Here is a 51,217-nt window from a genome sequence, read left to right on the forward strand (position 1 = left end):
TCGTGACAAATTCACCAAGAATTTATCACGATGGTTTCCAGGGGGAACCACGTGGAGGTCAACCTGACATGGTACATTGCTAGCAATAAGATCATCAGTCCACATTACTAACAATCTCCTTTCCCCCCAACCGCTAGGGGTAATAATGTGTTGTTCAAGTTAGGTCAATAGATGTTTTGATATGTGATTAGAAAAACATGTCTCAGTATATGCTATGTGGGGCTTAAGAACAGGTTCATGGGAAACTACAGGCTGATGGTTTGCGGTCATGGGATCACATAACGTATCGCTTTACTGGCCTCAGGTTCAATTCCGCTGGCGAGCAGCAGGATGTCGGGTGGCAGTTATATTGGTATTGCTTTTAAATTCAAATTCAAAATCAAAAATCGTTTATTCATGTAGGTATGAATTAATATGAACGTAAAATTTTTTACATCATAATTTTATTTTTTACCCACCGTCCAGTTCAGTATATAGATCCGATTGAGAAGAACTGGCAAGAAACTCATTTGATTTTTTTTTAAAAGCTAGTTTATATACAATGTATATTTATATAGGTGTCTATGTCTAACATCAAATGAAAATTCAGTGCATGAACAACTATTGCCATGCACGCTCGTCATTCAAGTAATCGTTTAGTGAGTAATAGGATTTGCTCAGTAAATATGATTTAACAGTTGTTTTGAATTTATTTAAGGGTAATTCCAATATATCCTTTGGTATCTTATTGTAAATTTTTATACCTATTCCCATAAAAGAGCTATTGACTTTTTCTAAACGATACTTGGGGACAGCAAGTTTGTCTATAAATCTAGTATTAATATTATGAATGTTGCAGGTTTTTGGAAATAAGTCAAGATTTTTATGAACATATAAGATATTTGAATATATAAATTGAGAAGCAACGGTGAGAATATTTGCCTCTTTGAATTTCTCTCTTAATGAGTCACGACTCTTCATATAGTAGATCGCTCGAATGGCACGTTTTTGTAATATGAATATATTTTTAATATCTGCCGCTTTTTCGCGACATTGCCGAAAAAATGCAGGAAAATAGGCTGCGATGGACACGTGAAGAGAAAGCCGCCTGATTACGTCGGAAACCTGGCGCTGCAACTTTCTGTTCCTGGTCGAAAGGGCAGAGGCAGACCAAGGAAGGGATGGGAAGATGTTGCTAGGGACATGATAGAGTGTGAGGTCTCTGAGGACGATGTCCGGGGCAGTATTAAGTAGCAGACAAAAGTAAGGAAAGCTGACCCCACCACCATGTGGGATATATAGCCAGGAAGAGAGAGATCTGCCGCTTTTCCCCATAATAATATTCCATAAGAGAGTAAACTATAAAAATAACTAAAATAGACCAATCTAGCAGTATCAGTATCAGTGTACTGTCTAACCTTATGCACGGCAAAAGCTGCTGAACTCAGTTTCACTGCAAGGCTTTAGGGACTCGTCTTCTCCGACTGCTATGTATGATTTATTTTGTGACGCGAGTAACTTTTTAATTAACTATTGCGAGTTTTGGCAGTTTGTATTCACAGACAATCTAAACAGAAATGTGCCTGTATCATTAAAAAAAACAAAAATAAGTATATACCTTATCTCCAAACGACTCGCAGGAGATTCCTTGATAATTTCTGTTTGAGTATTTAATTGAATTAGTGCTAATTGGTAGTTTGTATTCACACACTTCAACTTAAAATGTAATGTTACAATAAAATTATTTAAAAGAGCAACACGCAAGTTTCTTGCTCGTTCTTCTTGTGATGACTATTCAAAAGTGCTTTAATGTAAGTTTATTCGAATAAATTATTTTCTATTCTATTCTATTCTATTAGATATGATTTTAAAATGAAACATTTAATATTACTTACGTTAAGTTACGTTAAACAGTTAGGACTGATCCTTTTGGATGTCAGATTAGTTGCACTAGAGACGTCTGCAACACTATGAAGTGACAGCGACCGCATGTACGTACGAGCATGTGGCTCTGCTTGTAGATATTATAATCTCATCTCATTCTCATTTCGTTTACAGCCTTCCAACATTTGAAATACAATTCAAATTTAAAAATCATTTATTCATGTAGGACATTTGGCCGCTTATGACCGTAATTTTTTTTACATTGTAATTTTTTTCCTACCGTCCAGCTCTTTATATATAGATTCAACTGAGAAGAACTGGCAAGAAACTCAATTGAATTACTTTTTTATTATTATTATTATTATTTTCTCTATCGTCCAGTTCAGTAGATCCAATTGAGAAGAACTGGCAAGAAACTCAATTGAATTTCTTTTTTTTTTATTATTATTATTTTTATTTTTTTCTCTATCGTCCAGTTCAGTATATATATATATAGGTAATATATTCAAAACATCTGTACTAGAACATATTCCGTCATATTGTAAATTTTTATATCCATTCCCATAAAAGACCCATTGACTTTTTCTAAACAATACTTAGGAACAACAAGTTAGTGTTTAAATCTATGTTTAATATTATGAACTAGCTGTATCCGTGACTTCGTCCGCGTGGAATTTAACTTTATTTTTCTAAAATAAAAGTAGCCTAAGTTATTCCTTACTACATGAACTACCTGGCAATAAAAGTCCCGTCAAAATAGGTGCAGCCATTTCAGAGATTAGCCGGAACAAACAGACAAAATTTATAATAAAATGTTTTCCCATGTGTTGTCTAATGTAGGTATAAGCTGTAAAGTTTTATAAAAATCCGTTCAGTAGTTCCGTTCGTGAAAGCGTAACAAACATCCCACAATGGGGGGAAGAGGATTGTTAGCAATGGGTACTAGTAACTCCCATTGCTAGCAATGTACCATGTTAGGTCGACCTCCACGCGGTTCCCCCTGGAAATCATCGTGATGAATTCTAGGTGAATTTGTCATGATGGGCTAATTGACCTGACCTCATGCTCATCTTACCATCCTCCACTGGTGCCCCGCCAGCGTAAACCGTTAGCGCAGGCGGGGGCACCAATCCATTATCATTCACAAAAAAAAAACATCCCACAATACCCACAAACTTTAGAAAGAAGAAAGAAAGAAAAATATTTTATTCAGTGCAATGTAAAAAATACAATATAAACAACAAACGAATAAAAAAGAGCAAATAAAATGTACATATAATTAAACTTTACCATAATTAAAAATAAACATAAAATAATCATTTTTTACATCCAAAAATGCACTGAAATGGCTCCACTCAGCTTAGCATTTATAATGTTAGTAAATTTAACATATTAATTAAGAAACACGTATATAACACAGATTAGTCATATATTTATATAAAAATACATTTAACACGAATCTTCATGCACATGAAATTATTAAATCACTAAAAAAATACTTACAGTTACTAAGTAGGTAGGTGTGTATAACGAGTACAATCCATATTTTTCAGTCTCCTTATAAATATGTTATCACTAACAGATACTGGGACACAATAACAACGTGATCACATATATACAGCGTGTATACATTTAAACGTAACGAGTATACAGCGTGCGCACAACACACGCGACCTGCCGTCCGCCGTCGCTCGCGGTACACTGAGATGAGCGAGATCGCGGAGGCTGCCAGTGGCGGCATACGGCCGGCCGGCAGACTCGACTCCTCTATACGGCGCGCGGCGTTGCGCTCACTATAGTCTGTTTTTTAATCCCGGAGACAAATTTGACGTTACTGGTGTTGCCAAGTTTTTGCAGTTTTTAAATAGGGTTGTAGCACTATCGGAAATTAATTACCATTATTAAGAATTACCCATTTTTATAGGTTATTTACAAATAATGTATGAGTGTGTGAATGTATAAATCACGTGAACATAAATTTAATAAAGTATAGGTTAGGTTAGGTATTAATAAATATATGGTTGTTGTATCAAAATACATTTTTCTATTTTTCACTAAAATAAAGTCCAACTGCCTTTTTTATAAAACAAATGACCTTTTTATAGTGTCATCATTACATACACAACAATATATATACACCCGGACGAAGCCGGGGTAAGTAGCTAGTATAAAATAAAATAAATTTATATATAAATCTTTTTAATTTACATATTTAATTATAATTTTCTTTAATATATCAACACTTATACTTAGGAATATCCACAGGCTGCGAGGTTAAATTGATCCATTTGTAAGGCATAACAAAATTTATTTATTGTCTTCAAAAACTTCGCTGAAATCGCTGATTTTGCTATTATAGGATATTGTTATCGTTTCTATAAATTAAACAATTTAAATTTAATAAATAACATCAATATACTTTATTGAGAATTAACAGTCTATCAGGCACAATTAACTAGTTCAAAATATGCTAGCCATCCACGTGGCCGGACTGTTCCAACAGTGCGGACACGTGGTCGGCGATGAGCTGGGCGGCATCGCCGGCGAGGATGGAGCGGTGGTCGCCGGGCAGCTGTCGCGCGGCGAGCGGGCCGGCGCACAGCTCGCGCAGCCCGTAGTGCTCGTCCAGCGCGACGTAGTTGTCGCGCGCGCGGAACAGCGTGACGGGCGCGCGCACGCGGCCGGCCGCGCGGTACGCGTCGCCGACGGCCAGCTTGCCGTAGAAGGCCGCCGCCGCCGGCGCCAGCGCGGCCTCCGCCTCCGCCAGCAGCGCCGCCACGCGCCGCACGCGCGCCTCCCACCCGCCCAGCCGCGCCAGCTCCGCCGACACCTGAGGGTTGACGACACGCGCTCCGTCACTCTCGCCTCACACGTCTCACGACTCCCGCGGCCTCCGCCCTGCCGACCAGTACTCACCTGCGCGCCGTCCACCTCCTTGAACTGCTGCACGAACACGGTGAGCGCGTCCGCCTCGTCTCTCGCCTTAGTCCGTGGAACGTTCTTGGTTTTGCCGAGCGTTGTGTGCATAGCTAGGTATGCAGGAGACCCGTCCACCATCACCAACTGCGCGTCACAGCCACACTGCAATTACAGCATACGTCTCATTATTCACTAAGTAGAACAACGTCATAGATATGAGGAAGTAAGCAGGATTGTTTTATAACTTTAATTTAATTAGGCGGTACCTGTATACCTTTTCTAATTGCAACACCATTTCGAAAGCGACGACAGCACCAAACGAATATCCGAGAAGAATATACGGTGGTTCTGACTGCACAGATCGTATTTGCTCAATGTAGAAGCGCGCCAGCGACTGCATGTCACCCAGCGGCACCTCCGTCGTACACTGTAGCGCGTATACGACGCCACGTACTGCTGCCGCTAACGGCCGCAGCAAGTCCGCTACTCCCTCCAGTGGGTGCAACTACAACAGAAGAGGTCGTTTAAGTAAAATGTATTTAATTCAAATCAATTTAAAAAAATTTTGAGTCAACGATTCGTATTTTTCAAAACCTCAAAAAATCACATACTCACCATAAACACTGGTTTAGAATGCTGCTTTGTCGGCAGAGCGCTCGGCAACTTGACTAGGACCTCTCGGGGCATGAGCTCGCTCATTGTCGCTAGGTCCACCAAATCTCCAGCCTTGTGCTCTATACCAGATTCCTTATTACCACTGGGAGTTGCGACGGTGCTGCATTCATCACTCTTACTGTTGGTGAGTTCACGCAATTTGGTAAAAGTGAGCGTACGAATTTCCTGCACACCCAGCACGAGATCGTAACTACGCTCCAGAATCTGCTTGATCTCTGCACCCATTAGCGAATCCATACCAAGTTCCGCAAGACTAGCCGTTTTCGATACGTTACTTAAATTTCTTAGTCCTATAAAAGAAATTAACAATCAGATTTTTTGATTCAGAAGAGAGATTTGCTTTCTGAATAAATTTATCAATTAATTTACAATGCCACTAATTTATCTGACCTAGAAAACTGGAATTAATGTAAAATCATGAAAATCCTGTTTTTGCAGCAACACTACATTCATCAACAGCGCTGTCACTAGGTCTGATAAGTTTATGACTCTGTACAATTGACATGCAAAAGCACGTACCCAATACATTGGCAATGCTGTCGACTACGTCTTGTTTTGGCGCTATTTGCCCTCGTGTTTTATCGGCTAGCACCATAGAGGCTACAACCGGATACGGTAGAGCTAGCAGACTGTTCAGGGCGTCCATGCAGGACGCGATCCGCTGAGGTACCGTGCCACCCACTACCGTCTCGTTGCCACTCATAGTCTCCATAATTAAGCCAACGTCACCTGCCAATCAACAAAACTTGCATCATTACAGTTTTTCTAAATTTAAATTCATTTATTATATCGTGTGATATTATACAGAAGTTCAGTAGATATTTTCAACATGAACCCTGTAAGGATTAATTAAAAAAGAATACCAATGGCGCCCCACTGCACAGCGAGACCAGGCAGTCCGTCGGCCTGCCGCTGCTCGCAGATTCGCTCCATAACGGAATTGGCGAAGCCGTAGTTGCTCTGACCAGCATTGCCGCGTCCAGATGACACCGACGAGAACACCACGAAGTAATCCAACCCCGGCGTCAGTTCGCGCGTCGCAGTATCCAGGGCTCGAGTGCCTGCACAAGTCGACAACATTCGGTTAGTACAAGCGTAGCTGCCGTCTGCGTGACTCAGTAACAACAAACTCACCTTCGACTTTAGCTTTCGCGACGGTTTTGAAGTCTTCTGGTGTGAGATTTTCGAGGAAGGCATCGCGCAGCACTGCGGCCAGGTTAAAGACGCCCCCGACTGGCCCCAGTGACGCCGCCTCACGCAGAAGCGCGCGCGCACCGCCGCTGCTAGTTGCGTCTGTCTGCGACACCGCCACCACCACACCGGCCTCGCGCCACCTGCACAAAACCGACCCACAAACCGACTTAGTATTGCCATTCAAACATGTGGCATACTCGCCTCAACCCGTGTACTGATTACCTGCGGATGCACATGGACTGGTAGCCGGAGCGCACACCGCTGCGTGAGTTCAACATGATTCGCGTGGCACCACGGAAAATCAGCCACTGCGCCAACTCAAGTCCAAACCCTCCGAGGCCACCTATACAGAAAACGGTTATATAAATTGCCTCAACTCCTGGTACTTTGGGACTAACAAAAACACTTATGAAACTCACCAACTAAAATGTAGCTTTTGGTTGAATGAAAATAGGTGCGCGGGATAGCAGATATTAATTTCCCGCTGGGTGACGTCGTCGCACCGTCATCCTCGCGCACGCATAACAGCACTTTACCGATGTGTTTGCCGGTCGCCATGTATCTTAAAATAATCCAACAAGAAGCTGTACGTATTATAAGGTGAAGCATTTTCTCCGAAATCTACAATATAAGTATACTCTGTTAAAAAAATATCATTATGAGTTGGCTGCCTTTACACTTCTGCGGCGCATAAAGTCACCTACATTTGTTTTATTAAGTCGTGTTTTTTTCTGTATCTCATGTATGTTATGTGTCTGTAATTGTGAATAAAGAATTATATTATTGAGAAATGCTTGGAGTTTACTAGTATTGCTTTATGAGGATAGTCTAAGACTAGTAAAATCTGTATATACCGGAATGCCTGCTCGAGCTGGTGGTCGTGGTAGACGGTGGCGGGCAGCGGGCGGACGGCGCCGCTGGCGATGCCCTCCGTCATGCAGCGCACCACCGCCGCCTTCTCCGCGTCCTCGGCCGACGCCTCGAACAGCGCGTCCAGCAGGATACCGTGGAATGTTGTGTTCTTTAAGAATACTTTTAGGCCCTGAAGAGTTAATAAAGGTATAAAATATATATGTGGACAATAATCAACAGTATAATGAATAAAGATATGAAAGTAATGATAATAATACTCGTTATTATCCACAGGTTTTTTTTTATTTGACAAAGAGAATGAGAGAAAAGAAGAGAAACAATAAGTTGAAAAATACACCAGAAATGGCATTTTAATAGGCATAAAATTAAGAGGCCTTCCTCCAGACAAAGATGCTGGTTAGATCAATATAAAAGTATAACGAGAGTAACTAACGAGAGACGTATTGTTGGCAAGGTCTAGCTTGCCGATCTCTAAGAATCGGCCGCCCTCGGCCAGGCAGCGCACGGAGGCCTGTAGCTTGTCGGCGGCGAGCGAGTTGAGCACGAGGTCGACCCCCCGGCCGCGCGTCTGACGCAGCACCAGCTGCTCGAAGGAGGTGTCGCGCGAGCTGCCGACGTGGTCGTCCCGCAGCTGCGGGAAGCGCTCGCGCAGGAAGGCGCGCTTGTCGGGCGTGCCCACCGTCGCGAACACGGTGCAGCCGGCGTGCAGCGCGATCGCGATGGCGGCCTGCCCCACGCCGCCGGTGCCCGCGTGCACCAGCACCGCCTCCCCGCGCCGCATGCGCCCGCGCACCGCCAGCGCGTAGTACGCCGTCGCGTACGCCACCGGCACCGTCGCCGCCTGCTCGAGCGACCACGCCGCGGGCACCTCCCACAGGAACCCCGAGTCGGCCACCACGCTGGTCGCCAGCCCGCGCGCCGCCACCATGCCCATCACGCGCGCGCCCCGCGACGACCGCCCGCTGAACTCCAGCCCCAGGATACACTCCTGTGCCGAAACGTGACGTCATTAAAGTAAAGGAGTACTATGTGGTATTTTTTGTAAAATGTAAGGTGCATCTATTGTGTACCTGCCCAGCGAGGTTTCCTGGTAACGCGTCAGGTGGTAGCTTTCCAGTAGCCAACATTATGTCGCGGAAGTTAAGTGGTGCGTAGTATACTTGACACAGGTCTGTGCCTGCGGGCCACTGTTTCTGGCTCGCTAAACGCAACGGACTCTCGATCCACCGCAACGACGACAGGTCACCGCGACTTAGAGTGTTCACGTACGCGTGTTCCACCTATTGCCAGATAACATCGTGTTAAGAAACAAAATTGATAGACGAACATTATTTTTTTTTTTTTGATAATCAGTCGAAAGTGACCATAAAATTTTTGTTATATTTTTGTCTGTAAACTATAATATACAGAAATGATATAATTTTATATAGATATAAATCAGGTAAATACTCCAAAAGACCTGTTGATCACTTTATTGGATTTAAGAGGTTTTAAAACCATGTTTATTATTGGGACTTGCTTTAGTTGATTATCAAATAATGAGCCTTCTAGTAAATGTAAAGAGGTGCACCTGGAGCTGCGCCTTTACAGTGTCGTCGAGCAGAAGGTGCCTGTAGGAGCCCCAGACGCCGGCGCGCAGCACGTTGACGGCCAGGTCCTTGCGCAGCTGGTCCGCGAAGTGGGGCGCGGCGGGCTGGAAGGGCTCGCGGCAGTCGGGCAGATAGAAGACGCGCAGCGCGCGGCCGCCCGGCTCGGCGCGCAGGCACGTGCCCAGCCCCAGCACGCCGCCGCCGGCCGCGCGCGACACCGCGTACACGCGCAGCTCCGCGGCCGCGCTCTCGGCGCGCTTCAGCGCCGCGCGCAGCGGCTCCACCCAGCCGTACGAGCGCTCGTCCTCCACCTCCACCACCACGTGCTCGGCCGGCGGCGGGACGCGCCGCCGCAGCACCAGGTACTCGCAGTCGGCGGTCGCCTGCCGCGACACCACCTCGAGGCCGGCCCGCTCCGCCGCCGCCGCCCCCAGCGCGCCGTGCGCCTCCTCCACCAGCACCATGCCGCCGTCGGCCAGCGCCTCCGCCAGCCGGCCCAGCACCTCCGCACTGTCAGACGACGACGCCACGCCGCCCGCCACCACCAGATGGCACTCGCTGTCTGGGGCGGTCTTGTTCACATCCTTTGATGTTATCTGCATTGGTACGTAAAAAATATATATTGATAGTTTCGAAAAATAAGTGAAGTTGGCATCATAGTGGCATGGTTTAGAATCTTTCTCTAATGCTACATAAACTATTACACACCTTTATGTCATGATGTTGAAGAGCCGCTGAGTAGAATGTTACGTTTGTAGCAGCGGCCAGACTACACTCTACACGCACTTGTGGTTCACTGTCCAATATTTTCAAAATATGCGGTGTTAATAGTGCTTCTATAGGTTTATCTAGAGCCGCTTCCGTAATTTTTAAACGCAAGGTACCTACATTTTCCAGCACTATTTGAGTGCTGGTAGTAAGAGCGTCCCGTCTCGAGTACAGGCAGTCATTAATATTTGTATTATCATATGGCACAAATACATATTTTTCTAGTTTTGGTGGTGTTTGTATATTTATACGACGGGGTGCGAGACTCATTTTTATTCCTCGGAATTCTAAACCACCACATATAACAATATCAATATCTTCGTCTCTGCGGACTGGTAACTTATCTACTCCGTTGCCAACTGCCAAATGTGCTACCGGATCAATAAGTACGCGTTCAATCAATGTTGGAACGTGTAATTCGCGTGTTTTTTTTCCAATGAGCCCAAATTGCAACATTGTGTCCATTAAAGTGACCCAATTGCCATTCCAATCAAGATCTCCTTTCGTTCCCCTCGGGTCCGAGCAGCGTATTCCGTTAAATAGTCCACTATAGTTGTATCCTCGGATTCTAAATTCTTTATAAATATCTTCACTAGTAAGGGGTAATAGATCGGGTCCATCAGAAATTACTAGTGGTGGCATTTTAAGACGTTCCGCAGCCGGATCCTCAGCAAGTCTCACTTTACCTGTGACAGCAACACTAGCACCCTCGCAGATGTCAAACTCTCCAGTGCCACTTAATATTGTTACTAAAAATCGAACGGCTGTGTCACGAGACATGATGGTCGCCTGCCTAAACTGTAAATCCTCCAAGAGAATCGCTGTATTTTCAAAGTTCTTGTTGTGAAGTTTGGCCATAGTTCGCCATACAAGATCCTGAAAAATTTTGGGAAATAGTATAGAATCAAACCAATAATCAACTTTAATTCAAACAAACTTTACATGAACAATCTTGAAAAATATATTTTTAATTCTATCTCCACAGTAGGAGTGCCGATTCTGACTAGACGAGTGGACAAGAAATTCATCTGGTACTGGTTTTAAACGAAAGTGTAGGCAATATATAGAACAAATCGATAGTACTCACAATGTATCCGGTGGCAGGGAAGAGGACTCGTCCGTCGATTTGGTGTCCGGCGACGTAGGCGTGTCGGGCGCGCGAGAGGTCCACCTCGACGACGTTCTCCCCGGCGCGGGCGGCGGCGCCGAAGTCCGCGACGCTCCACTCGACGGAGTGGTCCCAGCGGACACGCGAGGCCAGCCCCGGCGTGCCGCGCGACACGGGCCACGCCACCGCGGGGTACAGCCGCCCCGCCGCCGGCTGCGCGCCCGCCGCGTACACCCTGCGGCACGAGCGGGCGCGTGTAGCACGCGCAGCACGCGTAGCACGCCACGTGCCGCACGCACGTCACGCGCTACACTCACCTGCCGAGGGCGGCCAGCAGGTGCGCGCAGGGCTCGGGGTGGTCGCGGCGCACGAGCGGCACGTGCGCGGCGGCCGCGGGCAGCGCGCGCTTCAGCACCGCCTGCAGCAGCGCGTGCGGCGCCACCTCCACCACCAGCGCGCGCGCCGGCACCGCCGCCAGCGCCTCCGCGAACAGCACCGGCGACACCAAGTTGTTGGTGTGATATACCGCGCCGCTCAGTTTCCCTACCATCAAAAATTAACAATTTTAATTAAGGGAACTTGAAATCATTTGTACGAATACGTCCTTAGAAAGTTACCAATTTGCACTTGGTAATTAAATTTGTAAGTTTATTAAAATGATGGATTCAGTAGATAATTTATGTATTCAGCATGAATGAATGCTATTTATAATAAAAAATATATTTACTACGGAACTTTTAGTACTATTTACCAATTTAGTATAGAATTTATAAGGTCGCCTAAGATAGAAAGATTCAATTATTTATTTACCAATATCAGAACTCCACTTGTCTTTAGACAGAGAACTTGAGATCCATCGCGCAGATCGTGGCTGTGGATTGGGTATAGTAGCTTCGAGACGCTGGAACAGTACCGGCGCAGCTGCTGCGATGTATTTGCTATGAAATGCGACGCCGCTGCTATTTACACGCCGCGCGAATATACCCTCTGATGTTAGTTGAGCTACAAACTTGTCTATTGACGGCACCGGACCTGACACCTAATACATTATAATAATTTGTAGTACATTTATAAAAACAATGAATAATGTAGCTGATGATTTGGACATAATTTTTTTACTGCCAGATGTAGGCCAGGTTTATATTATGTTGTGACCAGCTTGCATAAATGCATCATATCTGGTAATTTTACCTTTTGTTCCTGCTCATTTGTTTCGTTTTCTTCCTGCTGCATTCTACAATTCCTCCTGCAATTGTATTGGTAGAATGTAGGAAGATAAATAGAATGAGCAGGAAGAAAACGCAGTTTAATATTTGGTCTGCTGCTTCTACGCCAGTACATCAACATGGACCGGGGCGGGTACGTACGGTGACACTGTCCGCGGCGTTGTGGCAGGCCGGCACGACGTCGGGCGGACAGCGCTCGACGCACTGCTGCCACGTGAGGCCGACGGCGGCCATCGCGCCCGGCGGCAGCGCGGCGTCCGCGATGCTGCGCCCGCGCCAGTACGCCGCCAGCACCGCCTGCTCCGCCGTCAGCGTCTCGTCCGCGTACGCACACCCTACAAATATACACTATATCTAGAATATAAATATTAATTGCAATTACTTCTTTATGTATCTAAATTTAACGAAATCAGGAATCTTCTAAAAGGAAATTATAATTTTGGTTAACTAACCTAGTTCACCAACAGAGTGTCCAATCATGAAATCTGGTTTGATGCCGACTGTGCGCAATACATCTACCAGTGCTACTTGTACAGATGTTATTGACACGAAGGAGTTGATGATGTTATCAAAAGCAGTTTCAGGTGCCTCCGTCAGGATGTACAGCAAATCGACGTTGTAGGCCTGCAGTACAGCCGCCATCCGAGCTACGGAGTCAGCAAATGTCGGTAGTTGTATCAGAGTGCGGGCCGAACCTGCCCACTGCGAGCCCATGCCAGAGAACACGAAGCAAATTGGATACGGCTCAGTGCTGTCCAACTCCTGTGCATAACATACACAAACAATATATAAGTAATACAAGGTTCATGGAGTCTTCCGAGTACCGAGGCAGAACGTTTACTAAGAAGAATCTAAATATAACTCAAAGGTGACTGCCATAGTGATCTATCAACGCACAGCCCAAACCACTGGACGGATCGAGCTGAAATTTGGCATGCAGGTAGATGTTATGACGTAGGCATCCGCTATGAAAGGATTTTGATTAATTCTATCCCCAAAGGGATAAAATAGGGGATGAAAGTTTGAATGAAACTTTGTCAATTTTAAACCGATCCGGCTGAGACTTTACATGCAAAAAGCTACTATGACGTAGGCATCCCCTAAGAAAGGATTTTGATAAATTCCACCTCTAAGGGGATAAATTAACGCGAGCGAAGCCGCGGGCAAAAGCTAGTACTATATAAAATCAGAAAGTATGAAAAAGGTGACTGAAAGCATGTGCTTGGGGATCGAAACAGTATAGTACAAAAGGGTCAAGTGCTATAAGACATATAGATAGAATACAGTAAGAAGAGATATCTCCGCAAAGATTAAACTGAGAATAAGTTAATGATTCACTATCCAATAAAATAATTGATATAATAATACGACTCATTTTCCATACTGCAAATGTTTTTGGCATAAGTGTTTTACGGCCGGCCGCCTGCCTGACACCAACCCTCCTTGGGAACGCTATTGTTGGTTGTTTAACGCCCACCGTAAAGGCGCCCGTTTGTGCTAGTTGTTATTGCCCCGGGATTTCTTTAAACTCCTTTGTTGTCCTTTTACAACAAGGTATTGATATAATAATACGACTAGAGTCTTAAATAATCTTACACAAATATCTTGGATCAGGGGCTCGGTGAGCACAGCATACCCCCGGTACGGGTGTCCGGGTATGTTCCGCTCATGCACTGCGTCGAGAAGCGCATGTAACTCAGCATCAGTAGCGTGTTCAGCTGCGTGCTCGATCAGTGTGCGCACGGCATCTTCAGTGCGGCCCGACACGAGCACCAGGCGCGGCAACGAGTATGGCGCGCATTCACTCCAACTCTCGTCTCTCCCACGTTCTGACTCCAAGATCACATGCGCGTTCGCTCCGCCGAAACCGAACGAATTGACCGCCACCAGCCCGCCCTCCCAGGGAGTATTGCAGTCCACCACCTGTCACAACATGGGGGTAATTTTCACTTCAATTCCCACTGTATTTATTTAAGAAAAAAATATACAACTAGTAGTAATTAAGCATAACTATCGTCTTAAATATTTATTAAGTCCTGGAAAAGAAATTTTACCTTTATTCGGCCATCGTTAAGTGCTGGTATCTCGGGATTGGGAGATTTGAAGTGTAGATTGCCAGGAATGACGCCCTTTTCCATTGCGATCAGTACTTTCGTGATCGAGCACAAGCCCGACGCGGGCTCCGAGTGTCCCATGTTAGACTTCACCGACCCCAGCAACAATGGAGTCTTCCTGTCTTTGCAAAACAATTCAGCGATCGCGTTCACTTCCTGCGGATCGCCCACCTGGAATTGAGGAATGATATTTAATATATAATATTAAGCCTCAAGGTATCAAGCCTTGAAAAATTATAAATATTGGGAGTGGAAGTCCTACTTGTAAGTACAGACCTTAGTGCCTGTCCCATGTGCCTCGACGTAAACAACATCCTGTGGTCTCAGTCCCGCCTCTCGGAACGTCTCGGCGGCGAGCTGCCGCTGCATCTCTCCGGCGGGGTAGGTGATGCCCTGCTCCTTGTGGCCGTCGGTGTTCGTGCGCGCGCCGCGCACCGTGGCGTACACGCGCCGCGCGTGGCCGCGCTTCTGCAGCAGCACCACCACGGTGGCCTCCGAGCGCACGTACCCGCGGCCCTCCGCGTCGAACGCGGCGCACCGGCCCTCCGGCGACAGCATGCTCAGTCGGTGGAAGTTGAGCGAGTTGCCGGGCTTCAGGCAGAGGTTGGCGCCGGCGACGACGGCCGCGTCGCAGTGTCCCGCTTTGATGGCGGCCACGGCCTGCGCCAGGGCGAACATAGAGCTGGAGCAGGCGGTGTCGATCGCGTACGACGGACCCTTCAGGTCGAACGTGTACGATATGCGGTTGGGGAACATAGCGCGACAGCAGCCGGTGAGGGCGTAGCCGTTGATCTTGTCGGGGTCGCTGGTCCACATTTCGTCGGTTTCCGAATTAGAGACGCCGACGTAGACGCCGGTGCGGGAGCCGCGAAGCTCGGCAGGGTTGATGCCCGCGTCCACGATCGCTTCGTGCGTCACCTCGAGCAGCAGCCGCAGCTGAGGGTCCATCAGATGTGCTTGTTTCGCATGCACGCCGAAGAATGTGGCGTCGAAATGTGATAAATCTTTAAGCTTCCCATTACGTTCGGGCAGTCCATGAAGACCTGTAGATGACACTTATTATTCAGTAATTACCTCGTTTACTCGTTTACCTCGGTGGTCTAGCGGTCTAGCACACCGCTTTACGTCCGATGGTCGCGGGTTCGATTCCTCGCACGGCACAAACATTTGTATTCATGAGTATGATTATTTGTATCGGTTTGGGTGTTTTTTATGTATAATATGTATGTATTTACGAAAAAAATATTTATGTATTTGTATCAGTTATCTAGTACCCAGAACACAAGCTTTAGCTAGCTTAACTTGGTTCTAGATGGCGCTGTGTGAATTGTCCTGAGATTATTATAATATAGTTACCATAGATAAGTAATATTACATATCTATACTAATATTACATATTTATTATGAATAAATAAATAAAAAATAAAATAAAACCTAGATATTTTTTGTATCTAGTAAAAAAGAAGATACTTAGTTGTTTAATAAACAAATTTATTTAGCAAACACTTTTGACATTGGCTAGTAGTACTTTAAAAGTTCAGTTTAGGGACATGTATACACATATACATTTAAATACACATAAACCGCAACAATAGCACCGTACCTGGTGTCCAGCGTCGGTCGTCGGCGGTCACGAGGTCCACCCCGTCGAACAGTCGCTGCGCGAACTCCTCGATGGTGTCTGACTCCGGCAGCCGCCCTGACAGCCCCGTCATCACCACATCCTCCGCATCCGTAGCGCCTGCCACAGCGGTCGACATGTCTAATCTGTTAGAAAAAACAAACATATCGTCAAAGTTGTACTAACTGTTGAATATAGGCCCTTGATAACCTCAACACTAAACCTGAACTAGTTTGTTTGTTTGTAATACTTTATTGTACAATAATATTATAAATAAAAGGACACAATTGACTTAGAAAAAAAAAAAAACATGCGTACAATGGCGGACTTATCCCAGAAGAGGGATTTCTTCCAGTCAACCTTTGAGTTACTGAGAGGAATTGCGCAGTGGTGGAAATAGGTACAATAAATAATACGCGTCACAATGACATATATAACTAATAATATATACAGAAAATACACAAAAATATATATTCATATACATACATACACATACATATACACATACACATATGCATACATATACACATACACACACCAGAAAGGAAAAGAAAAATAATGTAAATAAGTGGAGCATTAAAAAAGCGCAGACTCAGAATGACTCCAGAGCTTAATAAGATGTCTCTTAAGAGAACTGATCGAAGGCGATAGTCTAATCTCTGTGGGGAGTGAATTCCATAGGCGTGCTCTTTGTACAGTAAAAGATTTAGTGTAGCGGTGGCTTATATGATAAGGAATTGTGAGTACAAGATCATGACAAGAACGTATATGCTCACAAGTACGGAATCGGAATCTCTCCTGCAGGTAAAAGGGCGAATGGGGGTTGAAGAGGATTTGGAATAAGAGGGTAAGGAAATGAATATTCCGACGAACACGGATAGGAAGCCAGTGGAGCTGCTCACGGTAGGCTGAGATATGATCAAACTTTTCTTTTCTTTCAGCCTAGTCATTGACTTCCTTCATACAAATGAGGTTGTCTCCATGATCTGTTTATTTTAGACACATAATCTGAACCTTGCAGCGTTGCAAGTAGCAATATTTATTTAAATAAACGTTTGATGACTTGCTTGCATATTTGTCCTCGCTGAGACGTGTAACATAATGTTGTATAAATATTGTTATTTAATTCTATACCGTATTAGATTGAACAAAGAGTACAAAATTATTTGTACATTTACCATACATTCTTACTATCATGAAATAAATAATTGAAGTTTGTCTATTTAATCTGTTTTTGTTTAATTATTCAGTTAACTTCAATATTCTATTAATTAAAACAAACAACCTATGACGAACTCGGTGGTCTAGCGGTCTACCACACCGCTTTACGACCGATGGTCGCGGGTTCGATTCCTCGCACGGCACAAACATTTGTATTATTGAGTATGATTGTTTGTATTGGTCTGGGTGTTTTCTATGTATAATATGTATGTTTTTACAAAAAAAATCTATTCATATATATCAGTTATCTAGTACCCATAACACGAGCTCTAGCTAGCTTAACTTGGGTCTAGATGGCGCTGTGTGAATTGTCCTGAGATGATGAGATACATGTAAAAGCAGTTGCTAAATCTAAATATATATAAATAAAAGGTGACTGACATAGTGATCTATCAAAGAAAGAAGAAAGAAAGAAAGAAAAACATTTATTGTCAACCATTATCAACGCACAGCCCAAACGACTGGAAGGATGGGTCTGAAATTTGGCATGCAGGTAGATGTTATAACATCTACCTGCATGCCAAAATCCGCTAAGAATTAACGATTAATAATTAGGATTTTGATTAATTCCACCCCCAAGGGGATACTATTGGGGATTAAAGTTTGTATGAAACTTTATCCATTTTTAACTAATCGGGCTGAGACTTTGCATGCATAAAGCTACTATGACGTAGGCATCCCCTAAGTAAGGTTTTGATAAATTCCACCCCGATGGAGATAAATTAACGCGAACCGCAGGAAAAAGCAAGTCTATGATAAATACATATATTCTACGAGCATAGTAGTAGTAGTAGTAGTAGTGCACTAGCGCCTACTAAAATAAAGAAAGCAACTAACGTCCAAATGAAGAATTGATATAAACAATCCGTAGGCAGTTTGCAATGCTCACCTTATAGTGCCTTATACTCCTGGTGTTTCTAGCCTTAGACTAAGGTTACTGTTACATGGGGCTTAATTGGCGGTAATAATAATAATAAACTCTTTATTGTGAACATAGAAGAAATACAATAAGAAAAAAAAACAATAAATAGATAATCGTGAACAAAAGGCGGTCTTATCGCTAAAAGCAATTTCTTACAGACAACCTGCAAAATAGGACATACACAGAAGAGGTAGATGGCACACACAAGACACTATAATTATCAAACGAATTAATAGATATATATAGACAACATGTTGGAAGATTTCAGAGTTAAATAGGAATAAAATTAGCTGTAGGGTCAGATAATGAGATCTTAGACGATTTTAAAATATTGCATGAGATTGTGTTGGCGGTATTGTGGTTTTAATAATACTTGAGAAACGTTGGGTCCATGGAGCCAAGAACCAAATTATTTTTCACATATATTTCAGCGCGGCTCATCGAGGTTACTTGTGACCCGAGAGCTGGTAACTACTTTCCCCAAATGCCGAGTATTCAAAGAGGCAACGCTGCCAGTATTTTAGGTACGCTACCTCGATGTTCCGCGGCGGATTGCAATGATTGTTTTTTGAGATTGTATATAATATAATGTAATATAATATAATATAATATAATATAATATAATATAATATAATATAATATAATATAATATAATAATCTCAGGACAATTCACAGCGCCATCTAGTCCCAAGTTAAGCTAGCTAAAGATTGTGTTACGACAACTGATACAAATACATAGATTTTTTTTCGTAAATACATACATATTGTACATAGAAAACACCCAGACCGATACAAACAATCATAACTATTATTAAATTTAAAATTTTATTATCATAGAAAACGTATAACTATAAAATTGCCGCAGAAGGTGAGGTATATACATTTAATGTTAGACATAGACTCCTATATAAATTGTAACAAACCACACATTGTAAATAAACTTCCAGTTTCTTACCAGTTCTTCTTAATTAAATCTGTATACTGAACTGGAGAGAAGGGAAGAAAATATAATATCAAAAATGTGACGTTCATAAGCGGCTAAAATGTCCTACATGAATAAATGGTTTTTGAATTAATAAACGGACCGGAAGACGCAGCGTGGGAAGGCCTCCAGCAAGGTGGACCGACGATCTGGTCAAGATCGCTGGAAGGCATTGGATGCGAGCAGCGCAGGACCGATCGTCGTGGAGATCTTTGGGGGAGGCCTATGTCTAGCAATGGACGTCTTCCGGGCTGCGATGATGATGATGATGATGAATTAAAATTTGAGTGATTTAATCAAGGAAAATAGCAGTGAGAAATTATTAAACGAGTCGATTCTCTCGAAATATTATTAAAAGTGTAGGGTGAAGAAAGTACATATTTACTAACCAAAGCCTATTACTCACTAAATGATTACTTGAATGACGAGCGTGCATGCCAATAGTTGTTCATGCACGGGATTTTCATTTAATGTTAGACATGTTTGTGTTTTTTTTGTTAGGCTTTTTAAAAAATATATGTATACAATTGAGTTTCTTGCCAGTTCTTCTCAATTGGATCTATGTTTGTCTGTCTGTTGGTTCCGGCTAATCTCTGAAGTGGCTAGACCGATTTTGACGGGACTCAAAAGGAGTAACTTAGGTTACTTTTATTTTAGAAAAATGAAGTTAAATTCCATGCGGGCGAAGTCGCGAGTATAAGTTATGCATAAAGAAACAACAGATATTTCTGATATCCTGGAAATGGTGTAGTAGTTATAGTACAAGCTGTGTTTAATTCCCAATTAGATGGCGCTGTGTGACGCGGTTACTTATTTAAATAATAAACTCACCAACAGTTAACTGTCACTTCTTTCAAATCCTGACCGATTTTGATGCGTATTTTCAGCTGTAGGATTATTTTTAAATATCAAAACAAATTATAAATTCGTAATATATTTTAAATACGTCCACAATATATTCACTGGCAGTTAATTCACTATATATATGATGATTACACTATATATATATGACAAAGCTCTGTATGTTATTCTTATGGTGAGGTACAACAGCCAACCAGCCAACAGTATAGTCAATAGGTCGGGTGATACTACAAATGTTCAGCTTCGTTCGTTTATTTATGACCATTATGTGTTTTTTTGAGTAGAAACCCCGTGTGTTGGCCATTGTGTTATCGCGAAGCCGCACGTCATAATCATCCATTGATATGTGTCATCTTCAACCGAGTAATATATTGAATGAATAATAAACTGGAAGGTTCTGTACCTTTTTGAAATACTAACTGACCTGGCCAATGTTATTTTGTCATGTAAATTTACTAGATAGAATAGAATAGAATAGAATAGAAAATCATTTATTCAAATAAACTTACATTGAAGCACTTTTGAATAGTCATCACATTTTTTTCAATCTACCGCTAGATTTAAAAAAAAGCAATCTCATCACAAGAAGAACGAGCGAGAAACTTATGTGTTGCTCTTTTAAATAATTTTATTCTTAATTTACAATTTAAGTTTTTTCGAAGTGAAAGGTTCCAGTACCGAAACGTCCACCTTTACGAAGCGGTGCGGCGGTGTGGTACCCGACCCACCAAAACCCCCCGGTGTTCCGATCATACACGATTAGTAGTAGCTGCCGCTTTCTCCAATGAAGGAGCCGCCTCCGAGTGTGGGGCACGGAGACCACTCCGCGCCCACCCTCAATCAGCTGATTTCATTTTCAGCTGACTTCGGTGGAGAAATAGAAAATTTACTTGCCTTTTGCTTCAACATATAGTAACGTGAGTCATAGATATCCGCTTCATCGATGTCTTTATTGAATTGTTCTTCATCACGATTATCATCATCGAGCCATACACTAACAATTTTATTCTGCGTCTGTGTAAGTATGTCGAATAATTTAATCAGCTTCTCAAACTCGGCTGGGATAAATTCGTCGTTGCTCTCCAATAGCCCTTCAACTTTTGAGCACACAATGAGAACCTACGAGGCGCTAATGTCCTCTCTGCCTTAATCTTTTCCATTTTAAATACCAGTATACCGTCCTGTCACGGTCGCCAGTATGTGGACGGCTCGTTTTAGGAAAAGAAAATACTAATAGAAAAGCTGAATAGAAAAAATATGTTTATTGCAAAAATTTCTATTCTATTCGAAAATATTGACATAAAAAAGAATTGTACATAAAACCTCAACAACTCGCCTCCTTGGAGCTTCGGATAGGCCCTTCTTTCCCTGTCCAGACTTTAGATGCACGTTTCAACGAAAAATATCTATGGTATAAATATATGTACTCATAACACAAGGTTTAGCTAGCTTAACTTGGGTCTAGATGGCGCTGTGTAAATTGTCCTGAGATTATTATTATTATTTACTATTTACATGTATATGTAGGTACTTTCATAGGGTTTTACTGGTATCACAGAGTAATATAACAGAGAATTGAGAAGAACTGGCAAGAAGCTGGAAGTTTATTTACAATGTGTGGTTTGTTACAATTTATATAGGATTCTATAGGAGTCGATGTCTAACATTAAATGTATATACCTCACCTTCTGCGGCAATTTTATAGTTATATGTTTTCTATGATAATAAAATTTTAAATTTAATAATAGTTATGATTGTTTGTATCGGTCTGGGTGTTTTCTATGTATAATATGTATGTATTTACGAAAAAAAATCTATGTATTTGTATCAGTTGTCGTAACACAATCTTTAGCTAGCTTAACTTGGGACTAGATGGCGCTGTGTGAATTGTCCTGAGATTATTATTATTACTATTACCTATTTATTGAATCGGTTTAATATAACTTAATTAAGTGACAAACATAACTGACTTTTTCATATTTTCAGCGCATGTTCACGAACATGACGGCTGACAAATGAGTCAGACAGGCAAAAATTGTAAAAAATGTTATTTTGGTATATGTATCGTGTTTATATTCATATGCATGTAATAAAAATTGGTTATTTGGATTGTTATTTTAATATTACAAACAGACACTCCAATTTTATTTATATGTATAGATCTATAACTTACTATCAGACCCGGCCACGTCATGCTGTGGCTAAGGTTCTTGAATAAAATTATATTGCGACTGTAGGGACTTTTAAATTAAAGGTTTTTGTTATGGACTGTAGATTAGATGTAATAATTTAAATATGAAATACAAAGAATGATAGAATATTGAATGCGCGTGTCGTAATCGGTGGTGAAATTCGATGTGAGGGTGACGGTTGGTCCCCCCTCGAGCCGAACCCGCAGCATTGCTCGCGGACTCCGGTCCGGCGAGCCGACAATGTCCGAACAGCGACTATAAATTAAGATGTAAGCTATCCTACCTTTCAAGTTGGATCAAATTGCACACAATCTGCACATCAAATTTGCAATTTGTTCAGTAGTTTAGGAGTCCATCGTGCACAAACAACGTGACACGTAATTTGTATATGTATGTGTATATAATATTATAAATACGACATTACTAAAGTAATATGTAAAAATTATTTTTATAACAAAAAGCATATTCCTTCTTAAAAAGCTCTGCAATTCCGCTGGTGTTAGGGGTGCTTATGGGTGGCGGTAATCATTTACCATCAGGTGAGCCGGTTTACAAGCGGAACAACCCCCTGTTTGTTTCTAATAAAAAAAAATTATACATTCTAGAAAACTGTGGACAAGGATCAAGGATTGCGTTTGCCACGAGTCGTCAGTTGACCTCCCCATCTGAGAGAATACCCGTGAAGGTATATATTACGTAACATATATATGTATATATTGTGACGGTAACATATATAATTTTACCAAATATAATTTTACCAAATAATAATTGTTACTCGCAAACAATACACAATGGAAATAAAAATGTATGGTTTTTTATGTGGATTTATTGTTGAATCGAGAATTGTCAATTTGCCTTACTTGATTTGACTGCGATTGTATTTATTGAGCTGTTTACGCGAAACTATTTAAAAGTTTTCTAGAAAAAAGGAATCATAAAAAACGTTCTTAATTTATACAGACAACAATATTGGTCCATAATATACATTACAACATGGATATATCAAAGCAATTACTCTTATCATTACATAGTATAAAACAAAGTCGACGTCGCTGTCTGTCCGTCCCTATATATGGTTAAATCTATAAAACTACGCAATGGATTTTGAAGCTTTTTGTTAAAAGATAGAGTGATTCAAGGGGAAGGTTTATATATATAATACATGTACACCCGTGCGAAGCCAGGGAGAGTAGCTAGTTAATATTATAAAATAGAAAGTTTGTGAGTATGGAAGGATGTTTGTTACTCTTTCACGCAAAAATTACTGAATGGATATTGATGAAACTTTACAGTAATATAGCTTATACATCAGAATAACATATAGGCTGTAAAAACGCTGCCGAAACCATGGGCACAACTAGTAAACATATATAAAAAATATATATGTATATATACATATATATGAAAAAACATTTATTCAAAAGAGCAACACACGAGTATCTTGCTCATTCTTCTTGTGATGTATCTGCATTCCGAATGAGTGGTAGAATAAAAATATGACTATTCAAAAGTGCTTGTAATGAGTTTATTTAAATAAACATTATTTCTATTACTATTTCTAAACTAAAAGACTAAGCAGTGCTCTTGCTTACTTTATATATATATTGTATTCTATATTTAGAAGTGTATTATATATTACTAATTATGTATATTTAAATTATACATGTAAATATAATATTAAACATAGATTCTACTTTACGAACGGCAGTAGAGTTATTTTAATTTTCCATAACCTTCAAGCTCGGTTTACTGAACACAGCGACGCAATTACATTTTTCAGTTTTTTTCACTAATATCAACACGTGACAAAACTGAAAAGTGTAATTATAAATTAAAAAATCATTCATTCATGTAGAACGTTTTAGCCGCAGATGAACGTCAAATTTTATAAAAAATTTGACGTTCATATGCGGCTAAAACGAAATTTTTTCCCTGCCGTCCAGTTTAGTATAGATATAGATCCAATTGAGAAGAACTGGCAAGAAACTCAATTGAATTACTAATTTTTTAAAGCCAGTTTATTTACAACGTATATTTATATAGGTGACTATGTCTAACATTAAATGAAAATCCCGTGCATGAACAACTATTGCCATGCACGCTTGTCAAAAATTAATAAACATGAATACTCATTAATAACATAATGTCTAAGACTATGTGTTGTTACTTATAAAAATGTATGCAACCTCATTTTGCTACATTGCTAATCTATAACTTTAAAAAAAAGAACACAAAACATTCTAATTTTAAATATGTCATTCTGAGATGAATTAATGGAGGGAAAATACAAATTCAATTTTTTAAATTTAAAGTACAATTTAAAAACACAAATCCTTTACATTGGTACAAAATATTTGTTTTATTTTCATAAGAACAAAAGGATTAAATAAAATAACAAACACATGAATTAATTTAATACCTTATTGTAATTATGCCTCACAACTATCATCATCATCATCATCATCGCAGCCCGGAAGACGTAGACGTAGTCCTCACAACTATAGTCTATGGTAATTCTGTTTTTTTTTTTTCTTTTTTTATACTACGATGTTTTGCTTCGGTACCCACCACCTTGTCATTAATTTATATTGTCAAGACCAAGTTTGTGTCTATGGACTGTACAATATCTGTTGAAATTAGTTATCGACCTGAAACTCTGGGTAAACAAAAAACCACTTTGCATAATTATGAAAAAAAATAAAAATTATGTTGTTTTCAAAATTGCCCATGTACCGAGAGGCGTAATTAGCACTATGTTTTGACTAGTTCGATTGAAATTAAAACAACTATTTGCATATTTTTTTTTATTCGTGTAAAAACAAACACTTGAAGGAAAATGATGACTTGATGTCATCTTTGTATATACGCTGTTTTTTTTTTATTTGAGCGACCGCAGTTACAATTATTATGCCTTGCAAGAAGTTCAGGTATATAGTGTTGACTTAATTACTGGTTGCCACTACATGCGTCGATGTTTGCAGAAGTTTTTATATATATATCGAAGCTGCTGGAGGCTTAATTAGGAGAATCCTAAGAAGGAATGGTAGGACGAAGGAAGGTAATGAGGCGTGGAGAGAGAGAGTGCCAACTGTCTTGTTTGTATAAGAAATGGTACAGTATATTTTTTTATCTCGCTCCTATAATTTAATATTTTTTTTTTTATTAAATCTCCTATAATTTAACATTTTTTTATTCAATTATAGAAGCCAACAGAATATCAGCTCTGCAGATTTATGCCGAGTTGGTTGCCTCTTCATCATATATGCCAACATTGTATATATCTTAACGACGAGTATATGTAGAAAATAATAAAATATTATATATGTCTCGAATGCTTAAAAAAAATTGCTGAGCATCTAGTTTCTGTGACGTCAGTAGTTTTGTAACATAATATCTTCATTTACAAGGGTAGCGCGCGAGGCATTTCTCAGATGTCCATTCCCTATAGAAATACCTCACTATCCGGCCAATCGTATGCTTGTTTGCCAAAACTGTATAAAAAAAATATTAGGTGACTTAAATTTAAATTTATGTTCAAATGTGTATATATTGTGTTTTACCAACAGGTCGTGAAGGTTACACAACACGTGTTAACTGAAACTAACATAATGTTAGTATTTTTAATGTTAATTTTTATTTATCACTAGCTGTTCCCGCGACTTCGTCCGCGTGGAAGTTAACTTTATTTTTCTAAAATAAAAGTAGACTAAGTTACTCCTTATTACATCAGCTACCTGCAAAAAAAAGTCCCGTCAAAATCGGTCGAGCCATTTCAAAGATTAGCAGAAACAAACAGACCGACAGACAGACGGACGAAAATAGTAAAAAATGTTATTTTGGTGTGTGTACCGTATTTATATTCATATGCATGTAATAAAAAACGGTTATTTCAATATTACCAACAGACACTCCAATTTTATTTATATGTATAGATTATCTTAAACAATCGTAAAAATTACACATACAAAAATAAACATCAATCATAAATCATAAAAATCCCAAGTATTTTTATCTCGAACGTTCTGTTAAGAACTGTGGTGAAACCGCACAAATTGATATTTTTGATTTGCGTTAGCTATTACAGTTTCTGATATAAGGTGCTAGAGATGGACATACATGCTCATGATGTCACCAATCGGCAATCGACGGAAAATAGTAATAATAAAAAAAAAATATTAGAACGGATTTTTCCAACATTATTCATATTTAAATATGAAACCATTTATATTTAATAATAATTTAATAATGCGAATTAAATATATTTTTTTTATTACCTATGGAATATAATTCCTTCCTTCCTTAAATATATATATAGGTCCCTATGAAATTATTTTACTTCGCCAATAGAATCCAGTACTAAGACCTATTGGGAGTATGCTGATACATTGCAAGGGCGGATCCAGATTTCGCGCCAGGAGGGGGTCACATAGTCGTGGTCAAGTCAAGAACTTATAATGTAATTTTGATAACAGTAGATACAAGTAAAAAGTAGGTATTTTATTAATGTACGCAAGTACTGTACTTAAAAATATTTATCCTTTATAACTTACACATAATAACTTGTACATATTGCCATCTTCTCTTGAAGACTTCAGAGAAGCACTATTTAAATATAATTAATTAAATATTGAAGGTATGTAGTTATAATAATATCTAATAATATCTGTATGGTGACAAAATATAGAAATAAAATCATTATGTTCAATTACTGGTCCACCTAAGTCCTGGGCTCAGGGGGGTCATGACCCCGTGACCTCCCTGGATCCGCCGTTAGCCTATTGATGGTTGCAGGTCTACGGACTCCATTGCAGCATCTCTTCTAGTTGCTGTCATCACTGACACTACATGACTTAGAGTCGCTGCTAGTGAGCTGACGGAGCTTGTCAAAAGTGAGGGAGCGGATGTCCTGAGCACTTAGCAGCAGGTTGTAATTTCGTTCTAGAGTTTGCTTTATCTCTGCACTCATGAATGAGTCCATCCCTAGCTCTGCAAGACGAGTCGTAGTCGATGTGCTGCTCAAGTCCTTTATTCCTTTAAAATAAAAATAAAATATTTAAATATAACTTGAATCAAATCAAGATTGGGAAACGATCTGTTGCGTTTGACGAAAGTTAGTTATATGGAAATTGCGTAAGGTTTTACAACAAACTGCCAGTCTGTACTCAATTTGAGAGAAAAAAAAATTAAAAAAGTTATAAAATATTTTCTTTGTATAAAAGCTTATTATAAAATTGAAGAATTTATAAACGATAATAATGTTTTTGTAAATATCTAACTTAAAATTCATAGCGCTGACAATGTTATCTGATTGAACAGAGATTAAGTGCGTTTCTATGTTGATTGTCGCATGCCTAATCCTTGTTAATGTAAATATAATTAAATCAATATTTATTTAAAAGAGCAACACATAAGTTTCTTGATCTTTCTTCTTGTGATGAGTCTGCATTCTGAATGAGCGGTAGAATAAATAAACTTGGCTATTCAAAAGTGCTTATATTAAGTTTATTTGAATAAAGATTATTTCTATTTCTATTTGTGTCTAATTTAAATATGGATATTATATTTTCTGTAACTAGTCACGGTGTCCATTCAAACTGATACTCCTAAAACTCCTACACTGAATTTAACTTTATTTTCTAAAATAGAAGTAGCCTAAGTTACTTCATATTAAATCAGCTACCTGCCAAAAAAAGTACCGCGAAAATCGGTCCAGCCATTTCAGAGATTAGCCGGAATAAACAGACAGACAGTCAAAAATGTTATTCTGGTGTATGTACCGTATTTATATTTATATGCATGTTAAAAAATGGTTATTACAATATTACGAACAGACACTCAATTTTATTGACGACCTCGGTGGTCTAGCTGTCTAGCACACCGACCGTCTCACCGTCTTACGTCCGATGGTCGCGGGTTCGATTCCTCGCACGGCACAAACATGTATTCATGAGTATGATTGTTTGTATCGGTCTGGGTGTTTTCTATGAATAATATGTATATATTTACGAAACAAAAATCTATGTATTTGTATCAGTTATCTAGTACCCATAACACAAGCTGTAGCTAGCTCAACTTGGGTATAGATGGCGCTGTGTGAATTGTCCTGAGATTATTATTATTTTTTATATTTCCAAAAGAAATCTCATCTCCCCTCTTAAGGAGAGGAGATGGCAACTTACCCCGGCAGAAGCACAGTCGGCCGGGGTTCAGGGCCCCAGGGAGAGAAACCGGCGTACAATGCGGGCAGAATCTATATCTATTATATTATATGTATTTATATGTTCACATGTTACAGTACTGCGTAAAATGTGAGTACCTAATATATTGGCGACGTAGCTAATCACATCTTCCTTGGGCGCCACGTGCTTCCGGCTCTTGTCGGCCAGCACTATGGACCCGACCACCGGGTGTGGTAGACTCATCAGAGTGTTGAGGGCGCTTATACAGGACGCGATCCGCTGCGGGGCAGTCCCGGTCACCACCGCGTCGTTGCCGCTCATGGTCTCCATCACCATGCCCACATCACCTGCCAATTTATGGAGAGTACATATTACTGGTATTGTGGACTATATACGAGAGGACTGGTTGACTATTTCCAAAAAACAGCGATATTCATAATATTAATACTAGATTTAAAGACAAACTTGCTGTCCCCAAGTATCGTTTAGAAAAAGTTAATAGGTCTTTTATGGGAATAGGTATAAAAATTTACAATAAGATACCAAAGGATATGTTGGAATTACCCTTAAATAAATTCAAAACATCTGTTAAATCATGTTTACTGAGCAAAGCCTATTACTCACTAAACGATTATTTGAATGACGAGTGTGCATGGCAATAGTTGTTCATGCACTGAATTTTCATTTAATGTCAGACATAGACACCTATATAATTATACATTGTAAATAAACTGGCTTTAAAAATAAAAAGTAATTCAATTGAGTTTCTTGCCAGTTCTTCTCAATTGGATCTATATACCGAACTGGACGGTAGGGAAAAATAAAATTATAATGTAAAAATTTGACGTTCATAAGCGGCTAAAATGTCCTACATGAATAAATGATTTTTGAATTTTGAATTTTATATGCAAAAACAAATATTGGAAAAAGATGTTGATAAAAAACCTCAGTTGTTAGGTCAGTATTTACTGATACTGCCATTTTTCATACAATATCTAAATCACATTTGTTATCTAATATATTAAATTCTCGTGTCAGGTTTCGTGTTTATACTCCTTCAAAACGACTTGACCGATTTTGATGAAGTTTTGCGTAGCTATTTCTATATTGATTATCGCATGCCTCTTACTTGTTATACTGTAATTATTTATATAAAAAAACATCTATTAAAAAGAGCAACACACAAGTTTCTTGCTCATTCTTCTTGTGATGAATTTGTTTTCCGAATGAGTGGTAGAATCAAAATATGACTATTCAAAAGTGCTTGTAATGAGTTTATTTGAATAAAGATTATTTCTATTCCTATTTTATATGTAGATATGTAGTAGGTCTATCGGTTTATAACAATAAAATTTGTTATAAACCGATAGACCTACTTAAGTATTAAGGGAGGCTCACCCCAAAATTTTTTTTCATTTTATCACGTTATTTTTATTGTGTGATATTAAAAAATACAAACAACCTTACATTTCCACCCTTCTAGCCTCAACCACTATTTTTTAAAGCCATTTTAATTTATATGGCAAAAAGTAACATTTCAAAATTAAAAAATTACAATTTCTTTATTAAACAAATTATTACACATGTTGATAAAGTTCAAAATAACATCATACCGATGGCGCCCCACTGCACGGCGAGACCCGGCAGACCGTCGGCCTGCCGCCGCTCGCAGATGCGTTCCATGACCGAGTTGGCGAAACCGTAGTTGCTCTGGCCGGGATTGCCCCTCCCGCATGATCCCGACGAGAACACCACGAAGTGGTCCAGCTGCGGGGCCAGCTCTCGTGTCGCCGCGTCCAGCGCCCGCGTGCCTACACACGTGTACTGTTACGGATGGGTCTAAAGATAGTTTTTTAAAAAAACAATTATTTATATTTCAAGAGGAAAAGTGGTCATCTTAACAGACTGCCTGGAAAGAGACAGTTTGTTGCTTTTCCTTGTGTGTTAGCCGAAAACCGCGACTAATACGACAGGAATGTATCAAAAGGGTATTGTCTTATTAATACTCTATTCTAATCTAACTTTTGTTATGAGGTATATAACTTTCCCATTGACATGGATAATGTAATAAACACTAAAGAAACTTATTCTAAACTTAGTAATGACATATTGTATTTTAAATAAAGTAAATTAAATATTGTAATGGGTGAAAACTGTGATTGGTACAGTTTATGCTGTAAATAATATAAATGACGTAGTGGAGTAACTTGAAACAGTCATGCTCGCTATAAAGTTCAAACTTGTGGCGGCGTGGTGGGCCGGATCGATGTGCTCCCTCTAATATGGTTGAGTGCAATGATGGCTGGCTCATCCGTCATGCTCGTGAACGGGTGCTGCTTGTGGGGACTGGTCTATTCAGGTTGCGATCACTGATTAGATTTTTTTATTATTTTTTTTCAAAAGCATATGTTGGGGTTCTTGTCAGTTCTTCTCATCTCGAAATCACTCCGAACTGACGGTAGATTTGACATATCATAAGAGTCTGTAATAGACCTACATGAATAAAGATATTTTGAATTTGAATTTGAATACAATACATTGATAAGCTAACACGACTATTTCGGAACCTTTGTAAGTACTGTGATTGTGAAACTGTAACAGTACCACAGTCAAATTGCTTCCATTCGATTAAATACATACCATGTGGTGAGAAATTGCAGAAAAATATAGGAAATAAGGTTTCACCACCAGACGTTAGGGGACGGTCGGTGGTTCAGAAATATGATGTTAATTAACTGACTGATTAATAACATGCAAGTCTTGCTACCTACAATATATTGGGCTCGTACTCTTGGAGACCACCTCTGTTGGCGACCGGCCGCGCAACCTCTTTTGATATTTTTATTATTTTTAAATCTACATTTTTAGAACAGATCTTTTGATACGTCATGTTTTTTGATACATTTCAATTATTCTATTATTGTCCTTTTGATAGTTCGCAACTACACATATTATTATAGACTACGTGTTTTCATCATTTAAATACTTATACAGTCCATCCATCCATTTACATTTTGGTCCTTTCGTCGGCGTAATACTGAAATTTCATAAACCTCTCTGGATGTCGCACAGTTCACAAATTTTTATTTTATTTCATTTAATTCAGGCTACATGGACCATAGTTAATTTTAAACTTTCGTGTTTAATATACAATATTTAAATTATTAACCGGGTCTTAACATGAATAATTTTATGGTCAAAAGTGTACGGATACTGTGAGTGCTGTATGTCGCGAACTTTCGTTAAACAATCTAGTGACGGTAGATGAAGAAAAAACTGCTGTCACCTATCTACATTGACATCGCTGTTACTCCAGTCAGCTCGTGCAGCCACGGCTAGTGCAACCTAGTCGAAACGTCGAGACAGGTAAATACCTTTATTTGCCATATAATTATTCGTGTTAAGACCCGGTTAATAATTTAAATAATGTACATGGACCATTTTATAAATACCTAAACATATATAAGAAATAATAATTCACGGCAATCTGCCACGGTACCGCCGATACACAACCTCTTCGGCCAGCAGTCTTCCGTCATGAAGGTGAGCAGCATGTTTGTTAGGTTGTCAGGTTGTCAGGTTATATAGGATAAAGACCAAATATTTTGTCCAAATTCAAGATCAACGTATTAGCAGCGTTCACAGCGATTGATTGTACAAATCTGGCAGTTTTTTCTTTTTTTAAGTGACTAGATACACTAAAAGCTGCGCTCGCGCTGGCACGAAAGAAACGACACTTTCAGGTGTTCTTTTCGACACTCAGCCATATTATTACAAATATAAAAACCTTGACTGCACATATAATAGACCATATAAAGAGACATATAAAATTATTAACAAAGAAATGTTATACCTAACCATGTATACAATGCAGCGACGATCAACTCACCGTCCACCTTAGGTTTTGCGACTATCTTAAAATCTTCTGGTGTGAGGTTTTCGATTAAAGCGTCACGCAGTACTGCAGCTAAGTTGAATACCCCGCCAACGGGCCCCAGCGCGGACGCTTCCCGCAAAAGATCATTAGCGCCATCGACGGTGGTCGCATCCATCTGTGACACCGCTACTGTAACACCAGCTTCCCGCCACCTGCACATCGACAGTCGACTTACATCTCTGCACGCCTGTTTAGTCCACATAACTGAGTCGACTATTAGTTACCTGCGGATGCACATGCACTGATAGCCAGTACGAACGCCGCTGCGTGAATTCAAGACAATCCGGGTGGCGCCACGGACTATTAACCATTGCGCCAGCTCCAGACCGAAGCCCCCAAGACCGCCTGAGGAAAATGTATGGCTTGAAAAGTGTAATTTTTAATTTAGAGTCAAATAGAAAATCCTTTATTCATATAATCTACTGCTCATTCGGAAAGCTGTCTCATCACAAGAAGAATAAGCAAGAAACTTGTGTGTTGCTCTTTTAAATAATCCTTGTAAGTTCACATTTTTTAAATCAAAACGTGTGAATACAAACTACCAACTAGCACTAATTTATTAGGGTCAAATATGTATACACAATAAGATTAAATCAGTCATTAGTAAACATAATTGTCGTGATACACGGATATCTTGCGCCACTCACCCACTAAGACGTAGCTCTTGATAGGATGAAGGTAGATACGCGGAATAGCGGATACAAGCTTGGCAGCGGGCGTAATCGACGTGCCCTCCTCCTCGCGCACACGTATCAGTACTTTACCAATGTGCTTGCCAGTTACCATGTATCTGGAAATATTTGCAAAGATTACAGAGAATCATGGCAAAAGTTTGAGCTGGCTTTGGGCTTTGAGCACAGCGACCGATTCAAGAAATTCCGTAACGAAAATAAACCTAACGCCCCCATTCCGACCGTCACAGCGGTGTCTTTAGGCGTTGAAAGCCGTACATCGTGTAACGTCGTTTCAGTTCGGCAGACTTCGGCACGGTTATTCTGTGCCTGCGACTACCATACTGTACGAAGCTCGCATGGATCGAGACGAGCTGCTCCGAAATCGGACGAATGCGTAAGCAGCTGTTTGTGAGAAAGTATATTATTTTATTACTGTGTAATAAATTGTTTTATTATCGGTCACCACGCTCAAAAAGTGTAACTTGAATTAATATCAAAGAAAAAAAAATACTGCATAAATAAAATAAATTTATAATTTTAATTGCACAAGTTGATAAAAAATGCTATGCAATAGCTACCGCGGCAGTCCCCGAGTGCTATTTTTTTTTTTATTGTGTCTAAAGTACCGGAAGGCCTGCTCGAGCTGGTGGTCGTGGTAGACGGTGGCGGGCAGCGGGCGGACGGCGCCGCTGGCGATGCCCTCCGTCATGCAGCGCACCACCGCCGCCTTCTCCGCGTCCTCGGCCGACGCCTCGAACAGCGCGTCCAGCAGGATGCCGTGGAATGTTGTGTTCTTCAGGAAGATCTTCATGCCCTGTTTAATATGCCATAAGTATTCTCTGAAATCTTTACTGGAGATTCGGCAAATAAGGTCCCATACCCTATATTGATCAGATTGACCGTATGCTATTTGATGGGGCAGTCAGGAGTATTCGCACGTAAATACCTAAGGCATTGTAGTGACTTGTATGGGTAGAAGTGAAACCACAAATTTAGTCGTATTTGTGGATAATTTTATTCGGAATAATTTACAACTTATGTGCGTAAAATTATGTCATTAGTAGTTATACTATCGAAACAGGTGGTTCAATACAGTGAGTGAGACGGCAATACGAGTGCGCTCCTGTTCGCACCGAGTTTATAAATATAAGCGAGGCGATCGCGTTGTGCCGGCAGTTGTCGTATAGCTGTTTTACGCGAATGTCGTGTGCTGCTACAGCATATTAATGCTAGTGAAACAAGAATTAATAGCATTAATAAATCTGGACAATACACACAGCCTCATTTAGTCCCAAACTCAGAAGGGATTGTGATATGGTTACTAGACAAATTATATATTACATAAGTCCTAATTTAATTTTGTAAATACTTACATACATAAAAACACCTAGACTAATACAAACAATCAACTTGAATACAAATGTTTGCACCGTGCGAGGAATCGAACTAGCGTTCATCGGAAGTAAAGCTCTTTGCCAAACCATAAACTAGCAATTGAACCCGTCAAATAGTATAAGTAATATTATGAGTTTATTGTTAACAGACGCTCCTACAAATGTTAGAAATTTATGTATTCTTTCTTTCCACCCCTTAAGGAATTTAACGTGAAGATATAGATAAATAGATTGTTAGAAAGATCGTAGGTAGTAAACAAAATAATATTTTGAACTTATATGGAATTATACATATAATAAAAAGTTTATTAATATTAGACAGTATGTACATTGGAAAGAACATTCTCGAAACAAAGAAACGTGAAACATTACTTCTCGTAACACTAAATATTAGAAACACTAAATACAAGGAAATGGTAACAGTATATGTACTAACCAGAGAGGCATTGTTGCAAAGATCCACCTTGCCGATCTCAAGGAAGCGGCCGCCCTCGGCCAGACAGCGCACGGAAGCTAGCAGCATATCAGCAGCGAGCGAGTTGAGTACGAGATCGACGCCACGGCCGTTCGTGCGTTGCAGCACCAGCTGCTCGAAGGAGGTGTCGCGCGAGCTGCCGACGTGGTCGTCCCGCAGCTGCGGGAAGCGCTCGCGCAGGAAGGCGCGCTTGTCGGGCGTGCCCACCGTCGCGAACACGGTGCAGCCGGCGTGCAGCGCGATCGCGATGGCGGCCTGCCCCACGCCGCCGGTGCCCGCGTGCACCAGCACCGCCTCCCCGCGCCGCATGCGCCCGCGCACCGCCAGCGCGTAGTACGCCGTCGCGTACGCCACCGGCACCGTCGCCGCCTGCTCGAGCGACCACGCCGCGGGCACCTCCCACAGGAACCCCGAGTCGGCCACCACGCTGGTCGCCAGCCCGCGCGCCGCCACCATGCCCATCACGCGCGCGCCCCGCGACGACCGCCCGCTGAACTCCAGCCCCAGGATACACTCCTGTGCCGAAATTTCTATCAGTGTTCAATAATCAACGTTGGAACTGTTACTTTAAAGTTTATTACATACCTGACCGATAAGGTTTCCCGGTAGCGCATCAGGAGGCAGCTTGCCGGTAGCTAACATGACATCGCGAAAGTTTATTGGTGCATAGTAAACTTGGCAGAGGTCTGTGTGCGGTGAACTCTGCCTCTCGCCCGCAAAGCGCAGCGGACTCTCGATCCACCGCAGTGACGAAAGGTCGCCACGAGTCAGGATATTTACATACGCGTGTTCGACCTAAACAATTAACTATCGTTATAACATGGCACAGCTCCTTAATGTTTAATTAAAATATTTTATTTAAGCACCTGACTTCGCATCTCATCAACGTTATCCAAAGGTAAGTGCCTGTAGGAGCCCCAGACGCCGGCGCGCAGCACGTTGACGGCCAGGTCCTTGCGCAGCTGGTCCGCGAAGTGGGGCGCGGCGGGCTGGAAGGGCTCGCGGCAGTCGGGCAGATAGAAGACGCGCAGCGCGCGGCCGCCCGGCTCGGCGCGCAGGCACGTGCCCAGCCCCAGCACGCCGCCGCCGGCCGCGCGCGACACCGCGTACACGCGCAGCTCCGCGGCCGCGCTCTCGGCGCGCTTCAGCGCCGCGCGCAGCGGCTCCACCCAGCCGTACGAGCGCTCGTCCTCCACCTCCACCACCACGTGCTCGGCCGGCGGCGGGACGCGCCGCCGCAGCACCAGGTACTCGCAGTCGGCGGTCGCCTGCCGCGACACCACCTCGAGGCCGGCCCGCTCCGCCGCCGCCGCCCCCAGCGCGCCGTGCGCCTCCTCCACCAGCACCATGCCGCCGTCGGCCAGCGCCTCCGCCAGCCGGCCCAGCACCTCCGCACTGTCAGGCGACGACGCCACGCCGCCCGCCACCACCAGATGGCACTCGCTGTCCGGGGCGGTCTCGCTCGCGTCCTTCGAAGTCACCTACATTTATATATAAAAATTATAATGTTTACAGCTTAGGATAATTAAAAATATTACTGAAAGTATGACATACCTTTATATCAAAATGTTGAAGCGCCTCTGAGTAGAATGTAACGGCTGCACCAGCAGCCAAACTAAACTCCACACGTACTTCCGGTTCGACGTCGAATATTTTCAAAATATGCGGTGTTAACAGTGCTTCTACGGGTCGGTCAAGTGCCGCTTCCGTAATTTTCATACGTAAACTACCTGCGTTCTCGAGCACAAAATGTGTACTAACAATGAGAGCGTCTTGTTTCGAGCATTGTGAGTCGTTATTGTACGGTACGAATATATATTTTTCCAATTTTGGCGGTGACTGCATATTACGACGGGGGGCGAGACTTAAATTTATACCATGAAGTTCTAGACCCCCACAAATCACAATATTAATGTTTTTCTCTCGACGGACTGGCAACTTGTCAACACCATTACTAGCTGCTAAATGTGCTACTGGATCGATAAATACACGTTTTATTAGAGTCGGCACCAGTAACTCGCGGATCGGTTTTCCAATAATGAAAAATTGTAACATTGTGTCCATCAAACTGACCCAATTGCCATTCCATTCGAGTTCTCCTGCCATTCCTCTAGGGTTTGAACAACGTATCCCTTTAAATACACCACTGTAATTGTATCCTCGGATTCTCAATTCTTTGTAAATGTCATCACTTGTGAGTGATAATAATTCCGGTTCTTCAGAAACGGGAAGCGGTTCTATTTTGACTCGTTCCGCGCTTGTGTTATCTACAAGTCGCACTTTACCAGTGATGACAACGCTTGTACCCTCGCACACATTGAACTCGCCGGTTCCGCTCAGTATCGTTATTAAAAATCGTACAGGAGTATCTTGTAACAAGATTGTTGCTTGTTCAAATCGTAAATCTTCAAAGACTACCGATATTTCTTCAAAGTTTTTTTTATGAAGTTTAGCCAGAGCTCGCCACACAAGAACCTGAAAATAATGTAATACTCGAATTTCAATGATAAGTATTCGGCAACTACAGAACGTTCATTGAATGAAATGAGAAACGATGTAAAGAGAGTCTTGATAGTACCTACAATGTATCCGGTGGCTGGGTAAAGTATGTTGTCATCAATCTGATGACCTGCGATGTAGGCGTCCTCCGAGTTCGAAAGTTTCACCTCCACGATGTTCTCCCCCGAGTATGATTCGGTGTCATAGTGTGCCACGCTCCACTCGACGGAGTGGTCCCAGCGGACACGCGAGGCCAGCCCCGGCGTGCCGCGCGACACGGGCCACGCCACCGCGGGGTACAGCCGCCCCGCCGCCGGCTGCGCGCCCGCCGCGTACACCCTGCGGCACGAGCGGGCGCGTGTAGCACGCGCAGCACGCGTAGCACGCCACGTGCCGCACGCACGTCACGCGCTACACTCACCTGCCGAGGGCGGCCAGCAGGTGCGCGCAGGGCTCGGGGTGGTCGCGGCGCACGAGCGGCACGTGCGCGGCGGCCGCGGGCAGCGCGCGCTTCAGCACCGCCTGCAGCAGCGCGTGCGGCGCCACCTCCACCACCAGCGCGCGCGCCGGCACCGCCGCCAGCGCCTCCGCGAACAGCACCGGCGACAGCAGGTTGTTCACGTGGTACTCCGCGTCGCTCAGCTTCGCTGCCGACACCATCCAACGACGGTCATTATATATTGCTTTCTTTTTGTAGTGTAACCTAAGTCATATAGTTTTATAACAAAAGTGCAATCTATGTTCGACAGTTGCAATTTATAAACAAAAGTGCATAATGAGAAATTTTATTCTATCTTGAATGAAATTAAACTCCTCGTAATTAAAACTCTCACTGACAGAAGTACTGCAACTCAGGCACTGAACAAAACCTTAAAACAATTTAGTTGAGTAAATTATACGTGCCGATATCAGAATTCCACTGGTCCTTGGGCAGCGAGGAGGAGACCCAGCGCGCAGTACGCGGCTTGGGGTCTGGTATGACGGTGCGCAGCCGCTCGCGCAGCAGCGGCGCGGCCGCCGCGATGTACTTGCTGTGGAACGCCACGCCGCTGCTGTTGACGCGGCGCGCGAACGTGCCCGCTGCAGACAACTCGGCTACGAACTTCTCTATCGACGGAACCGGACCCGATACCTGATAACAAATTCACCTTCAGAGAAAATATCATCATCAGTAAAAAATGATAATATTGATCAATTTGCCAAACTAAACAAAGTTTTATTATTGATACTTGTCGGATACCGCATATTACAGCTAATGATTACTATGATAGTACGTCAACAATGACCGGGGCGGGTACGTACGGTGACACTGTCCGCGGCGTTGTGGCAGGCCGGCACGACGTCGGGCGGACAGCGCTCGACGCACTGCTGCCACGTGAGGCCGACGGCGGCCATCGCGCCCGGCGGCAGAACAGCGTCTACGATGCTGCGTCCGCGCCAGTACGCAGCCAGAACCGTCTGCTCCGCCGTCAGCGTCTCATCTGCGTACGCACACCCTGTCCCCAACGGTGTAACATAGTCGTTAAAACGACCTAGTCAAATCACGATAAATCGAATTAGTAAACAGTGGACTGACCTAGTTCGCCTACAGAGTGACCGACGATGCCATCAGGTCGGATGTCGACGGCGCGCAGTACGTCAACCAGCGCCACTTGTACCGCCGCGATGGACACGAAGGAGTTGATGACGTCTTCAAAGGCGGCGTCGGGCGCGTCGATTAGCACGTGCAGCAGGTCGATGTTGTGAGGACGGAGGGCTGCGGCCACTCGCTCGATCGTAGCCGCGAACGTCGGCAGTCGCATCAGCGAGCGTGCCATGCCCGCCCACTGCGAGCCCATGCCCGAGAACACGAACCAGATAGGTCGCGGCTCACTGTTGTCAAATTCCTGTAAGCAAACGTTATATTTTATAAAATTTTTAGTAACACAGAATAACATTCATGTGGAGGAGATTAAAAACATACGAGGATCTCCTGCAGCGGTGGGTCGGTGAGCACGGCGTAGCCGCGGTGCGCGTGGCCGGGCACGGCGCGTGCGTGCACGGCGTCGAGCAGCGCGTGCAGGTCGGCGTTGGAGGCGTGCTCGGCGGCGTGCTCGAGCAGCGCGCGCACGGCGGGCTCGGTGCGGCCCGACGCGACCACCAGCCGCGGCAGCGCGTACGGCGCGCGTGCACTCTCACGCTTGCCGTGCGCGCGCTCCGACTCCAGGATCACGTGCGCGTTCGCGCCGCCGAACCCGAACGAGTTCACCGCCACCAGACCGCCCTCCCAAGTCGTGTTTCGGTTCACCACCTGCCGTCCGTATGTTCACGTGTTGTTTCATTACAGAAATGTTCAAATTACATAACACAACTTCAGATTTTGAGACTTTGAGCTATATTAATGATGTAGATAATTTACAAGATACCATTAGAAAATTAATAGCGCAATTTTACTTTTAATCTACCGTCGCTGAGTGCTGGTATATCAGGATTGGGAGATTTGAAGTGTAGATTGCCAGGGATGACGCCCTTTTCCATTGCGATCAGTACTTTCGTGATCGAGCACAAGCCTGACGCGGGCTCCGAGTGTCCCATGTTAGACTTCACCGACCCCAGCAACAATGGAGTCTTTCTATCTTTGCAAAACAATTCAGCGATCGCATTCACTTCCTGCGGATCGCCCACCTGAAAGCAATACAGTTATACTTATCGTATTTTAGAACTGTGAGATTTATGGTAGTTTCTTCTTAGTCCTTTCGCTATTACGAAAAGTCAATTAGAAATCATAAATTATAGCTACACACCTGAGTACCGGTGCCATGCGCCTCTACATATGCAACATCTTGCGGCCTGAGTCCCGCCTTTTGGAATGTTTCGGCGGCTAGTTGTCGTTGCATATCTCCTGTGGGGTAGGTGATGCCCTGCTCTTTGTAACCGTCGGCGTTCGTGGCCGCACCGCGTACCGTGGCGTACACGCGCCGCGCACTACTTCGCTTCTGCAGTAGTACAGCTACGATGGCCTCCGCCCTCACATACCCGCTTCTCCCTGCATCGAAGGAGGCACAGCGCCCCTCCGGTGATAGTATATTCATTCGTAGAAAGTGGAGGGACATGGCAGGTTTTAGACAAAGATTGGCACCGGCTACGATTGCAGTATCGCAAAGTCCGGTTTTGATGGCGGCCACGGCCTGGGCGAGTGCGACCATAGAGCTCGAGCAAGCGGTGTCGACAGATATCGATGGACCTTTGAAGTCAAACGTGTATGATATGCGATTGGAAAACATTGCACGATTACAGCCGGTGGCTACATAGCTGTTGAGCTTCTCGAGATCCCGTGTCCATATTTCGATGCTTTCGGATTCAGCGCTGCCGACGTAGACGCCGGTGCGGGTGCCACGCAGCTCGTCAGGGTTGATGCCGGCGTCTATAATAGCCTCGTACGTGACCTCAAGCAGCATACGCAGTTGCGGGTCCATAATATTTGCCTGTTTGGCGTGCACCCCAAAAAATGCAGCGTCAAAATTGGCTAAGTTTTTTAATTTACCATTGCGTTTTGGTAAACCATATAGACCTGTGGGAACGAAGGATTATTTGTTGTTATAAGTTTATTTACAAAAATTATTACCATGAAGAACAAATTATAAAGATATTCAAGTACAGATAAACATACATAAAGTCTTCTATAGAGTTGGGCATAATATGACGAAATATATTTTGATTCTACCTTTAAATAAATTCAAAAATTTAATTACCAAATGTTCAAAATTGTTATTAAAAAATTTATGGGCAGACACTTCAATTTTATTTTCAATTTGATATTTCAATTTTATGGACAGTCTTTGTTCGTTGCTACTATTGAAAAAGATTTTATTTTCCATTCACCCGCTGCTCTTCAGTTTACCTGTGATCACGGCGGTTGAAATACTGCCAAAATATGGGGAAGTCAATAAGAATAAAAATTCAAATTCATAAATCATTTATTCATGTAGGATATTTTAGCCGCTTATGAACGTCAGTTCTGTATATAGATCCTTTTGAGAAGAACTGGCCAGTCTATTTACAATATATATTTATATAGATGTTTATGTTTAACATTAAATGAAAATACAGAGCATGAAAAACTATTGCCATGCACGCTCGTTATTCAAGTAATCGTTTAGTGAGTAATAGGTTTTGCTCAGTAAATATGATTTAACAGTTGTTTTGAATTTATTTAAGGGTAATTCCAGTATATCCTTTGGTACCTTATTGTATTTTTTATATCTATTCCCATAAAAGACATATTTTGACTTTTTCTAAACGATACTTGGGGGTAGTAAGTTTGTCTTTAAATCTAGTGTTCATATTATGAAAACGTGGTAACATCCCCTGAGTTTTACTAATTATACGTATAAAGTTGTAATTATACAACATCACCTGGTGTCCAGCGTCGGTCGTCGTCGGTGACGAGGTCCACCCCGTCGAACAGTTGCTGCGCGAACTCCTCGATGGTGTCGGACTCCGGCAGCCGCCCTGACAGACCAGTCAACACCACATCCTCCGCATCCGTAGCGCCTCCTGACAACCCGTTCACCACTACGCTGGGCATCTTGTAACAGCTGCTATTCCACTTCTGTAATTGGTTGGTCTATAAATTGAACATTGAAAATGGCAAACCTACAAAATTTTTAGAATTTACTTTAGACGACAACTGTAACTGGATCACTAATATATATACAAAAATAAATAAATTTGTAAACGGTCTAAAAAAAATAAGCAGTACTGTAAGTGAAGAGACGGCTCTGACTGCTTACCATGGCTACGCGGGGTCAACACTTAGATATGGGATCTTATTATGGGGAAACTCGACATTGATAAACAAAGTCTTATTAACACAAAAAAATGCATACGCGCTATATGTAGAGTAGGACCATTGCACTCATGTAGACCGTTATTTAAAAAAATGGGTGTGCTAACTGTTACTGCCATGTATATTTATGAAACAGGTATATTTGTAAAAAACATCCATATTTATATTGTTTTTTATAACACAGGGGACAAACGAGCATGCGGCTCACCTGATGGTAAGTGATTACCGCCGCCCATGAGCACCCGCAAGATCAGGGGAATTGCAAGTACGTTGTCGGCCTTTTAAAAAGAAATAAGCTCTTTTTTTTAAGGTTTCAATATCGTATCGGTTCGGAAATACCATTTGCTGGAAGGTGATTCCACAATGTGGTTGTGCGAGGCAAAAAGTTTCTAGAAAACCGCACTGTGGAAGACAGTTTCTGGCGGGTGGTACGTTGGTGAAACTCAGCAGCTGGTATTAATCCGAACAATTCCTCAGAACACTCTCCGTGATATATGCGGTAGAAAATGCACAGAGATGCAATATCAAGCCGCAAAGCCAATGGGTCGAGTCTGTCACATAGACGTTGATTACCAATGATTCTGGCTGCTCGGTTCTGAATGCGGTCAAATGGAAGTAGCTGGTATTGTGGTGCTCCCGCCCAGAGATGAGAACAGTATTCCATGTGCGGCCGGATCTGCGCCTTGTATAATTGCAAGTGATGGGCCGCCGTGAAATGCCGTCCCACTCTACTGAGCACACCAAGCTTTTTTGAGGCTATTTTAGCCTTGTCCTCCAAATGACCGCAAAACTGAACGTCACTGGATATATCAACGCCAAGGACCTCGAGATTTGGCTTCACATCAAGGAGAGTGTCTTGAAACTGAGGAGATACGATAAATGGAATCTTTTTAGCGGTAATGATGTGACGAATATGACAGAATAAACGTAAGGTAAAAAGGCCATCATGTAGAACTAACTTATAAATGTGAAAGTAGCTATATTTGTTATATTTTCACGTAAAAACTACTGAACCGATCATCATGAAATTTTGTGCACATGTTCTTGGATGTATTAGAATGAACATAGGATATATACTTTTTTTATATAAAAACACAAAAATAAATAAACATTTTGCTACTTCAACACCATCTGGCAGCCAGTAATGAAGTTATTTAATGGACTCAATGCGAGCGAAGCCGCGGGTAAAAGCTAGTACGCTATAATTTCATAGTTATAAAAAAAAAGTTTCATTTTCGAATTTCTAAAATCCGAAATTTCCCGCCTAAATGATTTGATCACGGTATTTTGACTACATTTTCTAAAATGGGATCACACACACATCAACGCATACCATACAATTAAAAATTGAAAACGCGCCTTCCTACATTAGCTACCACGAATACAGAATATAGAGATTTTTAATCTGTAAAATTTTAATTAATAAAAGTTTCATTTAATTATTATTCTATAACAATAAAAATAATCTAAAATCAAAACCCTGGCTTTTATTTATAAATGTATTTGGCGATTACAAATTTATGCACAGAATAAAAACCTCTGGTATCACACTGCATTTGCTGTTTTTTTTTCAAGTAACAAAAGTATATTTCAAGCAACAACACAATTCGCGAATTTATTTCGCTAATTTCGCGAACGAAAAGCTTATAAAACAAAGTCGCTGTCGCTGTCTGTTCGTTCCTATGTATGCTTAAACCTTTAAAACTACGCAACGGATTTTGAAGTGGCTTTTTTAATTGATAGAGTGATTCAAGAGGAAGGTTTATATGTATGATACATGTACACCCGTGCGACGCCGGGGCGAGTAGCTAGCATATAATAAACAACATAAATATATACTGAAGCAAATAATTAATATTACAAAGATAAATATGCAACGATGAAACTAATCACATAGCATATATTTTGTGTAATATATATATACTAGCTGTCCCGGCAAACGTTGTTTTGCCATATAAATTAATAACGCTATAAAAAAATAGGGGTTGGTGATAGAAGGCTGAAAATTTAGGGTTGTAAGTATTTTTTAATGACACTTAATAAAACATTTTGCTCAAAAAATAAATAAATAATGTTAGGGGTGGACAACCCTTATCACTTAGAGGTTGAAAAATAGATAGTAGCCGATTCTCAGACCTACTGAATATGCATCTAAAATTTTATAAAAATAGGTTAAGTCGTTTCAGAGGAGTATGATAACTAATATTGTGACACGAGAATTCTATATATATTATATATATTTTGTTCATGTCCTTTATATGTTGGTGCAATAAAGTGTTATAATTGATTAATTAATTATATAAGATGTTGCAGCTGTCCCGGCAAACGTTGTTCTGCCTTAAAATAAAAATAAAGATTTAGAGATGGACTACCCCTAACATTTAGGGGGATGAAAAATAGATGTTGGCCGATTCTCAGACCTACTCAATACGCTCACAAAATTTTATGAGAATCGGTCAATCCGTTTCGGAGGAGTATGGGAACGTAAACTGTGACACGAGAATTTTATATATAAGATAATAATTGTATATGTTTTTATGTAATATTTATGTAAATGGATATATGTATGTATTAATGTGTATTTTATTATAATGATATATTAGAACATTATTTAATTTGTTGAATTTTAAACGTCTTTATTTTAATTTGGGACATGTCAACATTATATTGTTAGTTGTACTCGTGTTACCCACTCGCTAGCTTTGCTACACTGTTAGGTTGACTGGTAGAGATCTCTTTTAGAGATAAGTCCTTTGCCCTCTGTATATAATTAAGTCTTCTACTATATTTAAAAGTGTAATAAATATAAATATATATTAATTTAATGGTACCTATATTCCCAGTGACAAGTGTTAACGACGTCGACCGGTACCCACAACGTATCAATTCACTTTTACTTCAATCTTTACATCGAACAATTTCATTTTGTAGTTGTTTTTGTTTCAATATAACAATTCACCTAGAACGATGCATGACTAATTGAGTTGGTTGACAGTCTACAATAAAACACTTGAGCAAATGTTGCGTCTTTTTGCCGATTAAGTGTACATATAGATATATAGAGCGAACTTGTGTGACGCGCTCGTTTCATAAAATACATGTATGTACATAGACTGTAAAAATTCAATATCTAAAACTCGCGGCACGGAATGAAATTACTTGATAGAACGCGGGAACGCTACTGGCTTTTGTATATAAATTGTAGTCCAGACCTTGCCATATTTTTCGGTTTTGGATAGACCCCCCATTCTTACTTGGTATTGCTTTTTTGTAAATTTCTAACTGTAGTAAAGTTTAGTGTCAAATTCAACAAGATGCCGCTGTCGTAGACCCCTTGCAGTTCGTCATAGACCCCTGGGGGTCGGTATAGACCACTTTGAGAATCACTGGTATAGAGTAACAATTACATATCTAAAACTTCCGATGCTGACCGAAATTACTTGAATGCCATTGGCTGTAGAATGTGCCCACTAAAGTTTTTACTGCCGGTTCTATTTTACTTATGTTTTAAGATCTGTATATGCCGATTCTATTTTTTTTAAGATCTATATGAGTAATGTATACATGTATACATATAAATAAAATTGGATTGTCTGTTTGTAATATTGAAATAACCGTTTTTTACTACATGCATATGAATATTAGCTACTCGCCCCGGCTTTGCCCGGGTGTACATGTATTATACATATAAACCTTCCTCTTGAATCACCCTATCTATTAAAAAACGCTTCAAAATCAATTGCGTAGTTTTAAAGATTTAAGCATACATAGTGACGAACAGACAACGACAGCGACTTTGTTTTATACTATATAATTATATACATTTAGTAAAAAGCTGTTTATTTGAAATTACAAACCGATACATCAAGTTTATTTATTCATATGTATGTATGTATGTATGTATGTGTTGCGCAGCCAACCACCGCGTGTACAATGTTTATTTAAAAATGTTCTTTTCATTGTGTAAATCAAGCAGTTCTGTTTTAATGTAAACATGACTATAATATTAATTTGAAAAGAATACGAGCTGAGTTTCTTTGTCAGTTCTTCTCATCTCGAAATCATTCCGAACTGACGGTTTATTTGACACATCATAAGAGTCTGTAATAGACCTACACGAATAAAGATATTTTGAATTTGAATGTCAATTTATATCATACTCGTGAACGGGTGCTGCTTGTGGGGACTGGTCTGTTCGGGTTGCGAACACTGATTAGATTTTTTGTTTTTTGCAATAGCATACGCTGGTGGTCACTCTATTCTCACAAATTTGAATTTAAACGAATCTGTATTATTGTAAACATGTACAACATTTATTTAAAAAAATACGAGCTGAGTTTCTTGTCAGTTCTTCTAATCTCGAAATTATTCCGAACTGACGGTAGATTTGACATATCATAAGAGTCTGTAATAGACTTACATGAATAAAGATATTTTGAATTTGAATCGAATCTTAATAATAGTTAGTAATATTTTAAAATTATGATTTTAAACCGGTTGTACTATAACTGAAGGACATTATTTTAATATATCTAATATTATAAACCCGAAAGTTTGTGAGTATGAATGGATAGGTGGACCGATACTACTGACCGGATTTTCATGAAACTTTGCAGTAATATACCATCAGAATAACACATAGGCTATAGGTTAATTTCATGCAGGTGCAACCGCGGGCACAGCTAGTCAATATAAATGAATGTAATGAAATACTAGTACTACATATTTCATATCTTATTGTAGCAGCACACAAGAGTAGTGGAACACAGCTACGCGCCAACTGCCGGCGCAACGCGATCGCCGCGCTTATAAACCCGGTGCGAGCGGGAGCGCACTAGCATTGCCTTCTCACTTCATGAATGGAATCACCTGTTTGTATAGTATACTAATGACATGATTTTACGCACATAAGTTGTAAAGCATTCCAAATAAATCAATCATTCCGCTGACCGACGCGCTAGCGAACGCACGTATGTGCTCGCTAGTCCCGCCGCCGTCTCGCTGTTCTCTGCTCCCTCGACCAAACCACCGCGCGCGCGCACGTAGCGCAGTTACGTTCGCGCGTTCTTATTCTTATACTTCGCCGCGTGTTAGGTGCACTCGGTGCACCTAGCGTGGCCCGGGGCCTCCGTGTCCCGCGCCGACCGCGGCCGACCGCGCTCTCGGCATCCGTTCCGACACAGTGCTACCGGACTTTCCGCGTGTGTAGTGTTGTGTTGTGAGGACTGAAGGAGAAACTCTCTTCGTTCAAGTGAAGTGAAGTGTTGTGTGTGGACGTTCAGTGGCACGGACTGTCGTGAGTTAGGGAGGTGCGTCACGCCTATTGCGCGACGCGCCGATCCGAGCCGCCGCCGCTGCCACCAACACCCGCCGACGCCTGCTGCCTGCCGCCCGCCGCCGACGCCACCAAGTAGGTTCGCTTAGGTACACATTTTTCACTCAATAAGATTAGTGATCTTACATATTAGGGTCACATATCAATAGGCACTCACCCCCCTGCCTCACCCGGCAGGGAGGCCCCCGCTGACACCGTCGGCTGCACCCGCCGACGACCGTCCTTATCTTAAGTACTGACTTACCCTATTGTTTCATTGTATTGTATTGTTGTATTGTTATTGTATTGTTTTATATTACTATTTCTACTCTTATTCTATTCTTTTGAACAGTGGTAATTAACATTACCACTTTTCAAAAAAATGTCCTTATCAGAGGCCGATATGCCTCTGTTCTTCCAGTTCCTGGAAAAAAAGTGTCCCGGCATCTTAAATGCTTTTATAGCATTCAAAGCCGCCAAGCCCGTCCACTTAGTGTACAGCTCGCCCCCCGCGTCCCCAATGATGACTCACACTGACGAACCGAACACTGACACTGACGAATTCGAGGACGACTCGCAACGGCTCCCGCCGCTTCCCCCGACCCAAGCCGACCAGGCTGAACCCGCCTCGCCCGCCATGGAGCAGGACGACTCCGTCGCGGAGCTTGACGCTCCTAGTATGGAGCTCGACGCCATCCGCGACGGCGACGTCCCCTCTCCCATCCCCCCGGTCTCCTCAGACGAGGACGATTTTATTCTTGTTGGCAACAAGCGTGCCAAGAAGACCCAGGGCTCCCAGCCAGCCAAAACAAAGCGTGCCCATGACGGCACCGCTAAAACCGCCCCCGGTCCGAGTGCACGCAAGTCGCACCCCGAGACCAAAGCCCGCCCCCCGTCATCATCCAGGACAAAAGTGCCTGGAACACCGTATCCAATATGCTTAAAAACAAGCATATCAATTTCAGCCATGCTAAGGCTACCTCAATAGGGATCAAAGTATCAGTCCCATCATCTGACGACCATCGTCGTCTCACCACCTTCCTGCGGGAGAAAAACATAGGTTATCACACCTATGCTCTCGAGGAAGAGAAAAAGCTCCGCGTTGTAATACGCGGTTTACCCAAGGAGCTCTCAACAGACTCCATCCTTGAGGACCTTCAGTCCCAGAATTACCCAGCACACGAGGTACATCGTATGTACCAGTCGCGCTCACGCAACAAGGCCGCTATCGACCTTGTTCTAGTTGTATTAGAACTATCCCCAGAAGGCAAATCGATCTTTGATATAAAGAGCGTTTGCCAACTATCCTCACTCTCCGTAGAGGCGCCTCGCAAGCGTACCTACCCCGGACAATGCCACCGTTGTCAGAACTACGGGCACTCTGCCCGTAATTGTTTCGCTCGCCCACGGTGCGTCAAGTGCCTAGGCGATCACGCCACCGCAGATTGCGGCCGTAGGCCCAACACCCCCACGCCCCCCAGTTGCACCCTCTGCCTCACAGAGGGTCACACCGCGAATTACCGCGGTTGTTCACGCGCCCCACGTCCCGCCAAAAAGAAGGCCACCCACACCCAGGGCAACCGTGCTCCGGCACGTGCCCCCGCCAAGGCTCAAACACAACCCGAGCCACTCGTACCCGCCCCTCTGCCTGCTAACAATGCCTGGATTAAACCCCCGGCAATTGTAAGCAAGGTAGCACCCAACCCGCCCGCCCAGAAAGCCCCGCCCGCCCAGTCGGCACCGCCCGCCCAATCGGCCCCGCCCATGCCCATACACAAACCCGTCCCCAAAACACTTCCCGCGGCCCCCAAGGCCAACGGCAGCTCCCTCGCGCAGGACTTCGCATTGGTCGCTCGCTTAGCCAGCACCATCGACCCTAACGAGATTGCCCTTCTGGCCTCCAAGCTCCGCCTGTATAAGGAGTCGCCCCAAAATAGGCTCGCAGCCGTCTGCGAGCACATCGGCGTACTTACCGCCATCCTCAATTTTAACCTGTAATTATGGGTACTCGAGCTCAGAGAGAAAAGCCTCGGTCCGTTCGAATAGCGTTTTTTAACGCGTTCGGATTAAAAAAACAAAAGGAGGAAATCGCCTCCTTTCTCACTGACCACCAAGTCGATATTCTCCTCGTGCAGGAGACCCTACTGAAACGTTCAGTCCGCGATCCTAGAATCGCCAATTACAACTTAGTTAGGAACGACCGCACCGCCTGTAGAGGCGGCGGTACGCTCATATACTATAAACGGTCCCTACATTGTATACCGCTACAAACACCGCCTCTCACTCATATGGAGGCCTCCGTCTGTCTTCTCGGCATGACCGGCCACCGACCGCTCGCCGTGGCATCCGTATATCAGCCTCCCGGCAAACTACTGCTGGAAAGCGACCTACGCGCCCTCCTAGATATCAACAGCGCCACCATTCTGGCTGGCGATTTGAATTGTAAACACACCCGCTGGAACTGCCACGTGTCCACGACAAACGGCCACAAACTAGACAGACTAGCCGACTCGCTCGAATTCGAGATAATCGCCCCGCTCCGCCCTACTCATTATCCCCATAACGTGAACCACCGACCCGACATACTGGACATGGCACTGCTGAGGAACGTAACCCTACGGGTGAGCTCCCCAGAAGTCCATGCCGAGCTTAACTCGGACCATCGACCGGTAACCCTCCTTCTGGGCCCTCCGCCCGACACGCCACTACCAACCAAAACAATAACAGACTGGCAACGACTCGAGAAATCGCTCGAATCGACCGACACACCGATACTAAACCGTATTCCCGACGTCATAGAGTCCACCGAGGACACTCTCATTGCGATCGACTCGCTTACTAACCACCTGCAGTCGGCAGTCAAGGACTGCTCCAGGGAGGTACCGGCGACGGACGACCGTCGCTGGCAGCTCCCCGATGACGTAAGGAGGTTAATAAGCGATAAGAACGCAGCCACTAGAGCGTACGATCGCTACCCCTCCGAACCGAACCGGGTGCGCCTGCGAGCCTTACAGCGTAGCGTTAAGGAGCGCATCGCGCAGATCGTAAAAATAAATCCGACCCGTCCAGTTATCGTCCTATCAGCCTCCTCAAGGCTATAGGCAAGCTGTACGAGCGAATCCTCCTCGCCCGCCTAAAGGAGTTTATATACTCCAAAGGCCTGCTCATCAATGAGCAGTTTGGCTTCCGAGCCAAACACTCATGCGTCCATCAAGTGCACCGCATCACGGAGCACATTCACAAAAACACTCTGTACTTCGCCACCAAGTCCCCCAAAGGCGGTACAGGCGTCCTATTTTTCGATGTGGCTAAGGCTTTCGATAAAGTCTGGCACAACGGCTTGATTTACAAGCTTCATCAGTTAGGTGTCCCCGACAGGCTAGTACTCATTGTACGAGATTTCCTGTCGAATCGCTCTTATCGCTACCGTATAAACGGAGCGTTATCCGACCCGCACCCCATACGAGCCGGCGTCCCTCAGGGCGCCGTCCTCTCTCCGATGCTCTACTCGTTGTACACCAACGACATCCCCAAATTCTCCGACTTAAAAGTCGAAATATCGCTGTTTGCCGATGACACGGCTCTCTTTACATCCGCCAAGTCCCGTGCGACAATAGCCAGACGGCTTCAGAAAGCCGTAACGATACTGGGCGAATGGTTCCGTCGGTGGCGCATAGAAGTCAATCCCGAAAAAAGTGCAGCAGTGTACTTTAGCAGGGAATTCGACTCTATGAATCACCCGATCGAACTATTCGGCCAAAACATCCCGTGGGTTTCGAAAACGAAATA

At 42.5% G+C, this 51,217-nt stretch overlaps 2 protein-coding genes across 2 annotated transcripts; both read right to left on the reverse strand.

The window, feature by feature from the left end:
* Window positions 1-4,333: 4,333 nt before the first annotated feature.
* LOC131845631 (fatty acid synthase-like) lies at window positions 4,334-16,089 on the reverse strand. Its single transcript, XM_059194712.1, has 23 exons — window positions 15,933-16,089; window positions 14,606-15,372; window positions 14,270-14,500; window positions 13,812-14,138; window positions 12,668-12,977; window positions 12,357-12,550; window positions 11,800-12,028; window positions 11,307-11,532; window positions 10,969-11,224; window positions 9,822-10,757; window positions 9,095-9,709; window positions 8,595-8,804; window positions 7,958-8,512; window positions 7,506-7,693; window positions 7,071-7,213; window positions 6,874-6,994; window positions 6,592-6,791; window positions 6,321-6,518; window positions 5,977-6,186; window positions 5,398-5,747; window positions 5,057-5,287; window positions 4,780-4,944; window positions 4,334-4,693 (listed from the first exon to the last, which is right to left on the reverse strand). Exons 1-23 carry the CDS (start codon window positions 16,087-16,089, stop codon window positions 4,334-4,336), a joined length of 7,179 nt encoding a protein of 2,392 aa, XP_059050695.1.
* Window positions 16,090-26,762: 10,673 nt separating this feature from the next.
* On the reverse strand, window positions 26,763-41,853 carry LOC131845696 (fatty acid synthase-like). The gene is made up of 20 exons (XM_059194797.1): window positions 41,682-41,853; window positions 40,070-40,836; window positions 39,720-39,950; window positions 39,250-39,576; window positions 38,863-39,172; window positions 38,589-38,782; window positions 38,190-38,418; window positions 37,708-37,933; window positions 37,370-37,625; window positions 36,342-37,262; window positions 35,654-36,268; window positions 35,373-35,582; window positions 34,749-35,303; window positions 33,545-33,732; window positions 32,892-33,034; window positions 32,469-32,589; window positions 32,197-32,396; window positions 29,921-30,118; window positions 28,445-28,654; window positions 26,763-27,159 (listed from the first exon to the last, which is right to left on the reverse strand). The coding sequence occupies exons 1-20, from the start codon at window positions 41,851-41,853 to the stop codon at window positions 26,948-26,950; spliced, it is 6,285 nt and encodes a 2,094-aa protein (XP_059050780.1). The 3' UTR covers window positions 26,763-26,947.
* Between the last annotated feature and the right edge of the window lie 9,364 nt (window positions 41,854-51,217).

The sequence above is a fragment of the Achroia grisella genome, unplaced genomic scaffold, assembly GCF_030625045.1.
Source record: "Achroia grisella isolate CSIRO2021 unplaced genomic scaffold, CSIRO_AGI_Agris_v1 utg478, whole genome shotgun sequence".
In the NCBI taxonomy this organism is placed as follows: domain Eukaryota; kingdom Metazoa; phylum Arthropoda; class Insecta; order Lepidoptera; family Pyralidae; genus Achroia; species Achroia grisella.

Bases quoted from the DNA above. Each gene is read 5' to 3' on its own strand.
- LOC131845696 (XM_059194797.1), bottom strand. From the start codon at position 41,853: ATGCCCAGCGTAGTGGTGAACGGGTTGTCAGGAGGCGCTACGGATGCG. The intron at 32,397-32,468 runs GTAACTAATAGT...GTCGATGTGCAG, and splicing joins CAGTGCATGTGCATCCGCAG to GTGGCGGGAAGCTGGTGTTA. The intron at 28,655-29,920 runs GTATGATGTTAT...ATAAATTGGCAG, and splicing joins CGTGCAGTGGGGCGCCATCG to GTGATGTGGGCATGGTGATG.
- LOC131845631 (XM_059194712.1), bottom strand. From the start codon at position 16,089: ATGTCGACCGCTGTGGCAGGCGCTACGGATGCGGAGGATGTGGTGATG. The intron at 6,519-6,591 runs GTGAGTTTGTTG...CGACTTGTGCAG, and splicing joins CGCGAAAGCTAAAGTCGAAG to GCACTCGAGCCCTGGATACT. The intron at 6,187-6,320 runs GTATTCTTTTTT...GTTGATTGGCAG, and splicing joins TGTGCAGTGGGGCGCCATTG to GTGACGTTGGCTTAATTATG.